Genomic DNA, 70635 nt, shown 5'->3' with positions numbered 1-70635 from the left:
GTTCAATGTCCTTTTTGTGTTGGGGCCTCAGAGCTGGATACAATACTCATGGCAGGGTCTCACAACAGCCGAGTTGAAGGGAAGAGTCACCTGTGGTCCTATATTCACAGAACATCTCTGCAGTGCATACAGAGACTGTACAACCTGGAAGGAAAAAAAGGATGGTGAAATAAGAAATAGAACAGAAAAAGGTTTACCTGAGAAGCTGAGAAAAATACAGCTTGTTAATACTGTGTGCTGTTTTCTCATTGCCTACCTTTGAGGCTCTGCTGGGTTGTTTCTATGTAGAGAAGAAATCAGTTATATCAGCAAAGCATTTCTTGATAACAGCCTCTGTCTTTCATTCCAGTCCTGTTTTCCTGCATATTGTGGAAATAAACAAAGGCAGGCAGTTTCCCTGAGAGTTTACCTATTGAACAAGCAATATTTCTTGTCCCCTGCCAGACCATGCTTCCTGCGACTGTTCCTGGTAGCAGCTTCCCAGCTCCGTGTCTACTGTTCCCACAGGAACTGCTGGGGGAACCCCAACTGCCTGGTGGGCATTGGGAAGGACATTTAGCTGGGCGAGATCAATGAGAACAGCTTCCACAACATTGATGACCCCAAGTGTGAGTGCAGGAAGATGACACTTTTGTGGGCTTAACCAACCTGGGAGCCACCTGCTATGTCAACACCTTCTCACAGATGTGGTTTCTAACCCTGGAGTTCTGACAAGCCCTCTACTTGTGACCCAGCAAGTATGTGGCCAGAGAGGGCATCTGCAAAGACAAAGACTACAAGCTCCCAACCATCTGTGAGCACCCGCAGAGCCTGTTTGCCCTGCTGCAGGACAGCAAGAGCCAATACATTGACCTCTCGGGCTTCGTCAAAGTGCTGGGCTTGGACACAGGGCAGCAGCAGGATGCCCAGGGGTTCTCAAAGCTCTTCATGTCCCTTCTGGAAGACACTTTATCCAAACAATGGCTTACCTTGTGTTCATAGCTGTGGCTTGGGCCACTGGTTTCTTCTTTGTCCTCTCCCACTATGGGGAAAAAATGCAATTGCTTCATCATTAGATTGGGAATGATTTACACATCCATCTTTGCCTGTAATTAAAACCAGATAATCATAGGAAAGCATTAATAATAAATAATAACAACAACAGATAAAGTGTGTGACTGAGAATATTCTTAATTATGTATTCAGACCTGTACATGTAAAAAAGTCTGCACCTACATTACAGAGGGCTTTCTTCACCACTTCCTCTTCCCTTTCCAGAGTTAGTCATGTGTAAAATGCTAATTTGGCATCAGTTGGCACATGTAGAAGTGTCTCTGCTAAGTGCGAGAGACATGGCAAACAGACACCTTTCTTCCATTCTCTTACATCAAAATGCAAATTCCTCCTTTGGACTTCTTTACAAACTGAGACTCAAGTCTCAGTTTCAAACATGGTTTCAAACATGGATACTTCAGAAAAGCATGCAAGAATGTCCCCAAGAATCACTAAGTCATTGAGGTGGGAAGGGATCTCTGAAAATTGCCTAATCTGACCCTGGTCAAAGCAGGATCAACTAGAACAGGTTGCATGGGCCATATCCAGTCAAAATTTTAATATCTTAATGGATGGAAACTCTGCAATGCCTCTGGGCACTTGTTCCCATGTTCAACCTCTTGTAGCATTAAAAAAAAAAAAAAAGTGTGTTCTAGTGCTCATGCAGAACTTCTTGTGCTTTATTTAGCTTGTGCCTCTTGCCTCTTGTCCTTTCACTCTACACCGTGGAACAGAGTCTTGCTTTTTCTTCTTTACTGTCCCTGCATCCAGCAATTATACACATTGGTATGATCACTCTGAGCCTTCCCTCTTCCAGACTGGACAAGGGCTTCTCAGACTTTCCCCATATAAGAAATGCTCCAAGCCTTTAACCATTTTTATGGTCCTTTGCTAGACTTGTTCCAGTAACTCCTGTCTGGCACTGGGGAGCTCAGGACTGGACATCACTCCAGATGTGCTTCACTATTGCTGACCAGAGGGGAAGGATCACCTCCTCTGACCTGCTTGTGACGGTCTTCTTAATGCAGCCCAGAAGCTGTTGGTGTCGTTTGCCACAAAGGCACATTGCTGGCTCATGGTCGACTTGGTGTGCATAGGACCCACATACCCTTCTCTGAAAAGCTGCTTTGCAGCCTCTCAGCTCCCAGTCTGTACTGGTGGCATGGGCTTATTCCTGACCAGGGAAAGAGCTTGGCATTTCTCTTTGTTGAACTTCATGAGACTCTCGCTGGCCTGTTTCTCCCTTCTGTTGAGATCCCTTTGAATGGCAGCAAAACAATTTGGAATAATCTGCCTTCTGCAAAGTGCTCTTCCTCGTACCAAAAAGTTAGAGGTTGGCTTAAATCTTGAAGGTACAAGGCATCATTACCTTGAAAAATCTGAGTACTCTTCTTGGTTATCTGGATGTCTAAGCACCCTTAGTAGCATGTCTGAGAAGTACTTAGCTACATGCAGATCAATGTGCCATCAGTATGAGATCGCTGTATGACTCAAAAGGCAAATACAGCAAATCATGAGAGCTTTTTTCAAAGAATGAAGTGTTTAAGGAATTGCCAAGCTTTATACAGAGGTCATACCTGTTCCAAAAGACTGAAATCCACTTTTTATTTTATTTTTTTCAATGATCTGCTGAGACTATTTCTGTAACACTACAGCTTTAAGGCAGGAGGTATTTTGGCCTAGTAACTGTCTGGCAGGGTGCCATAAATACTTAAATAATTTCCTTGAGCAGATCCTCTCCCTTTAAATGTTTATGGATTTTACAGCTAGAGCATGGATCTTCTGCAATCTATGAGTAAATTCTGCTGCTAGACATATTCTGTGCTTCCCCAGCCTTTAGAGACTTTTCTATGTAAAGGATTTTAAAGTTGGAACGTTTCACAATGTGTGAAAGTAAATTGTTCTTGATTGTCAGTTGGGGGAGAGAGAAATTTCAAACCCAGTAAAGTTATTGCTACTTCTCCATCTAACTGGAGAGATGCATCAAGTTACATTTTTGTAGAGAATTCTCCCAGAACTTGTATTATTTGGTATTTTCATTAATTACAAGAATGAAGAAACAGAGGCTGAGCTGATTAAACTTTTAGATGGCAACTTGCTGGGAGAGACTGCAGGTATGTTGAAAAACTGACAGTATTCAAAATAGCTTTGAATACCTGAGAAAGTCTGGAAGAAAAAAAATGTTATTCAAAAAAGACATGCAAAATTCTACAGGTACTTAGGAAGTACCAGCTATTCCAATGTAGTAGACAGAGGTGGGACTAGCTGCATGAGCACTATAATGCCCGCATTGGAAGGCAGGATTTGGACTTACCACAGAAGCTAGTCCAAAATGAGCCAAGAATAGCTACAAGTCTCAGGAGCCTGCATCATTTTATGTCTTTAAGAAAAGGGCAAATATTAGTCAAGAATGACAGATACAGTTAGCCATGCTATCAGGCAGAGAGATGGACTAGAAGGTATTCCAATGCACCTTTCAGTCCTATTTTCTGAGGTTTCAGTGATATTCCATTTGACAAGAAGAAAAGTTTCACCGTTTCAAACTGGTGATGTCTCTGATCCACACCTTATCATCACTGACAGATTAAATCTCCCCTTTAGTATAGATCTAGCCCTCTGCTGATAAGAATTAACATAAAATCCAACAACTACTGCTTTTGGAAGTCTCTTCTAGAAGCTCTCTTCTACTCTCTGGTCAGTAAAAGCCTTCCTCAAATATTCTACCTGCAGTCAAAACCAGTCTCTTTTGTCTTTTGTGCCCCATACTTTAATTAGCACTTTCCCCCATGCTTCCTGCATCTCTTCTAGTCTTCAGAATGCATTTCAGTAACCAAAAATACTATCAGGACAGGACTTACCTTGCTTTGAGGACTGAATAATGCAAGTGCTTTTAGCCTTGTGGGTACTCTGTACAACATAGTTGCTCGCAGCACATGGTCCAAGGGCCTGGATTCACAGCCCAAGGATATTCTTTCCAGTCCTGTTTCAGGTTGCTGTAGAGGAGTACAAGCTGTTTGTTGAACTCTGTGTCAGTTGTTTCCCATCTCTTCTGGATGCATGCATTTCTTGCTACTCAGCTCTTCAATAGCTGGTAGTTATTAATTCTTTATATACTGTAGAGTTTACCTGACAGGTAAAATACAACTATTATTTTTGTAGCACAGGCAGTGCAGCAGGTGCTCTGAGGTCACATGTTTGACTTGCTAGCTTAGTACCCACTGCAAGTTGCTGATCAGTCTACAGCAAAACAAAGACAGTAAGGAATGCGCTTTATGGTCTGCAATGGCCTTGAAAGCTTTTGAAATCTGTGGTGTCTCTGATAACCCTTCTATACTTTCTTTATCCTTTCCCAATTTCCCACCATGTGTCTTGCATTTTAGTTTTCAAGTGCAGGTGGAGACTGATCAACTTTTTCTACAACCTTCCCCGTTCCTGTTGATGATAGTTCATTCAAGGTACCTAAGTCCCTGAACTGCTCTCTAACCATCTGCTCTATAAGAAGATCAGAGCAAGATGTGTTACTGTGATGTTCCAGCCAATGTGATAGACATTTAAATAGGGTAGTGGGTTGCAAAGCTGCCGTGGAAGAGAAGTTCAGCTCTGATAACTGCTCAAGTCAGTGTAACTGTAATAGGAATTAAGTTAGCCTAAATAATTTCCTCATAGCAAATTGTTCTCAGAAAGCAGGTTGCTCTTTCCCCTCAACTCACGTAGATACAGGTACTGAAGAATTCGGCTGATTCATAGACCAAAAGGTGTGGTAGATCTGAAAGAAGCCCACCACAGGAAAGAATCTTAGTGAGAGAAAGAATTTTTTAAACCCCAGAGAAGTTTTTAATTCACTTCTTCTTGATTTTAATATAAGCTTTAGCTGAACCAGAAAGAACATTCTAGATGTCCAGCTAAGAGGACTGTTGTCATGAAGGGAAGATTCTACACCCACTAAGAAATGAACTAGCAATGCTTTGGAGGCCTTCCTATCCTATTAGATAGACTACCACTTGAGACCCAGCTTTTATAAAGTTTGAGGAAACTAAACTAACCACCATTAGAAATGAGGGTCTGTAAGTGATAATTAAGTAGCTTGGGGATATATTTAAAAAACTTTAGAAATCAATGTTTACACTATGTAGTTACAAATTAGCTGCAGTGGGCATTGTTAAGAAGCTGATTTTGTAAGACAAACACAGGACGTGTGCACAGCAGAAGAGTTGTCCCATGATGAGACATCACAGCACAACTCGCTTTATCCCGTCCCTAAACTAGAAACTTAATGCCTTCATTTATTATCAGAAGGAAATTCTATTACATTCAAATGATGTTAAGATACAGAAAAGCACAATTTTTGTGCAGCTCTGCAAAATGTGCATCTGGAACAAAGCTGCTTGCAATTACAGTTCAATGATTTCACAACTTGAGTAAATTAACATCTACAGAGTCATAAGCATCGAGGAATTCTCCAGTGATGACGATCTTCAGGAAACAAAGCAGCTGAAGCAATGGCACTGGTAGTGACAAGTACTGGGACTTTAGGAGAAACTAGAGCCCTTTCAACACTCTGCACCGTGTACATGAGCACAGCATTTGTTGCCAGCTGAATTAGTGTGTAAGAGCTCCCATACTCCATGTTGCTTGGGGGGGGTCACTCCTAATTATGAACACCAAAGAGCTTTACATTAATCACTCTATGAGCTCTAGCTGATCAGTGCTGTTCAGCATGAGCCTCTTTACAATGGCACCTCCTCTGAAAGGTACAGGTCCCCAAAGCTTTCCTGCAGAACCATGTTCAACTACACCCAACTAATGGACAATGACAAGTACATGCGGGGTGTCTGCTCCCTCCAGTAAACACCCTGTTGTCCCAGATGACCTGTGATGTTATACGTGTCCTCTGGAAAACTCATATCATGGTTAGTAAAAAACCCACTACCTACAGCTGCTTGCCCTTCTGGACTACAGTCACTCTAACCTGACACCACCACCACAAAAGGCATCAATTTATACCCTCCCACTGCACTCTGGTATTTGGGAAACATGAATCTATTTCTCCACAGCACGCACTGCCTACGACAACCACTTCACATGATCACGAAGTCTCCGCAGAGCACACCCCATCTGTAATTGCTTCTTGCTGTTACTATGCATCTCTGTCACTTGTGAGACACTGTCATTCACAGACTACAAAATCTCACTATGTTTTTGTTCCACTTTTTCTGTTTACTTATCTCAACCAACCCACCCTTACTATGATGTCAGTTTCTGCTAGCACAGATGTGACAATCCACTGCAACTGAGCTGTGCCAGCAGTGCAGCAAATTGACACTGCCCTTTCTGGCAGTATTTTGACATTGTTTTCCACCAGCATGGTAGGTTCAGATATTGGGAATTAGCTTTGATATACATAAGCTTGGTATTGCACTGTAGACCATTGGTGGACATTATTGTTATGTACATGAAATCCGTTGTTAGCAGACACAAGTGACCCACTCCCTTATAATGCTGTAGTACCTTCTGGTAAAGACTGCCTGGTGATACAAAAATGGCTGCTCAGGACTCCCACATCAAGCTGATACAAACTGACTTCACTAAGTTCTTTCCAGAGGGCGAGTGTTTTCCACCAGCACATGCTCCTCCATTTAACATCACTTGTATTTCTGACTGTTGAGGGAGGCAGAAACGTCTCACGCTGCCTTCAGGCTCTAAATGGCTTTCTGTATCTTTATTTTCCTGCAACACTTCAAGGATCAGTTTTCTTCGTGCCTCAGAGAAGTGGTATCTAAATCATTTTAAACTGAAACAGGGACAGAGTAAGCTGTGCAAATCATTTTCTAGTAGAACCTTAATTACATCCTGCAGTGTCTCGTCCTCAGCAAACCACTAGCAATAAAATTCTGCATTTCATTTGAGAACAGACAGGGCTGGGTTTTTCTGTTTTGTTTTCCCCAACTGACATATACATAATCTAGCCTGGGACTTTGTTCCACAGCATTTTTGTCAAAGGCTCTAGAGAGTATGCCTGCAACTACTAAATCTTTCTCAGGTTCGCATTCAATTTGCAAGTTACACAACTGTAGCTAAAGAAAGAGACATTCTGTTTGCAGGAAGGTGTTTGCCAGATCCCCACTGGCAATGACAAAAAGTGATTTATGATCAGTTTTAGTTAACATGGCCTCTCAAACAGATTTTAAAGTCTTTACAGCCATAGCCTGATGCCAAGGCCTATTCTATAGGAATATAGTCAATTCTAGCTTGTGTTAGTTCCCTGTGACTGAGATGCAAAAGGAAATGGGAACAAATATTGAATACATCCTCTTGGTGAGACAAAGGGCTTTCAACCTCCCAAATCTATCGGATCTCTCCATGCTCCACCATTACGAATCCATGCCTTTTCCAGTCTGCTGTTTCTGTGGGGGTCTGGATAACTTTTAAGCCCTCAGTTCATCCTTCTGGGCAAGAATCTTCCATTTTCTTAATTCCTCCAATAAAGACAGGTTTGCCTGCTCCCTTTTTTAGGGATACATAAAAAAGGCTTAAACACGTACCTGGGCCCATGTTTATATGTGCATTTACCCATACAGCTCACACTAAACAGGTGTCCCTCTTCCCTTTTGGGGCTGCTACACTCTGTTGCTAAAATTCTTTATAATACTATCATCACTGTCATGAGCACAGGCACCCTTTGGCATATACAAATTTCTCAAGGGATGAAACCATTGCATTTCTTGCATCTTCTCTCTAGCACCAAATGTTGGTTTGTGTTGCTCCCACAGCATGAACAAGCACTTAAACTTTGACCTCAGGCTTGAGGTACAGATGCCTTGTCCACTTTTTCTTGTATTTCCCAGTCTTCCCATTGCCTTCACAAACCCTTAGGCTGGGCCAAAGGCTGGGTAACTGACTTCCTTCAGTGGCAGAAGTGAATGGGGTTTCAACCAGACCAAAACCTGGGATTTTCTGCATTTGTTTTCCCAGTCCAACTCAGCGATTCTGCAGGTCCTGTAGCATCTTAGTTGCAGCTTTATTTGATGACCCCAGCCCTTACTGAGAGTCATAGTCTGATACTACACTTCTCATGCAGTGCTCCAGTTGCCATAACAGCTTCATAATTAGCCTCTTTTCCATAAAATAATTGAATATTCAATACCAAATATCCCCAAACCACATACTGTAGATGTGGCCAGCTTTCCTGAATCCCAATAGCCACAGCCCGACAATTCCACAGGTTTGCATGTTACAGGACACAGCTCAGAAGCTCCATGAGATGCTCACCAGCAGGAAATAATTTTGATTCTTTGGAATCTGTGTGGCTTCTTATAGGAAAGACTGGGCTCAGTCCCAGAAGCCCTGATAACATCAATCATGGGTTTTGAACCTCCGTATCATGAGTAACTTCCTTCCTCTCTCCACTGAGCTTTGAGACTATTTAAGCCTTTTGCAGGAGCCCAGCCTCACTGATGATCAAGCATGAAAGCTATGAGCTATGAGGTCTCTCTCAGCTATTGGAAATTTTATTTATAATACCTGGGTATTTCCCCTTTTACTAGAACCACCTTTTCCACCTGCACATAAAACTTTTCTAGTTATCCATACTTCTGGAGAACTTCAGTGCAGGTAGGATGGCTATTCTTCATATGAAAAATTCATCACTATTCAAGGAGTTCAGGAACTGAACTCCTCATGTGTGCTAGGACTTCCTTTTAGCACAAAAGAATGAATTAAAGGAGAAAAGCCCCCACTGGCACTGCTGCATAAGCAGATAGTAGCAATCAGAAAAGTCAGACCACTGCTCTGAGAGTAAGTCAAGTCTTAAAGTCAGCTTCCAGTACCAAACTCTTTCCCAAGCACCTTTCTTCTAACCTGTGCTGAATATGTAAAGCAAGGACACCAGACTTAGAGCTAAGCGATTTTCCACTCCAGGCACATGGAACATGATGAAAGTAAATTTGTGGGTGTTTCTGCTTGATTTGGCAGAGAAAAAAAAAATGAGGGAGGGACTGTGTTTGAGGGAGGGTATCAAAGATCAGAGCCAGATGCTCCTGCACAGAGCTCTGGATTTGCAGGAAATTAAGAAGGTAGAGAAGGTGAGGCAAAGGCTTGTGTTTGAAGTGAGCGTCAAGGGGTTCTGAAGCTTACAACCATCCAAGATGCTTGGGGGGGAAATACAGCACATGCCAAAACCACACCACAGTGGCCTGGGGTGCTTTCATTATACAAAGCCTGGGAGAGCAGAGGCTGTAAATGTAGCTTCAAAAGGAGCTTCATCTTAAAGTCTTAGCTCTCAGGGCCTATTAAACATTTATGCTGACTACCACTCCTACTCTTTGCTTCAGAGAAAGCACCCGAAATAACCTTTGCTACAGAGTGAACTACTACAGCTCTACTGGCTGTGTAGGAGACTAGAGGGGAACTGTGAGAAACAACCAAAAATGGTGGCAGAACAGTGCACTTATGTCTCTATTCAGTCAGCTGGGAAAGAAGCAGGAAAGTCTGACCTGAAACCTGAGAGGGAAGACAGAAAAGTGTGCTAAAAATAATGGGTGGGTTAGCCACATAGAGGTGGCAGAGACTGAGTGAAGCCAATGGAGGCGAATACAGATAGCTAAGAGTATAAGCAATTTTTGCTTTTATCTTACTTAAGGTTCACACTTTTGAGGGAGTTTTCAGAGCAGCCTCCAGTTTTGGATCTATGACTACTGTAGCTGTGAGAGAGGCTGTACAGGAAAAAGAAGAAAGCAGACTCTATGTGGGAATCAAAAGGGGGACAGAAGGACTCTAGGAGAGCATAGAAAGAAGAGATTAATTCCCCTGATTTGCTTAAAACTTCTTTGGCTGTGCAACAGGAGTTTAGGATGAGGCAGAAGTACTCAAGGTTTTTACTCTAGGAAGCTGTTACTACTAATAGCAAGTAATACACACAACATTCACTTATTCTCTGTTACTACACTCACACAATCACCCAGTTACCCCGTTGGAGCAATGGTTGAAGGACAAGCCCAGCTGCATACTCATTAGAGGGTTCTGCAGACATACTAGCAGCTTCCAAGCAAGTGTTCAGAAAGTTCCTCAAAATAATTTATTTCACTGGATGCATACATAATCCTGCAGTCTTCATCTGCACATAGGAGCCCCTGCCCTTCAGTCACACAATTTGTGGTGGGTACCAGTGTTCGCTTGTGGCCTTGCACAGACTGAGCAGAGGTTTGGTGCCTAGAGTTTATCAGCTCTTGCAGATTCAGCAGGACTGCTGGTCTCTGGAATTTATCAGTCCTTGGGAAACATTCACCCTCCTTCTCAGCACATGTTTCCCCTTTTTGATCTGTTTCCCGGTAATTATTTCTCCACCTAAACCTACAGGACCAATTCAGTTTCATACAAAAGAGGCTTTTATGACAAGTTGAGCTGGTGGCTTGTGTGGCTAATCATTCAGCATTCACTCTAAAGGCAGAAATTGAATGTAAACGTAGTTCCTTTCTATGAACAAGCAGCCACAGCACCTCCTCCTGGAATCCAAAACCATCGCTGGATTTGGACTAGGGAAAGTGAGTGTTTAGCGTTGACATTTGCCTATATAGACCCTACAGAGAAAGGGCAGGCCTTCTCACACTCAACCCGGGGTGGAAACACTGATCGACTGCTCTGGATTTGTGTTAGGATAGCGTCTGTGTAGCCCCAGCCCCACTTATTAATTTGACTGCTTATCAGCATGGTTATTATACCTAGGGCTAGGTTTATGAGCCTGTCTCCTGAAGGCTGGCCAAATATGGCTAAGTTGACCCAAACACTGAGGGTAGTTTTGAAGACTTGTATTCCAGAAATCATTTTGCATTACCTCAATTTGGAGCAGGATCCTCCTCCTCCTCCTCTCTAAGCCTCCCCCACGCCAGTGCCTTTATTTCGGTAAGCTACAAAACCCGCCTGCGCTCATAATGTGGCTCCCCACGGGGGGGCTCCCCACACACAGCCCATGAGCGGGGCGGGCCAGTACCTCCAGGGCGCAGCCGCTGGAACTACAGCTCCCAGACAACGCCGCGGCACAACGCCCGCTGCTAGAGCTGCCATCTTTGTCTGGGGCTGGCCGACAGTGGGCGCTGCCATCTTTAGTCGGGGCACCACCGCCCGCTTACCTTCGCCCGCTGGCAGCGGGTCGAGCATGCGCACAGTCGTGCTGTCGGCGGTGGCGGCATGGGGCGGGCGGCGCTGGTCCTGTGGGCATTGGTGGCGGGTGCTCTGTGGCGGCTGGAGCCTGCCGCGGCGGGCGGCCAGGCAGGTGGGCGACGCTCGGAGTTCCATCTCGTGATGGCCAGGCTTCGGGGTGACGCCACTTCGCGGTCAGCGGGGAGGGTGGGTGGCTGGAGCGGGAGCCCGCGCATCCTGTGAGCGTGTCGTAGGGGCTTTCGCCGCTTCCTCCTCTTCCTGGCCGCGCAGCTCCCTCGGCACCTGGAGACGGCTGCTGGGCTGAAAGGGAAGACGGGGGCGGGGAGTGTGTCAGCCGGGGACTGTCATGGGATGCCCGCCCCACTGCCCTGTCCCCGGCTGCCCTCATTTAGGTGGCACCTCTGCTTGCCCGCCACCGCTTTTCATTGTGCTGTTTGCTTTAGGCAGGCTCTCGTTTGAGCCGGAGGGACTGGAGCAGTGCTGGCGTGTCCTATGGGATCCTGGTGCGTTGCTATTGCCAGCTGGACCAGAAATGCTGTTCACCTCCTGCTGGTTGTTCTGGTAGTTTAATGGATTCATTCCTTTGACTTTTCCTTCCTGTGTATTTTAGATGCAAAATGGAATACATTAACTGACCAAATTAAGAAAGCTGTGGAAGCCTATAAGCCGTGTGTAAAGGAGAATTGCAGCTGCCACCAAAGGTGAGACTTCAGAATGCGCAGGCGTCTGGCCAAGAGAGGGAGTTATTTTGCCAGCACTGGTGGTTGGGAATTAGCTAGAGAATACTTGGGCTCCAAGGTGTCACATACACAGCCATCATGGGTCACTGTGCTTGTAAGGAGGAGGTTGATGGCATTGTGTGAGGCAGGTTGACCTCCATAGTTCCAACAGAAAGTGTGTTCACCTGCAAACTGGTCATACTCCTTGTCCTCCATTACTGAACATACACTATGTCAGCATTTCATACATGGTCATGCAATAAACTCTACACAGAGCCAATGACAATTCTGTCTTAACAATCCACTTCTTCCTTCTCTCTCAGTGCTATGTTGCTAACAAGTCTTTCTCATAGGCTTTTAAAGGGCAAAGAAAAAGGTGGATGTGGGGAAGGGTGTGGATGTAGTCTACCTGGACTTCAGCAAAGCCTTTGACACCATCCCCCACAGCAAACTTCTGGCCAAGCTGGCAGCCTGTGGCTTGGACAGGAGCACTCTGTACTGGGTTAAGAACTGGCTGGAGAGCTGGGCCCAGAGAGTGGTGGTGAATGGTGCCACTGCCAGTCACTAATGGTGTCCCCCAGGGATCAGTGTTGGGCCCAAACCTGTTCAATATCTTTATTGATGATCTGGATGAGGGGATTGAGTCCATCATCAGTAAGTTTGCAGATGACACCAAGCTGGGTGTTGGAGGGTAGGAGGGCTCTGCGGAAGGACCTTGACAGGCTGGTTGGATGGGCAGAGTCCAACGGCATGAGATTTAACACATCTAAGTGCCAGGTTCTACACATTGGCCACAGCAACCCCATACAGCACTACAGGCTGGGGTTGGAGTGGCTGGAGAAGAGGCAGGCAGAAAGGGACCTGGGGGTACTGGTTGACAGCTGGCTGAACATGAGCCAGCATTGTGCCCAGGTGGCCAAGAAGGCCAATGGCATCCTGGCCTGTATCAGGAATAGTGTGGCCAGCAGGAGCAGGGAAGTCATTCTGCCCTGTACTCAGCACTGGTTAGGCCACACCTTGAGTACTGTGTCCAGTTCTGGGCCCCTCAATCCAGGAAAGATGTTGAGTTGCTCAAACGTGTCCAGAGAAGGGCAACAAAGCTGGTGAGGGGTCTGGAGCACAAGCCCTGTGAGGAGCGGCTGAGGGAGCTGGGGTTGTGTAGCCTGGAGAAGAGGAGGCTCAGGAGCGACCCTATTGCTGTCTACAACTACATGAAGGGAGGTTGTGGCCAGGTGGGGGTTGGTCTCTTCTCCCAGGCAACCAGTGACAGAATGAGAAGACAGTCTCTAACTGTGCCGGGGAGGTTTAGACTGGATGTTAGGAAGAAATTCTTCACAGAGAGAGTGATTTGGTATTGGAATGTGCTGCCCAGGCAGGTGGTGGAGTCACCATCCCTGGAAGTGTTTAAAATAAGACTGGATGAGACACTTAGTGTGATGCAGATGTGCCTATCATCATGGAATCACAAACTAGCAGGCATTGGTAGGAACCTATGGAGATCAACTAGTCCAACCCCACTGCCATGGTTTAGTTGATTAGATGGTGTTGGGTGAGAGGTTAGACTTGATGATCTCAAAGGTCTTTTTCAACCTGGTTAATTCTGTGAAATTAAGTATGTGCAAAATGTTCTAAATAGCTAGATTAAGAAAGATTGCTACAGAACACAGATTAATTTGGTATGATAGTGTGCTGTACTTTTTAGTGTTCTTTTTAACAAGTTTAGTTCATAGTTTGTGAGAACTGGAGTGATGGTAGATAAATTTAACTACGTGACTTTCACACAGCTAAAGCATGATTCAAGAGGAGCTCATTCAGGAAGACCCAAGTCCTGTTTATTTTTTTATACCTATGGAGTGTTATGCATAATGCCAGCACTCTGTCTTGAAATGCTGGCCTAATCTTCTTAAAATGAATTTCATGCAGGGCTAGAGGTTTGTATGTGGTGCAAGACCTCTGTAGGCAGTACAAATGCAGGCTGATCTGACTCATAGACTGAGCCAAACCAAACTTCCTTTCTGTTCTCACTGATGATGTGTGGCTGCAGCAAACATTACAGGTAGGTAAATCATCACTGCCATATGGACAGGGATTATAGGACTGGTTTTTTTGACACCATTAGGCAGCATTTTTATTTAAAGGAGAAAGAATTCAGGGAAGAGGCAACATACTCTTCTACCTTTAGGACTGCAATTCCAAATGCTGAAACACAAATACCCAACTTCAAGCCTCCTATTTAAAAGTACCAGATGTGTTTACTCATTTTAGGGGTGAGATTGAGACCTGTATTGGCTTTTAATATTGGATGAGTCCTATCAGGCAACTGTTTGCATGCTCTGTTTGGAGTTTTTGATCTTCGTTGCTCTTGAAATATTGATGAAAAGGAAAAGTCTCTTCTACTTTAGCCTTCCAGTCTTTTTCCTGTGTTCCAATTCAGATACAGCCTAAAGACATCTCCTAATCTTTAAACATACACTCCACCATCTCCTGCCTGTTTTTGGGAAGAACGCCTTCCCAAGCGGTTGGAACCTCCAAATCTACTTCAGAACATAATGGGTGATAGTAACATAAAGTTATGGTTGCTGTCCTTCTGGGTAGGCTTTCAACAGCACCCAGCGTTATTTTTTAAATGCCTAAATAGCATGACATTTTGTGAGGAATTTGGTCCTGGTGTGGCCCATCATTTGTGGAAGGCCAGAGTACAAGCTTCACAACTCAAACTTTAAGTAACCTGGAAGCTTTTACCCGTAAGTGTGTAAGGTGCTTTCTAGGAGAGCAAATGGAGTTGTCAGTGTTGATTTAGTTGCAGAATCATGTGCTGGGCTTTTTGTTTCAGCTAACAGCACAGAGATAGTCAAAGTGAAGTTTGGGCCTTTGAGTAACAACTCTTCCAAGCAACCTAAGCTAAATGGTGTGTTAGGCCACATGTAGCAGAGCTCCTGGAAGCTGCATGGAGCTTGTTTTAGCTAGAAGTCTGTTCTGTATACGGCAGTAATTTATGCACAGCATCCTCCATGTTGTACGTAGTGATGGCTAATTGTTTTGTCTCAGTGTCTGGAAGCAGGACCTGGCTCCTTTTCGAGGTGGCATTTCCAAGGAGATGATATCAGATGCGGTGAGCCGTAAGCTGGGAACACACTACCAAATCATTAAGAACAAACTGTACCGTGAGCAGGACTGCATGTTCCCTGCAAGGTAAGAAATGTGCAGAAGATCTCATCTCCCTAGTGAGGACACAGAAGTACTTTAAGTTCTGCCTAGTTGAAAGTCATTGAGCACAACTATATTTCAAAGGTCTGAACTCCTTATGAGAGCAGAAGCCTAGAAAATTTCTGTGTGAGAGTTAAATGTAGCAAAAGCTAAGTTTCACTTCACTGGCATCGTTGCAAGTGTACAAAGGGTTGATTGGTTGTATTCAACAGCATGGGTTGTATCATTGGTGTTTGTACTGTGTTGGGGCTTAGAGGCTGCTGTAGGCAGTTCTCAGCCCACAGTGTGGTGCTCAGACTCACCATTTCTTCTGCCTATGTGCAGAGAAAGGACTGAAAAAGACTGCAGGTTTCTACCTTCTTATAAGTTCTTTCTCATACGTAATTTTTTCACAGATGCAGTGGAGTTGAGCATTTCCTTTTGGGCATCATCAGCCTCCTCCCTGACATGGAAATGGTGATCAATGTGCGAGACTACCCCCAGGTTCCCAAATGGGTGAAACCTATTATCCCAGTCTTCTCCTTCAGTAAGGTATGCACACCTTTTAAAAACTGAGCATTTCTGAGACATGCATGCCCTCCTTTCTCTTGGGAACATATTTTTGAGGATGGTTCTCCACAGATTTTCTGTGCATCAAAATTACTTTCTGTTTTTTGCTTTTCATGTTTCCTTTCACTTCCAGAAAACTGGTTTTCTGGCAGGCAGGCTGGTTCTATTTATTCAATAGAACAGATTTTCCTCCATTAGCTCCTCTTCCAGGTCAAAAAAGTACCTCTTCCAGTGCAGAATGATGCACAGCTGGATGGGATATATGCCAGCATCCCTGTAATTTGCTACAAAATGTCTCCTAAGATTGTAGCTGTAGTTTAGCAGCATTGTGGAGGATTTTTCATCATCAGGCAGCTGTCATACATACAGTTAATCTCATTTAATGTGAATATTTTAGCACTCTTTTTTGGTACTACAGATAAGTGTTTCTTATTTTCTTTTCTGTAATATTGCTGTCTCCTGTGAACCCTCTCTCTCTTGATTCAGTTTTCCATCTGCAGACATGCACACACATGCAGAGGAATGTACATGCATAGAGGCACATTTGCTTTCTCTGTCTCTGTTCCCAGACTTGACAGTCCTCTTGTATGTTCTCCTACCTCTCCCGTTGTTAAACCTGACTGTAGTACAGCATCTCATTCTTTCCAACAAAATATCACTACATCTCAAGCTTCAGCTAATCTTGCTTTGCCTTAATATGCGTCCAATGTAATCAAGTCCTGCACCCTCACCAAATCCTAACCCTGTTCATGATCCTGTTCTTGGTTAAAGCCCAACTGAAACCCAGTAACCCAAGCACAGCTCACATTTAACCAGCCAGTGTTAGAATCACTCTGCCAGAATGAAGAAGGCTCCAGAATGCTGGTCCAGGGTGCTTTCTAAGGCTGAAAGCATAAATGATCGTAGGATTGTCCAGTTCTGCATCTTGTAAGGGTGTCCCTGTGCTGGTGGTGGAGCTGTCATGATATGTTATCAATACCTCTTTATAGCAATATTGAGAAGGAGCAGATCATAAAAGCATACACTCTCGTTGAAGTTGGAAGGGACCTCAGGACACCACCTTGCTCAAAGCAGGGGCAACTAGATCAGGGTGCTGCAAGCTGTTTCCTTCCCAGATCAGAGCATCCTCAAAGACAGAGTGTCCACAGACTGTGTTTAACCTGTCAAAATGAAAACATGTTTCTAATACCTCGTTGACGTTTCCCTTCTTGTAACTAAAGCCTGTTGCCTCCCATTCTGTCTCTGCACATCTGAAAAGAGTCCACCTCCTTCTTCTCTGTGCATGAACAGAGCCCCTGTTTATATCAGAATCACCCAGATTGGAAGGGACCTTTAAAGGTCATCTAGCCCAACCCCCCCTGCAGTGAGCAGGGACATCCTCAACTATGTTAGCTTGCCCAAAGCCCTGTTGAGCCTCATGTTGAGTATCTCCAGGGATGGGGCCTCAACCACCTCTCTGGGCTACCTGTTCCAGTGTTCAACCACCCTCATTGTAAAGAACTTTCTAACATCCAATCTAAATCTTTTCTTATTTAACTTCAAACCATTGCCCCTCATCCTGTCACTGCAGGCCTTCATAAACAGTCCCTCTCCAGCCTTCTAGCAGGCCCCTTTCAGGTACTGGAAGGTGGTGATTAGGTCTCCCCAGAGCCTTCTCTTTTGCAAGGTTGAACAACCCCAGCTCCCTTAACCTGTCCTTGTGTCATGTACACCAACCTCCTAAATACCCTCGTGGCTTTGGACTCTATGCAGTATCTCCAGGTGATGGATAATTGTATAGGTCTTTAATTACCAGTACAAAGAAGTAGTCTATAGTCTGGTTTCATGAAAGGGCTTAGTCTTAGGTGCTGGTGTTCCCTCCAGTTATATTGGGTTTTAAGCATCCAGACAGGAGCAAGATACTGAAATTCTTATATGGCCTGGATATTTGCTACAGTGAGCTGTGAAGTGATCTCAGGGAAGGCTGGAATGAACCGGAGTGTTGGAAACCTAAACGTCTGCTACAGTGTCTATAAGTCCCATTTGTAGCTACGCATAGGCACAAGCCTTTAGAAAGGTGAGTGGGCCTGAGGTGGTCTACTATTTACTGAGCAGCTGTATCACGGACCTCTTCTGTTATTTTCTAACAGGGAAGTCCCATGAAGTCATGAAGCAACACATAGTCTTTCAGAAAGAGTTGAAACTTTTCAATATTGGGTTGTCTTCATGTGAAACCCAGTGACAGTGTGGTGACTGCAAAACTCTAGTGGCTGCTTATGGATCAGTAAGGGAGAAAGCTGGCACAACTCCCAGAAGGAATATTCAATTATTGGTGGGCTCAGTCAGTAAACCGGAGTAGGTAGTACTCTTACTCTTGCATTACTCTCCTTTTTCTTAAGACAGTTGAATACAATGATATCATGTATCCTGCCTGGACATTTTGGGAAGGAGGACCAGCTGTTTGGCCAATTTACCCGACAGGTTTAGGACGCTGGGACCTCATGAGGGAGGACCTCAGAAGGTATGGTTTGGAAATGGTTATGTGTGGGAGGACAAAATCACAGTAAAGCCATCTAGCAGTGGGCAGCATTGGGCCAATGTTGAAGTCCAGGACCATAAATCTGTTGGCCTGTAATCTGCCCTGCTGCCTACATACAGCCTAACTGCTGTATAAGAATGCTCCATGGAAACCATGGATGGTGCAAGTAGAAATTATAATCAGCTTCTCTATTCCCAGCACTTCAGTAAGGAATGCAGAGGACGAAGTATACATATTCTTCATGCTGTCAGGGACAGATAACTATCATTTTTTGGTGAGATAGAGTTTGTCAATAAAGTATTTTTTGCCTGCAGACATCTTCCCTAGCATATGGAAATATTTTTCTTTGTTTCTGACTACTTCTCTAGGAGCTGTGATTTTTTTTTTTTTTTTTAAATAACTGCAGGGATGTTCCAGGATGTTTGTATAAACTTCTGGAAGGGTAAAGGAAAGCCTTCTGTAGATCTGCTTTTACCCAAGTATTATTGTGCAATAGAGAAACCTGGAGTAGTTCCCAAGAATCAGGCATCATTGCTGGGCTGAGAGTAAGAAGACGTTTCTGACTGGGAGTCTTTCTTTTGGCTGGATCTTTGACTGTTAGCAGAATAAGGGGCTGTTTCCCATGGAGGGTGACAAGGTATGCAGCAGTGAGTGAATGTCGAAATGTACAAGAAAAATACCACCTTTGTGTAAATCACTCCCCAGGGGATCCCCTGGGTGATCCTCTGAACACTGAGGGAGCTGGGTCTCTTTAGCTTGGAGAAGAGGAGACAGAGAGGTGACCTCATTAATGTTTATAAATATTTGAAGAGGTGAGTGTCAGGAGGATGGAGCCAGGCACTTCTCAGTGATATCCGATGATAGGACAAGGGGCAATGGGTGCAAGCTGAAGCATAGGAGGTTCCATGTGAACATAATGAAGAACTTTTTCACTGTGAGGGTGACAGCACTGGAACAGGGTACCTAGACAGCTTGTAGAGTCTCCTTCTCTGGAAACATTCAAAACCTGCCTGTGTGCACTCCTGTGTGATCTACTCTAAGAGATTCTGTTCTGGCAGGGGGGTTCGACTAGATGATCTTTCAAGGTCCCTTCCAGCCCCTAATGCTCTGTGATTCTGTGGTATGAGCAGCTGTTTTGAAGGACTTGCTTAGATTTAAAATGGAAGGTTTTTGGGAAGACAATGAAGCCCCTGCATTTTAAATGCAAAACACTAGGTGAAGGTTTTGTGGTGCTGGTGGTTGGTTGGATTTTTTTTTTTTTTTAAAGGGGGAATGACAGTAGTTAGAAATCCTCTGGTCATTTTGCACTGTTTGTAATCAGTGAAATACTGAAAAATAAAGCAACAATGCAAAAAGCAGATTCAAATATTAGGTAAATTTTAATACCTGTAAAGGTTTGGTGAGGAAGTTGTGTGCAATTCATTCTTCTGACTGAATGGTATTCTGAAAACTTGCCTATGTCATGTTGCCTTAAACACAGTACTCACAGGAAAGCTTTTTTTCATTGGACCTGGCTAAGAGTTTTTTCTGCTATATAATGAAGAAAGTAATTTCCATCAAAAATGAAGAATAATAAAAGGAGATCATGCTGTGAAGAGGGTGCTGTTTCGTGGTTACACTGAATCATTTATTGTCATGTCTAAACAATATTTTCAGATCTGCAGAAAAATGGCCTTGGGTGAAAAAAATCTCTAAAGGATATTTCCGAGGATCCAGGTGAGTGTGTTCTCCTGTACCAGGAAACCAATATATGCTGACAACTGTCTGTATGAAGAAATTCCTGTCTCTCCAAGGCCAAAACAAATGTAACACAGAATGTATTTTTTTATAAGTAAGGAAAGCAGGACATTTTGTACACCCTTAGTGATTCTCCATAAGAATTTCCATTTGCAACTACTTTAATATAGTAAGTCTAGTATTGGAAATACAAGCTGTGGATTTGTTATGTGCCTACGTTTAGGCTATTACTCTACCTTGGGCTAAACTATAGCAGTTTCTCTATCACCCAGTGACCCCTCCCCAGCAGAGAAGGGGGATCAGGAAAAGGATAGAAGTCCCATGGATTGAAATAAAAAGAGATTTAATGATTTAATGAAGCCAAACCAATACCAATGCCAATATAAAACATACAAAGTTATATTCAGCCCAGGGAAGGTGCAGTGGTCACAATAAATGGGAAGTTAGTCCTCAGGAGCAGAATGGCAAGAAAGCCCCTCCATCCATGGGGAGAAGGAAGACAAGGAGTGGGAACCCTGAACATCAGCAAAGTTCCCCTTGTTCTACTGAGTGTGATGTTTATGGTCTGAGATACACCTGTGAGGCAGCTCATGTCAGCTGTCCCAGCTGACTCGAAACTGCTAGCAGCCTGCAGCCCATGTCTGGCCTATGATTCTGTCCCAAGAAAACCAGGACACGTTGTTATTACTTAATAAAACTGTCACACTAGGAACCAATTTCTTTTGTTCTGTGAAGGGACTTGCAGAGGTGCATGATACAAATTTAAAGATTTAACACTGGTGTGCACGCTTCTTGCCAATGTTAACACTTTGCTGTGTAAGTGCTCAACACTGAATTGAAAGTATTTTTTAATCTACATTACCTGAGTGGATGTGAGAGTAGATTATTTTTGTCATCTCTCCAGCAACAGTCTGAACACAATGTTAAAAAAAACTGTACTTTGTTTTTCCCCCATCCCCAACAGGGAAGGATTTGATAGCTGACTAGGCAGGCTCAGGAGATAGCAAGTGAGTCTTGGGGATGTGTTTATCAGTAGTGTTTTAAGGCAGCGCTAGAAGGATCTGTGCTGAAGATGCTGAGCCGCTCTTAGACTTAGAAAGGAGTTCAAGTATTTGGCATCTGTCAGGATAAAGTCTGAAGGAAGCAATGTTTCTGCTGAATTGTCCTGGGAATTGGTTGAATAATGTTATTAAATATTTAATAATTGAAATAAAGAAAAATGGCCTCAGATCATTTTGGTGAACACAACTCATTCATTCTCTTCTGCTAATACAGGCACATAGGGAGGTCAGCCTCATAAAGAAGCAGAGTCCTGAGTCTTGTAGTTTGTTAGCTGTGTTAGCTTGTGTGTTGGCAATTACTGATAGCATTTGTTTTGCAGAACAAGCCCTGAGAGGGATCCCCTCATTCTGCTGTCTCGAGAAAACCCAGAACTTGTGGATGCTGAGTATACTAAAAACCAGGCTTGGAAATCTGAAAAGGTGCGTGAGCGTTTTTCTGTTTTCTGAGTGTGAAGGCCAGAGAGGGTAGCACTGCAAGATAATTGAGAAGCATCTTGTTGAAGAGTTGTTAGTGATCCTCAAGAAAGCAGGAAGCTTGTTGTTTCCTTGATGGCTGCTCCTCTCTGATGGATAAAATGAGGGAGTCTACAGAGCATGGCAGGCAAAACATTTTCTTCCATTCACACTTCTTGTTCAGGGAAACAGCACGTGTAAGAAAACAGATCTATGCCAATCCCCTCCTCTTCGGTTACAAAAGAATTAGCCAAGTCTTCACCTTCTAGCTGTGAGCTGCCTGTGTGGTGGTGTCAGCCTCTTTGAACCTTTTTGTCATCTCTGTTTCTTGGTCTTGTTCATAACTTTCTGATAACAGTTGCTGATAACATTTTAGTTTTAGTAGTAGTTTTACTCTACAGTCCAGCTCTCTCCAGACGGTGTTGGCTAATCCAGTTACGCTGGGCTTCACATAGCCCATTGTCCCAGGGTGTTTCCGTTCTGTAGCTGCCAACTAAACATTATCATTTTAATGTGTTTGTGCTGGCATTTGCTTACAGGCAACATGTAATTTACCAAACTTTTTCTTATTGGAAGGGCTGAGAATTCTTCATAATGCTTCTAAAAGCCCACCAGAGAAGGTTTTCTCGGAAGTAGCTTTGTTTGTAACTGAGAAGGAAAACAAGTATGAACTCACCATATAAAGCTTACTGATTGTTTTAAATTCTCTTAAGGACACCTTAGGGAAGCCTCCTGCAAAGGAAATTCCACTGGTTGATCACTGCAAATACAAGTAAGAATTTTGATTAGTAAAGCTGTTCAAGCACTGTGGGTTATTTCTTTCCTTACATGATGTAAGGTCTCATTTTATTTTAATGCCTAATTCCAGTAACAAGCTCCATGCAGATAAGAAAACCTGTGTAAGCTATGGGAGCCTAGCATTGCCTCTTTCAGTGTCAGCTTTGCCCTGTCAGATCAGGAGAAACAAAAGTGTTTTGAGGAAAGTAATAAATGTATCATTTTTTTTTTTTTAATCAGAAGGCTTTCTCTCAGTTTTGTTTCTGTTACAAGCTGTGGATTCAAAATTTTGGGGGGGTTTTGATGCTACAACGTTAGCATTACTGTCTTCAAAGACATAAGGAGCTAAGGAACCATGTCTTCATGTGCATACTTGAGCAAGTGTTGCTACTAGATGAATATAGTAAAAGAGAGAACCTGAAATATGATTGAATAGATGTAGTATTGATTTGCACTTTGTAGGTTTGGGAGAATATGGTTTTGCTTTGCAAAGACTTTTTTTCTTAAGCTGCTTTTGGAGGGATGGGGTTGGTATAATATTTTGGTGGGTTTCTGTGTTAAAAACCATAAACTCCTAGTGTGTATGCACTTGCATGTCTGATGTTTCGCTTTTTCTTTTCCTTTTAAAATTACCTAGTTAGGATTCTGTCAGCTAGAATCTGCTGATATGAGAACTCAGTCATTTGGCTGGATCTCTGATTTTGTGTAAATGTGATTGACTTGTCTCATTTTATATTTCACTAGACTGTTGCCCAGATTTCTCCCTTCTGTTACACATAGACTTCCCAAATGATGCCTCCTAAGCTGCTCATATAATGTAGGCTGAGACATTCTCACATGCTTTGTTGTAGCCCAGGGTCTGATAGGGGTCAGTAAGAACTTCTTGCTGCTTCCTGCAGTGTAGGAAGCTATAGCAGGCTGTCTGAGGGCAGCACTCAGTGACTGGGCTGAGGTCACAGTGGGTGGGAGCTGTGTCTGGAGTTGGGTAGTGGCATTCCTTTGCTTCCAGACCACTGTTCATCTTACATCTCTACATGTCTTGAGTTCCTAAAGCAATGATCTCCTCATTCTTGCCTTGAGCTCCTAGGTAATATAAAGAATACAAAACAATTTTACATTTACTCCTTGTCGACTTACTGCTGAACTAAGTTTAGCTATAATTCCCATCTCACCCTAAATATATACAATATATCATTCCCATTTCACCCAAAATAGCTTCATTAAAGGAAGAACTCCCTTCCCCCAGCCCAGAATCTTTGACTTCAAAGATTAGTTTTATGTACTGAGGGGTTTTGCCCACAGGAAAAACAGTTTTCCATATAATTGGAGAAATGTGGGTTTAAAAAAGCAGGCAAGCAAGCAAACAAACATCCCTCTGAGATATAGCTAAGAGAAATCTGCCACCAGTCAAGCCCACTTTACTAACTTGGCAGAAAATACTGAAAACAAAACTGTGGATTCTTTGCTATCTGCAAAGTCCATCTGTTGTGTGCTAGCCTATTTAATCTCCTAGGGTTGCATTCCCAAGTTAATATGAAACAATTAGATTCAGATTAAAGCAGAATCCCAGAGGAAAAAACAAAAGCACAACAAAACCAAACTGAGCTAGATGCTGTCAGAGCTGAACAATGAACAGAAAAGCTCACTGTAAGGCAAGAGAGAATTGAGAAAAAGCTCCTTGTGGTAACAGAGTCTCTGAAGTGTGGAGTTGCAGGATCAGTATATACATGGTGACCTTCCATGCCTTATTGGCAGTTGTTCGTGGGGCCTCCTTTGTTTTGTCACAGGCAGGTGTCTAATCAGAAGTAAAGCCTCATGCCTCATTTTTCTCCCTCAATTCTGACAGACAGCAAGAACTCCACCAACACATCCCTGACTTCAGCTCACCTTTGTGTGGACCTTCAGATGTCTTCCCTTTGCTTTAGCAACTCCTTCAGTGTGAGGGAGACCCCCTCAGCTGTAAGGGAAGGTTGACTGCTACTCAAAGCCCAGTTTCTTAGTGTGTTTCCTCACAAAATGCCAGGTGTAATCAGGTCCCTCTCTTTGCTTATCCTTTTAAAGGTACCTGTTTAATTTCCGGGGAGTGGCTGCCAGTTTCCGCTTGAAACACCTTTTCTTATGTGGTTCACTCGTCTTTCATGTTGGAGAAGAGTGGTTGGAGTTCTTCTACCCGCAGCTGAAGCCTTGGGTCCACTACATCCCAGTCCAGTCAGACCTCTCTAACATCAGGTGTGAGATCCCAAGTGTGCTCAGCAGAGCATCACATGTCCCAGGAAAACAATGCTGTGTTTGGGAAGGCAGTTTGGTTTGTATTGCATGAAGAAGTGTCTCCTCTTCTAGACATCTCCTAGACAAAGGCTCTTGGAGATCATATTATTTTCTCTTTTTTTACTAACCCCAAAGAATCCTGTGCTCATATTAGTACAGTCTCACTGGGGTATGTAGGTCTGTCACCCGCACTGAAATCAGCAGGCACTAGGCACTTGGATTTGCAAGTGAGCCCTGCAGTGCAAATAAGGGTGGAAAAGGAACTTACAAGTGGGCCAAAAAATGTTAGCTCCCAAATTTCAGCATGGTGTTCCCAACCGATACAGAACAAATGAGAAGGGCATGTTCGTTCTGTGCTCTGAAATGAGGAGCACTAGTCCCTGGCTTAGTTGTGGATCCTTAATCTCATCCTCTACAACAGTTTAGCTAAGGGACGATGTTCTCCATTGAGCTAGTAGTTTCATAGCATCTTTTTCACCTTCATTTAAGGGAGCTGTTGCAGTTCGTAAAGGAAAATGATGACATAGCACAAGAAATTTCAGAGAGGTAAGTTCTGTATCTTTTCTATCTCTCCTTTCCTATAAGCAGTCTTCTTCCAAAGCATTTTCTTACACAGCCTTCGTGAGGTTTACCTATCAAAGACATTCTACTATTAATAGGGTGCAGTGTAAATGATCTTCTGCAATAACGGCAGGAGGGTTGGAGAACTCATAACAAGCAAGGGGGAGAACCAGATGATATGCTTAGGTCTTTGGTTCAGATTTGACCCGTGTCAAGAGCCCCACTGAAAACTATCAGAAATCGGGAGCTTTTGTCTCAGTATGAGGTGAGTTGACCCCTGGGAACTGTGTCTGTATTGCAAGCATTGTGTATTGCTGGCAGCAAGTGGCTTCTGAAGCAGCATGCATCAGTGCTGCTCAGGCTGTATCTGATATGTGAAATCTGATATTTATTATCTCAGATAACAAATACCATCTTAAGGATGACAAAAGCACTGCAACTGTCAGAGCTGTGACTGTGAATGAAAATTGTGAAATTAAAATAGTTACAGAGCAGTGCATGTTGTTTGTCACTGGAAACTCAGAAGAGTGAAAGTTGATATACATATGAAACAAAACCAAAGGCTCTTGTAGGAACTAGAAATTGGTTCTGACTGTGTGGTGTGTGTCTCTAGGGGACGCCAATTCATCACTGAACACTTGAAGATGGAGGATGTCTCTTGCTACTGGGAGCATCTGCTGTCTGAATATTCCCAAGCCTTGACTTACAAAGTGAAAAGGAGGAAGAGCTACAGCGAGATCACTTCTGGATGGATGAAAACAGAACTGTAGAGACTTCTCTGTTCTTTTCAATTCAAACTGATCTTGGTGGAAATCTGAAGATCAGTGTATCTTGTTTCTTGTTCCCTCAGACTTACTATCCTTTATGCTAGAACTATAGAGAACAGCAGTAGGTTAGCTTTGAAACTGCTCCCATAGAGTGGGATACGGTTATACTGTTGCCATAAGAATACCCAGGAGAAAGTTGATTATGGCTGTTTAATGGGATGGTTGTGGTCGTTCCTGGAAGAGAGTGGTTAGCATTTGGGACGTAATTACTACCTGCCTCAGAATGAGCCTAAATCCTGTTCAGTCAATGAGAAGCCTTTCTGTTAATTTTTCTGGACTTTTCACCAAGTCCTCTGCATTCTTGGGCAAGGAATACAGATTGTCAGCTACACTCAGCTGGCAGATAGATGACCTCTTTTTTTGGCACATGGTCAATGCTTTCTCACCTTGGCATATTAAGGTGTTCTCTGACAGAAGCAGGTACTGGGATTTAAGGTTAACTTTTTAGATAGCTTAGAGGTTGATGGCAAAGCTTTGATGTGCCATTGAATGGATCCTTGCACAATTAAACTACCTACCTCATAGGGGAGCATGCTAAGCCTGAGTAGCAAACAAACAGTTGGCAACTGAGATCCTTCAACAGATGAGCTAGGTGTCCGCACAGCCATGCAGAACTGAGCCCCTGTCAACAAGCTCTTGCTGGTCAGCTGGCCAGACACTTAACAGGCTAGAGAAAGCATATGCAGAGGTAAAGTCAGTTCTTTTTTTCCCCAGATATTCACAGGTTCTCTGCTGTGATCTCCTTCTGTAATCTTTCTAAAGTTGTTTTGTTGGGGGGGTTGTTAGATTATCTGGGGTTTTTTGTTTGTTTGTTTTTTAAGACTGCTAACACATCTGCTCACCTTGTATGTGCTTTTCTTTCCCACTGTTTTGACATTCCTCACCTCTATCAGTCTGGTTGAGGGAATGTCTTCAGCCACACAGTGGCAGCTAGTCCTCACATTGCTGGTTTTGAGTTCAGTCACAGGTTGCTTGTGCTCACTATATGCTCACTACAGCTGCTCAGCCCAGAGGAAGTGGTGTCTCTGAAATACTGTGGCCCTTGAAATGCCAGGTAGGCAGCAGCATCTTCTCTGGCAATCAGGCAGATGCTCAGAAGGGTGTGAGCAGCAGCATGAGATCCCAGGAGTGCTGTTGCCTCCCAAGTGAGTACCTTTGATGATAAAGCAGCCCCACAGCTTAGGAAGTAGCACATTAATAGAAAAGAATGATAGCAACAGCTCATGGTGTCTTCTGCAATCAGTTTGAATCAGAGGAGAACACTGCAAGGACCAGTAACACTAAGGGCACCTCCACACATCTGTGCTCACACAGGCCTCGCAGCACTCCCGAGCACTGGTGCAGCAGTGCAGCTGCCTCAAGCACCGGGGAAGCAACTGGTGGTCAGAACAACGTGCTGATTACAGGCACCTGGGTTATCCCAGCCTCCAAGGACTATCTTGGCTTTGAGGACGAGAACTGTGCAAGAGTGGAAGGGGTGTTCGGGGTTTGTACTTTTAGTTGATGAAGAGACAGTATTCTGAGAAACTGAAACAGTTATGTATTTTTAAACCATTTTTAATGAAGTGCTTTTGGAATAAAACAAACAAAATGAAAGTTTTGCTGCATGTAGCATTGCTTAACAATTGTAATAGCACGGGGTAGCCCGCCCTAGCTGTTTTGCCAAGATGGCGAGGTGTGTCCTTACGTTTTTCCTCAGTCACAGCAATGTCTAGGGTGTCTGTACTTCCAGTCTCAGGTGGCTGTAAACTTCTGGCCGGTCGCCTGTGGGATCTGAAGACTTTTCTGTGCCATATACTTTTTTTTCCGCGTTGCTGAACCAGCCCTGATCCGTTGCTAGAGAGAACAAGCCCCGCGTGCGCCCCTACGGAGCAGCCGGGCTCCCCTGCCAGTGTTCCCGGAAGAACAACGTGGAGCGGGCGGCTCCAGCCGCGCCATGTCGTGTCCCGCCGGGAGGGTAGGGGGCGCTGCGGAGGCCGCCCAGCGTTGCCGGCGGCGTGGAGGGCTATGGCGGCGGGCCTGGGCGCGGGGTCGCAGTTCAGCCGTCCGGTGCCGCCGCCGCCGCAGACGGGCTGGGAGCGGCTCAGGGAGCTCTGGCAACGCGAGTGAGGACCGGGCTGGGCCGCGGCGGGCGGGCGGGCAGCGACGGGCATCCGCGAGGTCCCCCATGTCTCTTGTCCGTGCTCTGCAGCGAGCGGCAGCGGTACCCGGAGGAAACGGTGAACATCTTCAAGGCGGCCTTCACCGCGGGACTCGTCGGCTGGTTGTACGGCGGGCTGCCGGCCTTCCACCAGGCCCGGAAGGCTTTCATCGCGGGTAGCCACGGGGAGCTTTTCCAGAACCGCGCCGATGCGGTGGTACGAGTCCCGCGGCCCGGCCCGGACTGGCAGAGCCCTCCCGTGAGGGCGGGCGAGCCGCTCTGTCCCGAGTGTGTGTGTGTGTGACACGGGGGGAGCGGCCTGGGCTCCTGCCGGGAGAGTGAAGGGCATCGCCGCTCGCTGTAGGAACCGACGCGTCTCCGCGCCTCCTTGGGAGGGAGGGGCTTCTTCGGGTTACGGACACACGAATGTAGGAGAGCAAATGACCTTGTGTTAGTATGAGTTACACGCAGCTCTGGATGGGTGGTAAATGGCCAATTAATATGTCTTGAATAATGTTTTGGCTTTTAGGTTTTAGTATGTTGGCAAGAGACTTTGCCCAGTGTCAAACAGGTGTTCTCGTATGCATGTGAGCTTTTTGAAACCATTTCAAAATTTTTTAGCTTATCGCTGCAGTTCACAACAACATTTTTGACATTTTATAGTTCTATTGGAAGTTTTTTCATTAATTAAAATGTTGGTTAACTGGATTGTTTAGAAAGCCCTTTAAAAATCTGCCTAATTTTACTTCATTCACTATTTGGATTTGGCCCTCACACAGCAGCCAGCAAAGTATTGGTGCCTGGCATCACTCAGCCCTTCTGCTGACTCTTCTGTGTCTCGGTGTCCAGGCTAAGCACATGCACCACATGCAGGGGAAGAGCAAATTGATTTTCTTTCATGGTATTAATTGGAATGTTTTTATTTTTTATGAAGCTTCTGTTTATCACATCTTTTAAAAGCCACTTATTACCAAACTTTTAAGCGTCAGTGCTAAATTGCAGAGCTTGATGGTCACTTAGCATTTAAATAGGTGTTTGTTACTTACTATGGTTATTAATACTTGTAATAATTGAAAAGTAGTTTCTAGTTTGTCCCACCTCCCATGCTGTCCTCCGAAAGCTCTCCCTGTCCCCCCAGATGGTGTTTCAGCACTGGAATTAGAAAGACAAGTGGGATTAATTCTTGTTTTTCTGTCAGTGACTGGGGTAAACGTGATCAGCTTTCCCTGTGAAGATGGCTGACTTGATGCCTAAAGCTCCAGAGTACCATACCCAAGTGGTGCCATGACCCATTGTGAACACCCCAAGCTGGTGGTTCTGGTGAAGGGGAGCAGGGCTGTGATCTGTAATCTGTTTTCTCTCTGCCACTAGCAATCTGCGCATCGGGCTGGGCTCAGGAGTTTCATCCGCTATGGCTGGCGCTGGAGCTGGAGAGTGACTGTTTTTGTGACAATGTTCAAGTAAGTGTTTCGTGACAGTAATGGGAGAAGAGCTGGCTTATGCTTAACCCACTAGAGACACGGATCCCTTCCTGCTGGCAGTGCTCACAACTCCTTGAGAGCAGTGGTGAATGATGAGGCTCCAAATGCTGTGTTAACAATGAGTCTGATTAATAAGGTGTGAAGGTGAAGAGGATTTAACTTGTTATAATTATTGCAGAATTCAAGTCTTCTAATGAGCCAACACAAAAACCAAAACTGGAAAAGCCATGTTCCATACATCTAATTCATGCTTGAATACTGTTCTTCCCCCTACTTGAGGTCTTCTTTCTGCTTCATCTCCTTTTTTTCTGTGTGTGTGTTTTTCTCTTGGAGAATGTTACAGTGTATTGACTGCTTCTGGAAGAGCTTTTCATCCCACAGTAATTTTCCTCTCTTTTTGCTATGTGACATTACTCATAATTTGTGTATACTAGCACTGCCCACAACTCTTTGTTCTTGTCCTCAAATGCCTGCAGATGATCATCTCATTATTAAGCAGTCACTGGACAGACCTACCAGTTGTATGTACCTCTTTAGGTCTTCACGTTTTTCCTAAGCACACAACCAAGGCAGATTTTTCCTGAGAACACTGGTTCTGCTTCCGTGATTTTGTCTCTCGGATCTGTCAGCACGTTTCTGACAATACCACATCAAACTAAACACACTGCTCTGAGTAAAGCCCTTTTAAGATGGGAATAGCTCCTTCCCTGATGTTCAAAAGGGCAAATTTATGTCTAGTCCTAATCTGTACTGATTGTATGTGCAGGTATGTTCTATTTACATTTCCCAACTGCTCTGAAGACACCAGCAGTTTTGACTACCATTGGTTTATGTTTCTGTCTGCCTGATTGCTTTGTTGCTCAAATTCTTTTGATTTCTTTGGCTATTCTTGGGTTAGGATTTGCTCTGAGGTTTAATTAGTGTGCCATTCACTTTTCTCTCCTGGTGCTTTGGATTTCTGTAGCTATTCCTGGGCTTGACATGTAGCCTCGTCATCTTCCACCAGGTGTCTCCCCTGCAGGCAGACCATCTTCCTTTTCACCAGCCGTTTGTAATAAGCTTTGAAGGAAGGTGCTTACCACTCGGCGTTGTTGTGACTTCATTCAGCTGAAGATTTTGTCTTGCAATTGAGCGAATTTTGACTTTTGCCATTTCAAACCAAACTGTTTAGTTTTACCCTGTGCAAAGGCTCGGTGCCGTTCCAGCGTTGAGAAGGAGAGGAAGTTTGCTGTTGGCTTGTAGAGGTGGTGCAGGAGGCTCATAAAGTGCTGAGGAAGATGTGGCCGCTGAACTGAGAACAGGGATTGTTTTGAGGCTTAGCTGATGTTTTTGGAGGAGGTAGTGTACTACCCTGGTAGGAAGAAGAGTAGGTGACCCAGCTGACATCATGAGTGACTTACCTCTGGGCAGGGGCTATATCTATCAGGCAAGATCTTACCCATAAATTCAGTTTCTGGCGGTGAAGGTCCTATATCAGGACAGTCTGGCTGAACTTTTTCATTGTACAATTCATTTTATCCTTGAATATACAATAGAAAAAATGTCTTTGATCAGAAAAAGAAGGAATACTCCAGATCCAGGCCAGGAATCTTGGTTTTCCCTGGCTTTTGGCTGTGCAGCTGCCTGCAGTAAAGTTGCAGAAATCAAGGCCCTTGTGGCCGGCATGTGTGTACTCTGGACAGATGGGCAACAAGGCAGTTAGAGGCAACCTGAGGGTTGGCTTAATGAAACCCAGCTTTATTTCAGACTGTTTTGCTACCCATCTTTTCCCATGTGCAAATGCTGACTTCTTCTGTGCCTTCTCTTCACAGCATGGTGAGCACTGGTTTGTCTGTGTACCGCAATAAGACCACCATCAGTAATTTTGCTTCAGCAGGAGGTAAGACTGCTGTAACCTTCTATACTTACCTCTTTATGAGCAAGGGACATAAGCAGAAAAGCAAAAGCGAATGCTCTTGGATTTGACCAGTTGTCTAGCTTCTGTGCTCCTAGGTTTTGTTTCATGGTCTACCAACTGCAGTTATGCCTTTACTCCATAGTTACTCTGTAACTTCTGCATGCCTTTATTTCTAACAGAGAAATATTGATGTGCTTGTGAAGCCATTAGGGAGTTCGCAGATGATCAGTTCATCTTCAGAATACTTGCATGAGTTTTTGGGATGAAGAATGCTTGTATAGGGTCAAGGCAATGCTTGAAGCATAACCTGCATGTATTTATCAGGGAAAGCATTTCTTGTTTCCACTCTGAAACAGTTCCTCATGCTGTTTATAAACTACCCTTTTCAAGCTACGTTTTGCATATCAGCTTTTGGCAACAGGGCCCGGGGTAAGGGATCATCTAGTTCAGATGCATAGACTTTATTGCCCTTACAGCTGGATACATGCTTTACCGATCTGTCCTGCTTTACGTGGCAGCTACTGTTATTAACTGCTGTTGAACAAGGGGAAAAAAAAAAAAAAGAGGGGGAGGGATCATGCCCCAGCTTGGAGGGTGGGGGGGATCATGCTCCAGCCTAGTGAGAGCTCGGTTTTACTTTCATAGATAACTTCTTAGCACTTCATACAATGGTCCAGGCTGGAAGGGACCTCCAAACGTCATCTAGTCCGACCTCCCTGCAGTCAGCAGGGACACCTCCAAGTAGACCAGGTTGCCAAGGGCCTCATTGAATATTACCTTGAATATCTCCAGGATATCTCAAGGAGTTTTTCCTGAAGCAGAAGGACCTTTGTTCAATGCTTTCTTACAAAGACCATGGTGACTATATGATGAGAGTTGCCCCTGCTGGCTGTAGTGCATGGTTTCTGCTTGCTAAAAGTATACATCAACTCATGAAGAGGAGAAATGCAGCAAAGCAGCTCCCTCCCTCCATCTGTATGTGAATGGATGATGGGGAGCTGTTTGTGGTTTCAGTGGTTTTGTGGTTTTTTTTAGGCTTCACAGGAGCCCTTTTCAGAATGCACTTGGGCCTGCAGGGACTGGCAGGTGGCTTTGTGTTCGGAACAGCATGTGGGTGAGTCGCAAATACTGCTGAGGAGTGATTGAGTTCAGCTACTCTTCAAGGGTCTTGGTTAGATGGTGGCCACACACATCAAGCCATGAATCCTAGATGGGGCTACAGAAACTTCCCTTCTTTTTCCTTGAGGGATTTTCTGTATCTCTCTTGGGACCTCGTGACAATGACTTTTCTTCCAGCCTTTATAAACTGTTGGGCTATTTCTTCTTTTTTTTCTTGATTTGTGTTTTGCAGCATCCTCAGTGATCCTCAGTAGAGGATCTTACTTCTCTTTGCTTAGTAGAGGGGACTCTAACTACTCTTAAACAGGAAATTGTGAAGATGGTTTATTGACCTCTCCTGTCCCCTTTTCTTGATATTCTCCTTGATGAGTCCAATGGTTGAGTTCAGAACTGTTGGACATCTTTTGCAAGGAATTGTGTTCTCTGGGGGTAAAGGCAGGGGTGTAAGACACAATTTCTGGGTTCCCTTCTCAACTTCACTGGCAACTGTTCCTGTTGCAGCTTAGAATCCAGACGGTGCCCAAGGGGTGTTTGATGTCATGATGACACCCTGGGAACTGGCAGCCCCTGGGTTAGGAATAAATGTGAAAAAAAGGACCTTTTTAGAAAATCACAACCCAAGACTGTAAGGTGGCATATTTGTGTGTCTTGCAGTTGTGTATCTCTTAAAGTTCCCTGGGGCATGGAGGAACCCATGGTTTTCTCTCAGAGCTCTGTCTGTCAAGACAATGACCTAACTCAGGAGAAGTCTGACTTTTCAAGCAGAACTGGGATTTTTTTCTCAAAGTACTGACTTGTGAATATCCTCACAAGTGGATTTGGGAATCCTACCTGGACAAGGGAATGAGCTTCATATGTGCTCCATAGCACCATCAGGATGGTGTGAGTTGTGGGCATGCTTGGATGCAGCCTAAGGAGCTTTACCAATGAAAACACAAGTACTTGCTGAGGTAGGTTAGAAGAGAAGCAGGAGTGTGAATAAATTATAGGTCTGAGGATCTACAGAAGTTGTTTGGGCACTTTAAATCCTTCTCCTTCTTTGCCCTATGGCTGCCTGTTGATGAGTAAATTCCAAATACATTATTGAAGGGGCTCCAGTGAGTCACAGCTGAAGAGAGGCTGTGTTTGGTGGCTGACAGTAGAACAGGACTACCTTAGTCTGTGGTGTGAGTATTGAAGAGCACTGTTCTGTTCATCTGGTGTCTGGCCCGTGCATTCTCCTTTTGCTGATGCTGGTAAGTTACTACTGTTGTTATGTCCCTTTGACTTGTGACTTTCTGCTTTCTTTTCTAGCATCCCTGCAGGGGGGCTCTTAATATTAATGCAGAAGCTTGCTGGTGAGACCTTGCAGGAGAAGAGAAATCGTGAGCGCAGGGAGCTGTATGAACAAAAGTTAGCAGAGTGGTAAGGAGCAGCTCTGCCTGTGTGAGTCTGTGTAGAACTGTGTCTAGGTCTCTGTGGTTTGATCTTTTAAAGCAGCCTTGGCACACACACTTTCTAAACCTTGTTTCTTCTGCTCTTGGTTTTTGGTGTGTTTCACTTACCAGTTTAGTGAACTGTTGATTTAGTCTTCCTAGCTTCAGATGTTGCTGCTTACTTTGTAACAAGGGATTGTGTTCCAGGTATTCATGCTCCGCCCTGGCCCACTGACTCTACATCAGTTTGTCAGTTTTGCAGTGGCCACAAAGATCAGCAGGACAAGCAGATTAGCATTTCTTTACCAAAATTGGAAGAGGCCAGAACTCTGGCTTTTCACTCATTGCTGCCTTCTTTCCATCCCTATTAAAGAGAGGAAAGAAGGACGGCTGGGGGGTTTGGAGAGAAAAGGCTATGACACTGTCTTTGTGACTTACAGAAACTCACAATACCTGTTCTGGGAGAACCTTTTCAAGAGTTGTGGTTCTGCAGTGATGCCTTTGTCAGGACGATACAGCATAAAATTACTTTGCACTCTCTCTTCTCTCATTAGGCAATCCAGGCTCAGTGTGACTGAAGTCTTAGGCCAAACAGAAAGCAATGCCCAGGGAGGATCAGACATGAGGAAGAGAATCTAAGAACTACTGAGTCTTCCCCAGATCTCTGTTGTAAGCAGCTACAAAGATTTTGATTCTCCTTGTATAAGTCTTCAGTCCAGGGGTCATGGAAGTCTTCTGTGAATGCAGTTATACCCTATGCACTTGTGAGAGAGCATTTTGCTGAAATTATTCGTGGATGCATATCACTGCACAAGAGCTTGGAAGGGCCAAATGTGTTTCACCTGAGAAGGAAAAGCCTGAAGTGCAGACTCTGCCGGCTAGAAAGTGTCATCTAGGTTTGGCAGGGGTTGATGGCAGCCCCAGAGCCTTGTCTGGAACCCATTTCACTGCTGAAACTGTCCAAACCACCAGTGATGTAGAAATAATGGAGCCTGTAAGTATTTTGGATGCTAAAGGTACACTGATTCCAAAAGCTAATTATCCTCTACTGAAAGCTGCTCTTCAGACAGTGCCTGAAGAACTTGCTATTGAAGCTCAGTACAGGTAACACCAGTGCAAGCAGTTCTCCTTGTCATCCCCCTGCCACAGCCTGGCTTGGCCTGGCAGGGACCCAGGCTGTTTTGCTGCTGGTGGGTTCTTCAGGCCTTTTTTAGCAAAAACCCACACTTGGTTGCTACAGTGCTTGGAATATTTTGCAGTGTTGAGAAAGGGGGGAGGAGCGGGAATGATACGTGAATACCCTGAAAAAGACATGGTTTGGGTTCCTCAACAGAAGTGTGGTTAAGGAGGCTACAGAAAATGATGACTTGTTTGTGGGCTGATGGTGGAAGGATTGGCGCTGTGGACAGTTTTAGTGACAATAAAAAGGCCTCTAATTTCATTAGAAGATTAGAATCCGGGAATTACCTTTGGAAGAAATGTGGTTGAAGACACTCAATAAAGCCATCTAGAAGTGGTGATTGTGTCTGTAACCTTTATTTTAGTACATCATTTACTTCATGTTAGTACAGTATTTGCATTAAGAAAGGTACTTCAGGGATGCCCCATGGGAACAGCTCTATCCAGGTCCCACCAGTAAGCAGTAAAGTCTGGTGTTGTTGTCAGATGTTCCTCTGTCTGGGCAGTAACAAAGACAAGAGCCAGGAGTATACCTGTTCTGTTTGCTGTTTCGTACTGTTGTGATCAGCTGTTAAGTCCTTACTGTTAGCTCTGCGTAGGGCTGAAGTTAATGAAGTAGTGCTCTGTAGCCAGAAGAGCCAGGTGGCCCATCACCATGGCCATCAAAACAGAAGCTCTGAATTCTCTTCCCCTTTCTTTGTTGGAGTTTTTTCTCCTACTAGAGGGAACTGCATCCAAGCAGGGGGGTTGGATCTCCCTCCCACAAGAAAAGAGCAGTCAATCTGTTCTGGCTGAATGCTTTTCTCTGTTACAGCTGATTACTGGTGATTGAAATAGGAACAGTCAATACCACAGAGTGTGTTCCACCCACCCAAAGCAAATTTTTGGCACACCTTTTCCTGCAGGAAGGTGTTCTGTTTCCTGACTTCTGAAATGAGCATTTTATTTTTTAAACACCTCAGTTCCATTGAAGAAGAAACACTTTTGATGACAGGGTTTATCATCAACCAGCTTTGATTTTCTGTGAAGGACTAAGAAGTGGAGGTACGGGCATGTCTGTAACCCATCCTGTTTTGAGCTCTGCATCTGTTGGTGACAGTGGTGGTGTCTTCTGCCCCCTCACATATCAAAACCTTTCTGAGTCACATTTTTGCCACTGTGATTATGCAGCGATGGGTTTTTTTTGTTTTGGTTTTTCTCCTTTCCTTTTATTGCTGTTGCGTTCCCACCCAGTGTCCCACACTGATCTGTGCAGCAGGTCTGATGACATTCAGCTGTGTCATTGCTCAGTCTCTCTTTATTCCCGTGTTTGATGTGATGTGTAAAGAATACTGATTTTCTTGTGTCTGACCATTGATACAAAGGTGTGGCAGTTGTGTGGATTTTCTCTATTAAGGAAGGAAGGGAAGGGCTGCTATGTGTCCTTACCACAGAATCACAAACTCTTAGGGGTTGTGAAGGGACTCTGAAAGATAGCATTTAAGTCCAACCGCCCTGCCAGAGCAGGACCACCTATAGGAGGTCACGCAGGAACATATCCAGGCAGGTTTTGAATGTCTCCAGAGGAGACTCCACAACCTCTCTGGGTAGCCTGTTCCAGTGCTCTGTCACCCTCACAGTTAAAAAGTTTTTCTGTATGTTTGCATTTTTACTTATTCTGCATGTTAGAAAGGGGAAGCAGAGACTTCCATCTACACTCAAGATTAGCAGTCATTTTTCACTCTGTTTTGTGCAGAGTTTAGTTCCCTGCACTTGTTCATTTCATGTATTCAAGGTCACAGTCCAAACAGCATTGTGTTTAAATACAAAAGTAAGGGATTCTTCACATTCTCACTTTCCCCCATGGCCCCAGCAAAAGCACAATACTGAAGTTACTAGCTCTCCATCTTCAGACCAGGTAACACAAGTGGCAGAGATACATTTGAGGCTGGATTTTGCTTTTGCAGATAATCTCCCTTTTTGGGAGGGAGGAAGAAGACCTGCTGCAAAGCGAGTGTCACACACCGTAGCTACACTGACAAACTGACAGACATGAGTGTATTTGTGTATCTGATATATAGACAAGTTGGGAACCTAAGTGCCATTTTGTCACTGCTGTTGAGCACAGCAAACAGAGCTGTGTCTTGATGCTGTACCTGTTTGAGTTTTGACCATGGGCCGCATCACCTACCTTGATGCTACACAAGGTATGTTTTCAGCAGCCAGGAAATGGTGGCTGGGGCTCATGAATAACTGAAAGGCTCTACCACTTCCTTGCACATGGAGCAGACATCTTTTATTGCCATTTATTTTTAACACAATTAGAAGAGGAACCCCACAAAAAAGAATGTTACATGCAAAATACTTGTGATAACAGAGCAGCTCACCTGGTATGAAGACCCAGATATTAAGCTGAGAAGGTCTCACAGAAACCATTTATGTGCAATTCACATAGCACAAGGCAATTGGTAACATGATTCATAGCATAGGTGCTTAAGGGAAAAAAACAAATAACCTGACCATTGAGGATATAAAGCCAAACTGATGCTAGACACACTTGTCAGTGAAAATTTCTGTTCCCTTTAGAAGGAGTTAAAGTGTCTGTGGTGATGTGGAAAGGTTTGGTGAAGTGCAGAAGACAAACCCTGCTCTGCTAAGCTGTGCAATCACCAGTCAGGAGCAGAAGCAGAGCGTGGGATAGTCAGAAGGAAAATGTGCTGGTACAGCTGTCAGAGTTGTGGTGTGGTTGGTAAGGTGGAAAAGCATCATAGTTATAGCAGGGAATGAAGCACAATGGTGAAAATGAGCAAAGTGAATACTGAAAAGTGGGTGTTCAGCCTGCAAGAAGCTAGTTGTTTGTGCTGAAAAGAACAAATATAGACTGGAAGAAAAGGAAACGTGAAAAATCTGAGACAGCATTGCCCATGTACCATGTCAGGCTGCCTTTTGGAAACACTGCTTTCTGTGTCACCTATGTTCTGCTTGCAAGCAGACTACATAAGCACAAAGAGTATTTTTTTCCTGTTCACCCACATTATCTCCTTTTCTCCATCAAAAAATCCTTGATAAGAATGTTCTGAAGTTCCCACTTCATACCATGGTGAGGCAGTACAAAAGCTGATGGGGCAGCAGGAGTAGAAAGGGAGCAGTGTCTTTGTACTAGTGACTTGATCCCTTAGCCTCTTGTAGCTCAATCCTCTATGAGCCGCTTTTAGTCCTCTTATTTCCTCCAGCAATAGGTGCCTGCTAGAAGGAGGTGAAATGGACTGTTTCTTTGCTGTGTCCTGGCAAGGCAAACAGCTCAAGAAACAAAACATTCCACAAAGATGTCCTGGTGCTTTTGGACTTTGGTCTGCCCTGCTATCAACACATGGATAGAGCAGCAAGGGTACAGCTTGCAGTGGGACAAAGCAAAATGGAAAAACAAATTTCTCAATCTTAGGTCAAGGCTGAGTGAGGTTAGTATGCAGAGCTGCTTAGGAAGCTTGCGGAGCTTGGGGTTTTTTCCTTTTTTTCCCCTCAAAATGAGAAACCACTTTTTCCTACACAGTAGGCAAGAATATCACCTAGATCAGATGAGTCCTATCCGGTGTTAGCATCCTGTAGGGAACTTCTTTCAAGTCCTGGCTGAGAGAATTCTGGCAGAAAGCAGCAGCATTCCAAGCAAAATAAATCCCAATGTCCCTGTGAGAAAGTCCCAAGAATGTGGAGAGTCTGCCCTAGCCAAGTATTCCTAGGCAAATGTACAAACAAAAGCTGTCCTATGTTTGTGAAGCAAGGCCCTGTGTTACAGCAGGTACACGTGAGGGAACCACCACTGCTGCAGGAATTTGAACACGGCTTGGCACGCCAGCAGGCAGGGTGGGCAGGGTGGGCATTGCTGCAGGTGGGAACGCACACGGAACCAGCAGCTGTGTGTGCCATGGTGGGCACAGGCAAGCACCAGAGGACTGCGTTGTGCCAGATGTGCTCTTGTGTATCTCAGGACTGTTTGGAGGGAGCTGTATCTTGGTACCTGGGTTGGCAAAGATGTCCTTTCAGGGGAGAAAGGTTATGAGAACTTCTGCTACTGCTGTAGCTAAGCAACATTAATTAGCTGTTAGGGGAACTGTCAGTATGTATTATTGCCTAAAAAGTCTCTTAACACTGAAAATGAGCATGAGGCACATAGTCCCATCTCAAGGTGTTTTTTCTTGAAAAGCGTGTGTGTCACTGCCTCTTTAGGGGAGAAAGAATGTGTATCTGCAATGGTCAAGTCTAAATCCAAAGTCCTCCAGCACAAAGGACAGTACTGGCAGATACCTGTACAAGGCTGAATATAAAAGAAATTTTGGCTGCTCCCAGTTGCAACATGGAGGCATGGCCTCACTTGAGAATCCGTCAGGGGTCTCCCAAAAGTCAGCTCTGCATTCCCGAAGGGGTGGGTGGGCATGAGCTACCTGCTAGGGCTCTGTTGGCCCCCTAATTTTCATAGAGGCAGCATTAAGCCTCAAGATGCCAAACTCTCGAACTGGCGTGTCAATGCCTACGATGCTCTTTGTCCGTCCCAATGTCGGTAGTCCTCCCAGCTGGAATAACGGTGACACACAGCTTCTGTGGTGTAGGTGGGGGTTTGTATTCAATCACACAAGATTATTTTGTCAGACTTCTTGAGCAGAATTTTCTACTTCATTCATCGCCTTTCAGAGTGCCAACGGGTCAACACAGTAGGCATTGCTGTACAAGGAACAGTGGGGACTGCAGTGCAGAAAACACAGGATAAGAAACCTGAGGGGGACAAATAAAAGATTTTACTGATTTATGCCCCGCTTTCTGCTTAATCCTAACTGTAAGCCTGAATGTTGCATTCAAGATAAATGGGTATCACCTGTGATGGCCCTCCACAAGAGGGCTCCTACAACAGTAAAGGCAGAGCTGCTCACAGCTAGACAGCTCAAGACAGGCACTAACAGTGGAGCTGCAGACTGGCTCAACCTTTACTGTGAAAACCTTTGGACTGTAGAAGGTGCTACCCCTCTGCAGAGTGAAGACAACTAATAAACGTGTTACCTCATTTAAGCAGCAACAGGACATGGCTCAGTGCATCACACAGTTAGGAGATGACAGCTACCAAAGGAAGACAGGTGGAGTTGGGAAACACAGGAAAAGCCCATCAAACAAAAGAGGAATGTGGCAGAATGGCAGAATTCAGTAGGTGAACTCCTGCCACTCCCATCACAAAACCACACAGAATTCATGCTAACCAAGACTCTAGTATCTGTTCCAGATAGGGCCTTCCCCAGAGCAAAACACGAGTGGGTGATGGGGTTTGGAAATGAGACAAGTGGCCTGTGTTATAGTTTCCGCTCCTTTCGATCGCAAGAGTGTTAAGCTTTTAGATTACTGCAACACAGTGTGACAAATTCATACCTTCTAGGATTCTACAGCTGTTACTCCACAGCGTTACCCTGACAATTCAGCATGCTGTGGTGAAAGCAGGAAACACAGTAACTTGGATAATGATGTGAATAAGAACAGTTAGCTGCTTATCTTTTCTCAAGTCTTTTGAGTTGTAAAATGTCTTTCCAAAGATCACAGATGAGCTTTCAAGGAAAAATTAAAAGAATGCTTTATAGTCATAAAATCTTGGTAAACCAGACTGTTCCTCAGCCCATCTTTCACAACACTTTGTTACTAAAAGTAACTCCTTTAAAATACGAGTGATGCCTGGGCAAGCCTTAAAGAAAATTTTTCTTTTCCATTTCTCCAGATGCTGAAGGAAATGGGAATATCTCAGAAGTGGACTAGCATTGCTAGTCTTACCAGGAAAGTTGGAGTTGTTCTCTTGTTCACCTCTTCCTCACTACCATTTGTCCACTCATTCAGTTCTATCATCAGTGATGTTCCCATGTTTACACATAAGGTCAGGCACATGGCTCATGTGGCGTCAGCCAGAAATAACCCCCAGGGGATGAAGCCATATGTGGGACCTGCAGCAGTGATGAGCTATTCACAAATGAGTCCAACAGGACAGGAACGAAAAGACTGCCCAGTTCTTAGTTGGGAGGCCCTACAAAATCAGCACAAGGGCAGTGGCAGGGGATGTCACTGCAGATCCCGAAAGATGCATGATCATGCTACAGACCCACCTCTCAGATACTCACCAGCTTCCTTACACAGGTTCAGAGAAGACATTGACAGTCAAAGTTGTCAAACCATCCTTTTTTCTCATTTCTCTTTCTCTCACCTTCAGTCCTTAAATTTTTATGTTAATTATGGAAAGGAATGCCACAAAAAAACTTGTAGGGCCACCCATGCAGGGTACATGCTGTGGACAAAACAGCTTAGCAGCCCAGGAAATTTGGTCCTTTAAGATTTTTTGCTAAATTAATATTTCTGTAAATTTGAAATGACCTAAACAAAGTAATGCCCCACAAGCAACATGAGCATCATTCCTTCAGTGACGTGAGTGGGAAAAACCTGAGGGCACGAGGGCCCTCCTGCTTTTATTTCCCCTAAAGAACAGCAGACATCATATTAAAAGCCATATGTGGTTTTGGGAACTAACATCACACAAGAATCTAATAGTATTTCAGAAGCTATTTTGCCAAGAGAAGAACAGTGAACAAAGCTACCTGCTAGTGTGACCTGATCACACAGATGATGTTTCAGATGCCATTTTAGAGCTTGTGGGTAGCTTTGTACATTCTTTCACACCCTCTTCCACTGAATCCTGAGGCTTACAACAGGGAGAACAGACTGAAAAAGAAGATTCCCCATTAGTATTTGAAATGCCAGGAGACACAGAAGTGTTGAATCCAAAAGTCTTTTTCAGCGAAGTGTAACTGAGAGTGGGCAGAAAGGAGAAAAGATATTAAAGGTAAATAAATTTTTTAAGTCTAGTTACTTCCACTTTTCCTTGCAGTATATCTGAATAGGGCTGGCCCATAGCCATAGTCTGATCTGATAGAAAGCTGTTATATATCAACCTTATTTATACAGTGTCATATAGGCATAGTAGTTCCCATTAGTACAGAGCTAGGACCTCAGCTTGGCACCAAGAGAGTTGCTACATGCTAAGATAGTGTCAGAAGGGAAACGATGGTGAAGGTTCCATGTCACTAAATGCAGTTTATCATGAGAGTGAAAGAATGGCAATGTTAGAACCAGTCAACCAGTTCCTGCAGGGCTTTGAAAGGAGTTCAGCTTAAACAGGTTCCCTTACTGTCTCAGTATCTATGAATGACTATGATTTCAATAATTGAAGTTGAATTTGCTGTACTACCACAGCAAATTGTACTTGCACAAATTTTACAACATGGATCCTAACCTATTCTTTGTGACCTCTCACCTTGGTCTAATCTTGGTGTTAAATTAAGTGAAGATATAAAGAAGATCTAGACAGTTTCCGTTCTTAAATTACTGCAAAGATAAGCTATGAGCATCTCAGAGCAGGGAGTTGTGACCCTCAACAAAGCATCTCTATGTTTTGGTCACTGCCACAATCACACACCTCTTATTTCCATTTTGCTCCATCTCTCTATTCTTTCCCACACATGCTCTTTGAAGCATGGCATTCTGAGCTCAGAAACCACTCTTAGCTTCAAGGCAGCTCCTGACTCAGTTTTCCATATTCCAGCACAACAGAGGTACTCTGTTCCTAAAATAGCTCTTGAAAGGTGATCTGTAGCAACACCAGCTCTTAAGACAGATACTTCCCTTCCCAAGCAAGTGGCAATGCACAGCAGCACTGAAATGTGACAACTGTGCAAACTGGGAAGTTGGGTTGAAGTTCTACCTTCATTTTTTTTACAGCGTATGCCTGGTCTGGAAAGTGGCTGTACGAAATAGCACCTCCTGACTCGGCAAACCGACTCCCTGTGCATATTAGGAAAATGGACTGAAAGGGAGATTCCAGCTTGTGCAGCCATGTCCTATGCTGTTGTAGCTGATCACATCCTACCACACTGGAATGCTTTTTACATCTCCTTTTAAAGCAATATGGTTTCTATATAAAAAGCTATCTCAGAGTGCTCCAGAATCTTACTAATTTAATCGGAAAGAACCTTTCAATTTCCAGCCTATATTTGTTTAGAGCCAAATCTTCCAATTCCAGTTCATTTTCTTTTATAACTAGAAGCTCATTATCCACACAGATAGCAGCACAGGCTGTGATCAGCTGTGATTTTCTCAGTTTCAACCTACTTGCTGCTTTCCCATTGACATAGCCTCAGGGAACAGCAGGGGAGAACAAGCACTGCTGTCATAGGGGCACAGGAGTGGAAAACGAGGAGGTGCACAGGTGTAGTCACTGCCTTCCAGGAGCTTCCTTTCTTTGTGGTAAAACTTAAAAATTAGCCCAGCCTGACTCAGTGGTCACATTTGTTTTTGAAGGGATGTGGTTGGTGAGAAGGGGAAAGGAAAAATGGTAAAGCTGCCTCCACATTTCTCACTTGGGAGTGAACTTGTCTGAAGCTGAAATCAAGGTAGCAGAAGGTACAAAACAAACTTGGCAGTTTCCCTGAGTGAACGCAGTCCTTGCTGCCTCGCAAATAACGTCTTTGCAGCAGGGCAGACCACTGCGGCCAGGATGAGATAAGATGCTCAGCTCAGACTGGTGGCTTCTGATTTAAGTGGGCTGAACATAGAGCACTCCCAGTCTGCCATTCTTCTCGCTAGGCTTGGCTTCCCCAGTGAGCTGACAGAATTTTACTGGGTGATATTTCTGATGTTCTGCAAAGCCTACAGTCTTTATCCAGGAATGCTTTCCGAAGCTGCTAGGAGAGTGCGAATGGGACATCTACTGCTGTTGACTTTCAATACTGCCTGGATGCCTAGCTGCCTTTATACACCCATGGAATGTCTCTTCACATCCTCAGGGTCTTTCTGGCTAGGTCATCTTAGATATGATTAGAAGAAACAGTTCAGACTTTGTTGAGTCAAAAAAAAAATCAATTTAGCTGCCAGCTAACTCTAAAATGCTTGAGGTCTCCTTTGCTGTTGAAAAACTCCTGGAGACATATCTGGAGTTACTGAAGACTTCATAGTGTTGGACAGGGCACCTCACCTGTGCAGTTCTGGCCACCCAAATCCATCTATCCCTCCTGGGGTTCTTCTAAAAGTGGGACATTGCTATGCTTAAGTGCTTTCTGCAGCTCCATCCCTATGCATTTTGTAACTGGGTCTGTGAATTTTCTGAAGGATTATCTATGCAGGGTGTATACAGTGATCCAATTTTGAAACCATTAGTGCTCATCTTCATCTATCAAGACCACCAGATTCTTGGCATCTTCGAGCACCTTAACACATAAAAATGAACCTTTGTGAATCTGCTCAGTTCTGTATATTGGAAATATTCTGATCTGCTGTCAAAACTCTCCATTACTTCTTCACTATCAACACACTTGTGTGCTGCTTGCACACAAAATGGAGGAAAGTCCTAAACTAGACTTATATTTCATGACAGTAGATGCTGCATGAAAAAAAAAAAAAAACAAAAACCAAAAAACCCCCCAAACACCCAAACCAAGCAACCAACCAAAAAACCAAGGAAAAGATAGGAAGATACAAAAATACTTTGTGTGTCAGTAGTTTCTATAAATGTGTATTTTACGTAGAAACTCCATAAGCATTAAGAGACTGTTTCTGGGAAAAGGAGTAACACTTACCATGCCTTGGGAGGTATCTTGCTGCTAGGGTGAGAGCCAAAAGGAAGATAATAATGATGATACTTGAAGCAATAATGACATTATAAGGTGGAGGCACAGTAGAGACAATGCAGTCATTTGTTTTTCCTGAGACAGAAGAAATAAAATATAAACAAAGGGACTCAGAACATATTGACATTTTTATGTAAGAGCAGGCAAGTGAATTCTAGTGATTCTGGCCAAATTCTAACTCAGATATTCAGCCTGAAAATTCACCTATTCTATAAACAAACAGACAAAGCTGGCACCTAAATTTCTTCCATTCCTTTGCATTTGCTATGTGCTGAAATTTTTAACCGCCCCACAGAATCTGAAAGGCTGGGTATTTGTCCAGAACAGGACTGAGGCAGGCAATACTTTAAAATACATAAGCTGTTTTTAAGGAAATTGGTTAATCTTGGTGGAAAAGTCTGAGTCTGTATCCAGAAAACTTCCACTCTCAGAGGTACTCTGTAGTTTTTCCTACTGGTCTCACCAGATTTATGTTTGTTTTTTTTTTTCCTTCTGGATTTGCAGGTGATGGAGAATGGTGCATTAAACAGACTAGGACAGACTTGTTTCTGTGTGGCAGAAAGAGTGTTGTGGCAGAGTTCAGTTTCAGTGGATCTGGAGCTTTTGGCTTTCCACCAATGGAAATTCTACCACTTGGACATAAGAGCAGGCAACATACTGTTCTTACAGTTCTCCTACAGTACAGGACAACTCTAACTGAACAGGAGGGATAGACCTGGTGCATGCTCCGAGGTCTTTGGATTTTCATCATCAACATCTGTAACAATTAAGCATCATTCAACTCCTAAGCATCATTAAATTTCTAACTAGCCTGATCCACTGTACAATCTTCCACCACACTGTATGCTTTGCCTCCTCCATTTACCAGAGGCTGGCTTTGGTCTGAAGCTCTGTGTTCGTGACAGACTATTTTTCAGCACCATTTCCATCATAACAAAATGGGAGTGGTTCCACATCTTAGAAGCTGAAAAATGGGTGTTTTGTGGCTGCTGTTGTCACTGCTGATTGCACCTTCCTCTGAGAACCTGACAATAGTGTGCTGTTGCTCTCCTTTTCTATGTAGTGTGATACTTACAGCCTTTTTCCAATACCATCTCTAGGGGCATAAGGCACTAGTTTCTGGCATTTGTCCTGAAGCTGAATGACACCTCTCCTCACATGCCCCCTGGATGAATTAGGTACCTTAATGAATAAGGTACAACTCCCTAGGAAAAGCAGTGCTTCTCTAGCTTCCCTTGAAGGTGTCCTTAGCTCTACAGTGAAAACATCAGACACAGAGACATTTCAGAACACTTCTTTTTTTCAGAACAACCATTTTCTTGCAAAATACCTGGACTCTATGGTGCTGCCTTCCCTCATGCTGTTTCCACTTCTGCCTCAATCTTTTCAAAGCGCAGATTTATCTATTATCACTTCTAAGCCAAGAGAGTGATGGATTTTTTTCTGGATGAGTTAACCCTATATTAAATAGGTGTATGAAAGCAGAATTTTGTCTTGGCTGCAGCTCTCAGTTTCTGTCAGAGAAGCAGGAGTACATTTACTTGTTAAATGAGGAAATTCTTTTAAGTGCAACCTGTGGCTTTTAAGGCACACACATTTCTCAGGTCCCTCCATTTGAATACGATATCTCCATCACACAACTGGCAGCAAACCAGGCAGGTATAGAGGAGCACTGAATGGTGGCAACACCAACTTGTGGGAACCTTGAAGGTTGACATCACCAGATCACAAGGGGATTCGGTTACCCTCTCATATTGTGACTCCCATTAGAGCAGCACAAAGCCACTGTTGTACCTCTCCTCTCCCACCTTTGCTGTCTCACAGATGTTGAAACATTTTGGTATGCAGTTTACAGGTGGGATCATTGGGTCATTCTTGCATGAGCAGACACACAAAATCTACTACTTTTGCAGAAAGGCAACTCAGATTCGGCAGTTACAGTTTTGTAACACAAACTGTTAATTGAACCTACTCAGAAGCAAACTGGTGGACTTGACAAAGCCATTATATTCAATGGAGCAAGTGAAGCTGATGTCTTCAGTCACACTGACCCACAGCTGGGCAGTGACGTTGTACAGGCTGAGGCTGGACTCAGACACCTGGCTGGCATTCCACACCACAGGCTTGTCGTCGAGGGCTCCGGAGACTTTAGGTTTAGGGAAACCTCCATGAGAAGAACATGTTACCATCATCTCAGATGACTCACAAGAACTAGCAAATTCTTCTGCTGTTACGTTTGGCTTACTGAAGTCAGCTGAAGCAAGAAAGATTTAGTTACCATTCTGTCAGATTACAATGAGGCTTGTGGTCCTGATCACTTGTGGTCAAAGCAAAGACTCCCTCCAGGGCATTCTTCCTCTATCATAATTTGTCTGCTCCCCCCCCCCCCACACCTTGTGCCTTGGCATTCCCCCCAAAACCTTGACTGGATATGGCCTTGGCCTTTGCTTCTTTTCCTCCCTGGACAGTATACAGACTTCAAGTTCCCATCACTTTGGTGTTGGCATTTCTCTCTACATAGAGCAACTTGTGGAACAACAGAAGGAATCATAAAGCAGGTAGGAAAAACAAGGATCAAAATCTGTATTACGGGCAATGGCAGACAATTTCCTTTTCCCTCCCTCATTAGTCCCTTCCCAGTCAGAAGATCACAGAAGGTTGATCTCTTCTGGGAAAGGAGGTAAATCACATGTTGATCTCTCATCCAGGTGTCCAGCAAGAGACTGAATTACACATTATGCATGAGAGCCCCTCCAAAAGGCTCAGCTGAGAGCAAGACAAAGTCATACTAGTCATTGAAAAAATGTGCAGCAATACACAGGTCCTCTCTGACCATGTTCTCGCTGGACTTTCCTCTCATTGCCAAAGACAGTCTCAGAGGTTTCCGACCCTCAAAGACTGTTCCATGCCTTTCCTCTCTGATTGGATGTATTGCTGTAAATGCTCGTGAGGCTGCATGGTGAAGTGGATGAGAGGACTAATACGTGTAAGTCCTCTCATAAGCAGGACAAGAAAGGTTGTGTCCTTTTCAGCCTGCTTCCCTTTGCCCTTCTGGTTCACCATTGTAATGTAAATGGCTGCATTGGTACAACTAAGGATGCCCACAGGTTGCAATGAACAGCCCAGGGCAAGGAGGAGGAGGATGCAAGGGATGGCAACGGAACCATTTAAGGCAACTCTCCAGAAAAACCTCTGTGGGACCACATCTTTAGCAAGAGAGGCGCTCGTCAAAAAAAGAAACTCCTCATGAGACTTAAGTCACAACACCACCAACTGTTGCCAAAGGGATCAAGGTCTCTCTCCCACCCTTTCGAGCTGTAGGTCCCCATAGTTTGCACACCCTCTCAGGCACTAGCCCCAGCCCTGGCAAGGCCAGGCAGAGAGCTGCAGCAGGTTGCACAATTCACTGCAAAATGATCCTTTTTGGAGCAGCTCAGTGATCACTCCTTGCCTGACTCACCACCTGACCACCACGTGACTGCTGGGATCTGTGCAAGGCAGAGATGGCCTTGCAGTCATGGTGCGTCTTCCATGGCTTCTGCAGACCATGAGCACATGGTCTAGACTAGTGAAAGAAACTTGCTCAGCATTGCATGGCTGACCAGCAGCAGACAGGAAGAGATACAGATTTCCTTCCAGGCCCACTATCTGTTGAGCAATAGGGCACTGGTATCCAGTCTGGAAAGTCCCTTCAAACATCCCAGCCAGCTTCACTGAGCCTCCCTGATCAGTCACAAGAGAGTAACTCCTTTCTACTTCTCTCAGGTTAGCCTGATTCCAGCAGGGGTGAGGAGAGCTTTCCCTTCCCTCATCCCCACAATAACTGATGCCATTTCATCAAAGGGAGCAGAATTCTTCTACAACTGACCTGTTAAGATAGAATCATAGAATGTCTTGAGCTGGAAGGGACCTTAAAGATCATCCAGTCCAGGGACACCTCCTACTAGACCAGGTTGCTCAAGGCCTCATCCAGCCTAGTCTTAAAACACTTCCAGGGATGAGGCATCAACAACTTTTCTGGGCAACCCATTCATTACTCAAAAAAACAAGGAGTATTTGCAGGGAGGAAAAGAGATCTACTGTTTCACATTTTTTCATACAGTTAACTCCTTAGCCCTCATGGCTAGAAAAGGTGCTGGCAGTACACTTCCCTTTTTTCACATTGGTTCCCAGAAAGATCAGTGAATTTGTCTCCTTGCACATATGTCCACAAGGCCCTCAGACAAGCAGGCAATGGCAAACCTTAGGAGCTTGTGTTCTTCTGTTGCCAAATCTCATTCCAGATGAGGAATTCTCATCCACTGATTTGTCTGTATGAGTCCTGGAACATAGCTGCTAAAGGTATTTAAATGTATGTGTATATTTATATATGTTACCAGTATCTCTGCCTTTGGTTGAAACTGACTGCCACAAAAACAGTGGTAGAAATGGAAAATAACGTCAACGAAGTTTTTGTAGCCTCCAAGAAAAGATTCTGATTTGTTTTGAGCAAAGGAACTTAGGTTATTTCTTTAAGGTAAAAAAACCCTCAAATCTCAGCTGAGTTTGGCTTTAGGTTGTGGAGCTGCAGTGCAGCCAGTGAGCTGGCCAGCCCCCCACAGAATCTGGGCTCCCCAGGGGCTGGATTCAGGACTGGGACATTGCTGTGGCCACAGAGGAGCAATGCCACCCCATTCCTATTTTGACTTGGATGCTTTCTGTGCACCAAGGTCTTAGTCTCTACTTTGCCCAAAAGACAGCAGGGGACAGAGGTGGTATAGGGCACCCAGCAGCAGTGATGCCTGGGGAAGGGTCCTTTCCCAAGAGAGAGACATTAAGGAGAGGATGTTAGGCTGATGGTGGGAAAAGCAAATTTTCCATACCTGGAGCAGCTTCGAGGGAGGAGAGAGACTGTTAGAATGGAAATAATGGAAATAATGAAGGCACCTTCTGGTCCTCTTTTAGGCTTCCTGACGAAAACCTATCTGCTACACTATGACTAGAGCTTGGAGCTTGGAGCTTGGAGGAGTCTCTTTTGCACCCAGAGGTTAGCACCCTGAAGCCTGAGGTGTTGAGAGCCAACCCACCTACCTGTAACAAAGAAGGTGACATGCTTATCACACACAACATAGGAGTTCTGCAAAGGTTTGAGTTCCTGAACTACACACTGGTAAGAGCCATTGTCCAGGATTTCTACAGGGGAGATCCACAGGGTGAAGTTCCTGGTGTCCATCTCTGTCCGGTTGTCATACCGCTCATTCCCGAAGATCTTCTTCCCCTTTGCATAAGCCAGCACTACCTCTGTGGTGCTCTTCTGCCAGTAGATTCGGTAATTGTGTAGGCTTTCCAAGCTGGGAATTTCATGACAACAAGGCAGGCCCACTTTTTCCCCCATTTTGCTTTTGATTACTTTCTTTTCCAGTGCATAGCCTGTAGATGGGGGGCAAACGAAAGTCAGTGAGACAGTGGTGTACAGTCTTGTGACAGGGTCTGCTGCACATTTTGTCTCTGTCTGCACCCACTAATGTACCTGAAGGGAAGCTTCCCTTGACATTGCCTTTCAAACGATGCTCCAGACCTACTTGGGATCCCAAGCTAGTAGGCACACAATGATTCTTTGTGGATTACCGAAGACAAAGGCAGAGTTACCTGCCTGAACAGAAATTTTGCTGGCCCCTTAAAAATAACACACCTCAGAGTAAAGAATTGCCATTATTCAAGGAAAGGGATAAAAACACACATCTTTCAAGTTCTATGATCTCTGCTTTCCCTTTGGAAAGCTCAGTGTCTGGGCACTCTGTGTGACCCTCTGGTGCATTCCCTGCATGCCAAATAAGGCCACACTTGAATATTAGTTTGGGTTTATTGTTTTGTTTTCTTTAATCAAAAATACATAAACCCCTAAATGTTTCAAGATGTGGACTTGGCAGTGCTAGGTCAGCAGTTGTACTCAATGGTATTAAAGGTCTTTTTGAATTTAAATGATTCAGTAATAAGAAGCAACTCTACAATGACAAGCAAAGGTTACAGCAACACTGTTCATCAGCCTCTGTGTGTTAGCAAATGAACAATTTTTCTCATCTAGTTAAAACAAATTTCTATTTGTGAAGGTCCATGGGCCTCCCTTGGTATTGGTATTACTTGCAAACCAGCCCAATTCCTGCTCAGCATCTCTGTTGGTGCCACAGCTGGTACACAGGCATGTAGCTACAATAGCAAGCTGAGACCCTTGCAGGGGAAAATTAGGCACAACTTGGACCAGATTATCAGTAATCCCCCCAGTTCTCACTATGACTTCTATGCACTCCACTCCCGTGGTCAGTCCTGCTTTCCCATGCTCCTTCGTCTCTCCCGTCAGGTAGGTCCTGACACACAGGAGTCTAGCAAGGAGCCCCTGCCATTGCTGGAAGAGTGACCCAGTACTGATGCACAGTCCTGTGCTGCACCAAGGCCAGGGCAGATGGTTGGGCTTTTGCCTAGGTCTGTGCAGCCTTCAGGATGATGCTTATCCCTGAGCTGCTTTATGTTTGCCCTGTTTGGCTCAGCCTCATTACCTAAGTATCTGCCAGCAGGTAGCGTAAGGTATCTCTTCCCCACCCTGCCTCCTCTCTTCCTCTCTGTCCTTACCAGGAGATAAGAAAGGGAGATAAAAAAAGGTAGAGAGAGAGTTTTAGTTGATTTACACAAAATATTTTACTCTTCTGATACGAAGGTATCAGATTACACCAATTTATAGAGAGAGAACAGAGGGAAAAGCTGAATCCATCTATGGTAGCAAAAGGGGGATACCAGCGTGTTGCACTCCACTGAGAGCAGAAAAACCAAAGAAATAGCTGACCTCAGGACAGAAAATATTCAAATTCATTTTTCTGCAGAACAGATCTCAGTCAACATGTCAGAGAGAGAAAGCAGGAAAGTCCTGACCAGGAAGAGTGTGGCTGATGGGGAGAGTGTGGGATCCGCCGTTCGTGTAGGTGAGACCCCATGTGCAAAGCCTCTGCCTGAAGCGTGAAATGAATGCTTGACAAAGCTGAGCCTAAGAACCACCACCCACTCCCAGCAAAGTCTGGCTGATGTTGTTTTACACATTATTGTCACAGCCAATGGCTGACAGCAGCTACCCTGTACACAGGCTCCCAGTGCACTGCTCAGTGTGTGACTAGGATGCTGTGATGTTCAAATTGCCACAAGCTTGCTGTCTGCCAGAGCTCGTTTGTTTAGCAGTGATGTGCTTCACAATCCTACAGCTGCCAGTGCTGCAGGGAGACAAGCAGATGCTTAGCCAGATCTTGGGACAGCACTGAGGGCTGCTTGTTGAAGTTAAGCCCAGACAGAGAGGCTGGGACATGAAACAAGCTTTCAGCCCCCTCCCTGCAGCACACCTACCCCTTCCCCGCTTGTCCTCTTTACATTAAATCTGTAGGAAACACACTGAGGCAGTCCCAGCAACACTATGGAATGTTTTAATATCAAACAAACAAATTAGAGTATGCAATTAAAGGAGCAACCCCTCATTTAACTGGTTTCCTTCCACTCGGCCACTTCCAAAGGTTTTCCAAAGGGAAAGATTCAAATACAGATTGCCCACACCCACACTACCTATACTTCCCCTTATAGTACACTGCAAACTGAGCAACTAGACTTGGGCAAACCAAGAGCCCACTCAGATCACTGACCTGTGTCAGCCAGTAACCAGTAGAGAATGGTTGAAATGCCAGTTCTTCCACACCACGGGGGATAGGAACTGCCATACCCTGCAAGCCTTGGGCAGCCAGGAGTTTAGGAGTCTCGACATCAGCAGTGTAGCCGATGGTGCTAGACCTGACCTCCAGGAAGAGTTCTTGCCCCTTCAGGAATGCACTTATATTTTTGGCTTCCATATCAGTGACAAAAAGACATATAGGGAAGATGTGGGGCCTCTCCAAAAGGAAAACGGAGACCTGATCACAAGGGATACGGAGAAGGCTGAGGTGCTCAGTGACTACTTTGCCTGAGTGTTTACCATAAAGGGCTCTACCTGCACTGCCCAGGCACCAGAAATCAAAGGTAGGGTGTGGGAAAAATAAGATCTGTCCATTACAACTGAAGATCAGGTTTGGGGCTATTTAAAGAACCTGAAGGTGCACAAGTCCATGGGGCCTGACGAGATCCACCCACGGGTCCTGAGGGAACTGGCAGATGAAGTTGTCAAACCACTGACCATCACATCAAAAAGTCATCACAAACTGGTGAAGTTACTGCTGACTGGAGAAGGGGAAACATAGTCCCCATCTTCAAAAAGGGAAAAAAGGAAGATCCCAGAAACTATATGCCAGTCTGTTTCGCCTCTTTCCTGGCAAGATCACAGAGCAGATCTTCCTGAAGGCCTTGCTAAGGTATACAGAAAATGAAGAAGTAGTGACTGGTGGTAACAAACATGGCTTCCCCAAGGGCAAATAATTCCTGATGAACTCTTTGAGAGTTAATACCTGGCCTTGTGTAAAGCATTTGACACTGCCCCACATGACATCCTGGTGACCAAACTGGAGAAATATAGACTTGTGGGATGGACCACTCACTGGATAAGGAGTTGGCTGGATGGTTGCACTCAAGAGAGCTGTGGTCAATGGCTCAATGTCCAAATGGAGACCAGTGACAAGTGGAATCCCTCAAGGGTTAGTACTAGGATCAGTGTTATTTAACATCTTTGTGAGTGATACAGACAGTGGGATTGAGTGCACCTCAGCAAGTTTGACACCAAGCTGTGTGGTCTGGCTGACACACATGAAGGAAGAGATGCCATCCAGGGGCACTTTGACAGGCTTGAGAGGTAGCCCCAAGCCAACCTCATGAAATTCAACAAAGCCAAATACAAGGTCCTACACCTCGGTTGGGGCAATCCCAAATCCAGGCTGGGCAAGGAATGGCTAAAGAGTAGTCTTGAGGAGAAGCGCTTGGGGGTGTCAGCTGCTGAAAAACTCAACATGAGCCAGCGATGTGCTCTTGCAGCCCAGAAAGCCAACTGTGTACTCAGCTGCATCAAAAGATGCAGCAGGATGAGGGCGGTGATTCTCCCCCTCTACTCTGTTCTTGTGAGACCCCAGCTAGGGTACTGCATCCAATTCTGGTGTTATCAGCACAAGAAGGACATCAGACTGCTGCAGTGGATCTAGAGGAGGGCCATGAAGATGATTAGAGGGTTGGAGCACCTTCCCTATGGGGACAGGCTGAGAGGGTTGAGCAGACCTTATAGCAGCCTTCCAGTACCTGAAGGGGGCCTACAAGAAAGCCAGGAAGGGACTTTTTACAAGGGCTTGTAATAATAGGGTGAGAGGGAATGGATTGAAGCTTGAGGAGGGTAGATTTAGATGGGATATTAGAAAGAAATTCTTTACAGTGAGGGCAGTGAGACATTGGAACAGGTTGCCAAGGAAGGTTGTGGATGCCCTCTCCCTGGAGGTCTTCATGGCAAGGTTAGATGAGGCCATGAGCAATCTGGTCAAGTAGAGGGTGCCTCTGTACATGGCAAGGGGAGGTGGAACTAGATAATCTTTAAGGTCCCTTCCAACCCAAACCATTCTATGAATCTATAAAATCTGTGAATCATCCTGTGATGAAAAGTTGCACAGTTTGATTACATGTTGTGTGAAAAAGCATTTCCTTCTGTTCACCTTAAAAGCAGCCCACTTTAAGGTGTGATTCTTGAAGTTCCTTTTCCTGCATGTCAGTCTTGTGTGTGTGTGTTTTCTCCCTCGACCACATCTTTATTTGTCACAGTTCAGCTCTTAGTGTTGCTGAAGAAACTCACAAAAGCAGCCAGCCAAACTTGGGGACTGTGGAGCCTGATATGGATAATTTTCTATTTTCTTTTGCAGCAATAGGGGAAGAGTAGGCGTACAGTAAATGTCAGGGTGACATCGCATCATGAGTTGTATGAAGTTGTCTGTATCTTGCCCCTAAGGATCTCCTTCGCAACCAAAAGGAGAACAAAAACCTTCTAGGCAGTACATGTGCAGGAGCTGGAAACTCCTGCTGATGTCACATCTACCCTTAAAAGGCTCTGCAGCTTTGAAACTGCAACCTGAATGCTACAAGCCTGAAGGAACCAAAGTCCACAAAGAGTCATTCAGCCCCACAAAAGTCCCCTTTCAGTTTAAAGGTGAACTGCAAAGCAAAAATGAAAATTCAGTTTTGTCCCATTTTTGTGCTGAATGCTCTCTGTAACCAGGCAATGGTGGATGTATCCACTGCAGAAATTATTTTTAATGACATTTCTAGGAAAAAAAAATCCTTCCTCTTCCCACCCCTCCCTGGAGCCCACCTGCACTCTTGCTGTGCACTCATGTCACTCCATCACTGGAAGCCTGCAGTGTGTGGCAATGCTGAACCCATGAAACGGTTGACTTTCTGTCTCCCTGGGCAGAAAAACACACTTCATTCAAACCTATGAGCAGGGTTAATTAGAACAGAAAGGTGAGTGTAGAGGAAACCTGTCCTTTCCTGTTTGTTCTGAGTCACCAGGCAGGACACCTCTTGAGCCTGTATCCCTATTTCCTCCACTCCTTGCCCAAGCCATGTTTCAGAAGTTCCCCAGCCACAACGAGCTTGCATATTCTTGACCACACATATGGCCAGGTGATACAAGAGAGCAGGTTGCCTCTGGGACAGAAGTCCTGCAGAGACATTTGACTGTAAAAAGCAGTAAAAGACCATGGGATGCCCTAGAGAAGCAGTGTTACACTGTTGGAAACCTACAGATAATTCCTGGTGAATATAAGCCATTCATTCACTTTCCCCTCTGTTCTTCATTCCTCTGCCGTTCTGGACTGCGTTGCCCTTTTTTGGTCTTACCTCATGTTACCTTGCCTTGCACACAACTCACAAAGCAGTGCACATGAAGGGAAAGGTCTTTCTGGTTGGACCTGGATTCCTTTGCCCCTGTGTAAGCAGCAGGTAAGAGAGTGGGTCTATGCATTTTTTTTTGACCAGCAGCCATGCAAAAATCTCTGAAGTGAATTGTTGGTGGCCTTCCAAAACCAGGAGGGCTGAAACAGCCTGGTGTTGCTGTTCTCCCACGAGGTTCCCTGCTTATCTTTGCAACAACGGCTGTGTTCTTTTACAATGAAACTATTGGCATCACTGACTTTGCCAAGGACCCTGCACCTGGGACTCCTGCTCTGATGGAGCACTGACACCTATCTCATTCTCCAGCTATGTGTTGCTGGAGAAAGTGACTTGGGGCATCTCTGGGAGGAAGTGCACATCATGGTGTGCTGAGGGAACTTCTAGCAACTGGGTCTGGCCCAGCTGAGGAAAACACATCTTGTGAAGCTGCAGCTTTCTCCTGGTGGCCATCTCTTGGGGTCAGTTTAGGAATCATATCCAACAGCCCTCTGCTAATTCTGCATCTCACATCCCTCGTTTTCTGTGAAGAGCACATTCACCTCAAACTTGCAAGGTTTATCCTTTGAAGAAACACAATATTTTATGGGGATTTCTGAGCAAGACAGAAAATCAGCTGAAAACTGAGAAATGTTGAAAAGCTGAGTTGTTAAAGACTGGATACTTCCTTTTGGTCTTTTCTTTACCCCAGACAAGTTTACCAGTGAGGAATTAAATTCTCCCAAAGCTTTCCATGGAGTTAAATTTCACATTCACTTAAAACTTCCTGTGCTACACTGCAATACGCATCTGTACAGAGCTGGAAATGCTCTGTGTTGTGACACGCTCCTGCGAATACACTGATCACAGAAAGATCCCATGAGATGCCCAGGTAACTTGTGTGTGGAGATATTGTTTCAGCAGAGCATTAAAACACTGCCGCCTTCTGTGTTTCACTGAAATGATCCTGTACAACCAGAAAGATGGGATAAATAGAGGAAAGTGAGTGCTGCCAGGCCCTGCTTATTAACCCATGCATGAGTGCCTGGCAAGCTTTCTAGGCTCCTTCTACTCAGACTCCACTCCAGCAAGTAGAGGCACACAAAGAGAGGTCTCAGCAAACAAAGAAAGGAGGAGCAGAGCAGCCCTTTCCTCTTGCACAACCTCAAGCCCAACCTTCTGGTCATGAACCACAGGCCTGCTGCTGCTCTGGGCTGCTCTGGCAAAGTGAAGCAGCTGCAAACACAGATTGTTTCCCCTGTGCCATGCTGACCTCTTGGGAGGTTCCCTTACTCTTCCTGATGTGGTGAGGGAGCGGAGCAGAAGAAAAGGCATCCTGAAGAGAAACAGAGACACACTTCATGTGGCTGCAGTTCCACTCAGTCTCACTTCCCTGTACCCGCTCATGCTTCCTAAGCATGGCTGCAGCAGTTAAGTGATGGCATTAATCCTAGTTTATGATGATGCCATGGCAGATCTGAAGTAGGGAAAGGTTTGAAGTGGTTGTTCTAAAAGCTGAACTCTGTTTGCTTATGTGCTGTAACTTTGGGATGCCCTTCTTGGAGCAGTGTAGCAAGGGCAAGGCACCCCTTACAAGGCTTTATGCATTTCCCGTCTTCACATTCCTCCCTCACAAAACAGTAATTTTGCTTTGCCTGTCTCTGTACTGCTTGATTTGGCAATGACTGTAATATCCTCATGGCATTTGGGTTCTTGACTCCTTCAGCAGCCTTTATTCCATTTTAATGATATTTTGTTTCATGTGCAAAGCCTTTGGTGAAGAAATCCTTGAAGTCGTGATGCAGCTAAAAAAACAGAGCACACCTGCTTTCATCGATAGACAGAAAGACAGGCCATACTTAGGTGCACAGTAAACCCATTTTTTTCCAGCAGCATGTAACTCAAGGCCCTGCTGATGACTAATGAAGTTAGCTCTCTAATGAAGTTGTCTCCTTGAGTATACTTTGATAAGCAGTCATGTACTGTAGGTAACACTCATTTTAGAGGGGTTCACAGGGTGTTCTGAACATGTGCTAGAGTCCAGTGTGGGCCCAGTTTCTTAGTTAAGCAATACTCCTGCTGAAGGCCTCCCCTGACTTTGGTTTCCTTTGCAGGTTTCAGACTGAAGGCTCTGCTTCCTCCAGACTCAATCACTGCTCACCTGAAAGCAGATTTCACACTTCTTATTGCCTTTTTGCCACAATAAACCATCAAGGCAACCCAGTCAGACAAGGAACGAAAGGAAGCACCACTACTGAGTCACAAGTCTGTCAAAAACCTGGCTTCAAAGGGAAGGAAACTGTTAATCATGAAAAAAAAATCCATGATCTGTAATTAGCAATTGAGAAGACAAAATGAGAAATACTTTGGCTTGCTCAGTGCTGGGGCAGCTCTGGCCAGTATACCTCCCTGTTGTTCCAGCTGAGGTTTCAGTAATTGAGATAAAGATCTACTGGTTTCTGAGTCACCACTGCCTGGGATGGGACAAGGCCACTGCCTGGGTATCTCCAGACTATTTATAACATGAGGAAGATTCCAGCTATTCCAAGTCAGCTGGCAAATTTCTGATCTTGGTACTAGCCAGGAAGTCAGATCCAAGTGAGGAGCTGGAGATGAGACATCAATGGATGCTGGGGTGGGATGGCGACTATATGGGACTGTATCATGTCTTAAGATTTTCCCCTTCGCTGCAGAGTTCTCCACACAGGTGTCATTCAGGAAGGAGAGGAATGGAGTCCTGCTTATTTCCCATGCTGATGCAGGCAGGGATATTATCAGTGGGGACAGAAGGACATCTTTGACTTGGAAAAAGGAGAGAAGGGAAGAGTCTTTCTGAACCTTCTCCTGTTCTCCATTACCAGAGTGTAGAGTGGGTGACTCCACTAAAATTAAAAGGAGCAAGGGGAACACTAAATGTGGATATCCTCAGAGGATTTGTGTATTTTAGTTCCTTTTGAGATCAATTTCCTGCCTGGATTTCTGGCTCAGCACTCTTATGCTTTCCCAGTTTGGGGGCAGACACTAGATGTGGTAGTTGTATAAGAGAGGCCTTTGGGGAAGATTTGTCACACGCAAAGCTAAAAATAAATTTGTTAATTTTTTTCCCCTGCAGACTCTGTCCCTTGCTGACTGGATCACTTTGTACTTCCTCCCAGCTGAAGATGTTCTCAGATAATTTTCCTAATTCCTCCAGTACCACTGCCATGCATATACTGCTGTCCTTGGCAGCACAGCTTTTGAAGTTGAGGTCCTCCCTGCTGCTTAAGGCCACAGTTTTCTTCAGTGCTTGCTAAATCTCACTGCTTTGCATGCTCCCCAAGTAGCCAGCCCATTCCTGAAACTAACAGAAGGTAAAAGTGCCCAGCAACCAGGAAAATCAAACACAATACCTCTCATATAAGCCCACTCAAAATAAGAAAAATTACAATATTTAATTGTTGTTTTCCTTCTAAAGTACTTGCCTACAGCAATGGCAATACCCACCAGTGCAGCTTACAGTGCCACAGGCCTGCCAGGCAGTATCTTGCTATAAAAACCTGGTCCCTGAACAGGCACTAACTCATGAACACCCTGCAGATGACAACCTTGACAATAACCCTGCAGCTAGAGAAGAGATTAAACAGCCCCATTAAGAGTGCTGCATGGTGAATGGTAACTAGCTGAAGGATGACTAATGGAACAAGACCAAAGCAGTCCAGAGGTGTCTGAAAGCTACAATAGCTGCAGAGGGAGTGAAATGAGAAACTTGGACAGGAGCTGCTGGAGCATCACAGGACAGGACAATGCAGGGAAGAGGCTCTCTCAGCTGTCAGGAAGCAGTGTTTGATGGTGAGGTCTGTTCAAACTGAAGCACTACCCTCAGCATAGGAATGAAATCCTTGCTTGGCAGGCGTTTAGATCTGCATTGAAGGGTACCTGTAATGGTGAGAGCAGTGGTGCACAGAGGCACTTGCCTCAGTGGTTCTTTCTAACAACTTTTTATATCACATGGTAAACATTCTGGGCTCACCAAAAAGTGAACATCTTTTGAGCACAGCATAGCTAGAGATGCCACCATTAGCCAGTAGTCAGCACTTTTATTTTCAGTCAAGGAGTCCCCCGGGACCAATGATACTTTAAAGGCATAACAGTGAAAAAGCAGAAGCAAAGCCTGTGGCACGTCCATGTTGGGAAAGATGTACATATTCTCATCTGACCTCCTGAGACTCCCCATGGTGGTGTCCCTCCAAGGAGACAGAACAGCTATGATTAAACATAAAGTTTTAACCTGTTTATAAACAAAACTGGCCTCCTTTCATCAAGCAAACAGAATTCACTGCATTCAGCACATTTATTTTGCCACCTCATGGAAAACACCACATCTACATGTGCACAGTGCTTGTAGTGGGAAACAAGTTTAAAAGGAAGGAGGTTTCTCTGAATGTGGAAATTCTCCTCCAGCCTGGCATAACCTCAGGGTGCAGCCAGATGGGAAACTGGCACTGAACTCATGCCTTCCCCACATAAGCAGAGGGAACGTGGCTCCCCTTTTACTTCCAATACCATATGCTCCCACTGTTTTGCTTGCAGGGCTCTCCAGATGCAGGTTCAGTATACCAGGCTGGCATAAAACAAGGGGAAAAAGGAAACTTTCTACTAAGCTGGAAGGTGAATTAGATCATCCAAGGACCAGACACATATCAGAACCAGTGTACAGGAGAGGAGGATCACATAGCTAGAAGCAGAGAAGAGAGGAGCAGAACCACACCTTATGGGGGCAGTGACTTGTTCAGGCATCTCAGCTGTGCAGCCGATCTGCTTCCCCTTCCATGGTACACAGTATTGAGTGTAAGAGCAAGCTGGCACTAAGGAGAGCAGGCTGACTGCTGCAGAAAACTAACTTATCACAATCATGGCAGGGGAATAACTCCCTCAGTGACAGCCTTCATTTATGTCAGATTAATTATGCCCATTAACCCACCCTTGTAACTCAGAACTGAGGCAGCAATGAACAGGAAAGGTGTGAGGGTGCGTGGTGGTAACTTCGGCTGGTAAATTACCTGGTCTGTAAAATCTTCGTCCCCAAACTTTGCAAGTTTAAATGCAGGAATGCCTGACATTCACATTGCAGAAAGATTACAAATATCTCAGTATTCAAAAAAATGCAAAACAGACATTACCTTAGACTAATGTGACCTCTCCAAAGTTATCTGGACTCCTTCTGATCTAACTGGAATCAGGCAACAATGTGAGTGAAAGGATTGTTTGACCTGTCCCTTTACAAACCCAGTGTGCAGGCATACAGCTGTTATTTTGACTGTGTAACAATGTAGCTTGTCTACCTTTAATTCTCTGTGGTTTTTTATCCTAAAGAATATTTTCATTTTAAAAATACACAACAGAAGAAGCAAAAGAACATCTCTAACCAAAAGCTGGAGCCTTTAGTTGGGTTTCTATTTCTCCATAGAAGACATTACAGTGGGTTTCACTTTGGATACACAGACAGAAAAATGAGTTCCGTAGTTCTGTCGTTCTTGTTTTCACACCACTGACATCTCTTTTCTGCATGTCTGGAACAGGAGGAGACAGAAACTCATCCGAAAAAAAAGAAATCAAAAACCCAGCTGAAGGCAGCAAGAGCAATAAGATGGAAACTCAATTTGCATCCAGTGATCAAGTGGGCAAATCCGATATGTAAAGAAAAATTTCTGCTATGTCTGCCACGAAATCTGCCCTATGCATGACCCATACCGTAGCTGGCACAGAAACTAGATGCCAAGCACCTAAAGCTCGTTGACACTTCAGTATTTGGGGGTGGAATCTTTTCTCTTTCTCCCTCTTTGTCCCTTTCTGAAATCCAGCTCCACTCCAAACTCTTCATTGGCAGTAATATGCTAGAGGGGATTCCCGGAGCGAGTTACTTGTGACCAAACGCTCATTTGCGATGGGGAGGGAAGTGGATATTGCCCCCTCTCTGAACTCTCCAATATCTCAGAAAAGCTGTAGGGATTTTCCTCCAAACTTCCCAAAAAATTTCACCACTAGGAAAGAAACCAAGAACTACATGGTCCCCTAGCATAAGAAAAGGGTCAGGGAGGCTTAAAAGGAATACTCCTTGCACACAAAGCTGGGCTCTGCAATCCTACAATCAGTGCCTATGCCACATAGGCACACAGGGCAGGGAAAGGTCATACTGAGTGACTTCATACAATCACAGAATGGCTGCGGCTGGAAAAGACCTTTAAGATCATCAGCTTCACCAGGGCCTAGTGGTAGACCATATCCTTGAGCACCATATCTAGATGGCTTTTACGTACATTCAGGGATGGGGAATCGACCACTTCCCTGGGCAGCCTGTTCCAGTCTTTGAGAACCTTTCAGCAGACAAGTTTTTCCTAATGTATAACTTAAACCTCAGTAACATTTCCCTTTTCCTTTCAGTTGTGTTTTGAGAGAAGAAATGGACACCCACATCTCTATAACCTCCTTTCAGGCAGATGTAGAGAGTGATAAACTCAGCCTCCTTCGGACTAAACAACCCCAGATCCCTCAGCCACTCCTCATAAGACTTATTCTCAAGATCCTTGACCACTTCTAGCAACATTTTCCTAGTGTAACACACTGCGACTGAGAACACACTGCAATTTGTAGGTAGGTGTGAAGGTGCAAAGGCAGGAGAAAAACAAGTCCATGGGGGTTCCACCTCAGGTGAACCCCAAAGCACCAAAGTTTAATTCAAGAGGAAACAAATGTATCTATATAGCTTGGGCATACACAATTTCCTATGAAATACAACCTTCAAATCATCCTTTTAAATTAAGGCCCCAAATGCTGCCTTCCGCTATGACAACGTAAAAACTCAGCTTGGCATTCTCTGTATTACTACTTACACAGGGTATATGGAGCACACCTTCTTTCATACTAGTATGCTACCTGACATTTTGGAGTGCTACAGCATGGAGGTGTGCAAGCACCAGGACACTTAGGCTAAACCCAAGCACACAAGATGTAGCCACAGACTCCAGGTTCTGGCTTTAACTGTGACTCGATGTGGTTACAAAGAGTCCTGTGTGGTGTCAGCTCTGCAAATGCTGGCCTTGGCGATTCACTTAACAACGTGTGGGAGGTCACTGGCAGGGCAGTGGCAGGTTTTCAGGGCTTCATTTTGCCATGACGAGGTCAGAAGTCAGTCCTTGTGGTCCCTGTGGGCCACCTAGGGAAGACATACCCTACAAGTCCTAGTAAAAGCTTTTAAAATCACTTGTTTGTGGGTACTGTACCATGTATTCCCAAGGTTCACTAATGTAGGGATACCTCTTTTTTGAGAGAAAGATGGCAGAGTGTGCACTTGTGCATACAGAGGCAGAAAGGAAGTGCATTGGCTGTGCTGTTGTTACAAGTCTGCCAAACAACCTGCTCCTGGGGGCACCAGGACTCATTGTGTGGGAAGCATCAACCAATTATACCACAAAAGCTGATACAATGCTTTTAAAATAGCTTTCCCTACCTCCACCCCTCAACTCTGCCTATTACAGAATTAAATCTCAGATTTTTTTAATTGATAGATTTGCTGAAGTATGTCTTCTCAGCAACACAATGTCCAAATCTTGCTGGCCTATGGATTCATGCCCTGTGTTTGCCAGCCCAGGCACCTCCCCACATCTCTTCCCACACTTTGGGAGCCCATTCCCAAGCCCTCGGTGTCATCATGCTCCTTATAGTCCCCCTTGCAGCTTCCTCCTGCCCCCTGGCAGTTGGCTGGGCATGTGGAGGGACAGCACATGCTCCAGCTGTTTGGGTGCTGCTTGTGAATACCCAGCAGCTTCCACATACTGGACAAGGACACTGCATCTCTGCCAGCCCTGCCTTCCTATCAAATTTGGTTGAAACTGGGCAGGTGACTTGAAAGTTACAAGAAGAGCCCTAGACACACGATGGAGAGATGGAAGTAAAAATAAATTATCATTCCTTTAGTAAACAGTATTGAAAAAAAGCCAAATTACAGGAACACCTATCCTTCCATTATCAAACTCCTATTTCTAGTACTGGATATCAGCACACATCGCGCTGCATATCCAACTATTGCCCATATCTGGCAATGGAATCAACATCCTTTTTAGAGAAATTACAGGACTGGCAAATTACATATGATCATAATTACACTAACAACATACCACAAGCTCTTAAAGTACAGAAAGAGAAATGATTGACCAATGCAACATGCCCATGCTTGACACGTGCTTTGCAAGCACAGAAGTGGGGGAAGAGAGGAGAGCAGAAATCTCACGAGCAGTATTTGAGGTGGTTACTTTCTTTACAAGTGAGCTCTGTGAATCAATCCCTGTTAAATACTTGGGAGTCTTGTTTTTACATTCTGAGACTGAAATTCAAAATGAAACTCAGCATCAAATATCTCCCAGTTTCACAATATCAGCACGAAACACTCCTCATTTTTTATCACTTGATTTTTAACCAAAGCCTAATTTCGGCCCAGGTTTGCTCTAGAGTATTGTTAGCTGCAATGAAACACTAAAATTGCCAATAAGCACAGCCTATTTTTCATCCACAAACCCTCAACCCAGTGAGGGCTAACATTTTATAAAGCTGAGAAGATTCATCCCAAGCCTCTTGAGGTCAGGAGGGATTGCAGACTTCAGTGAGTTTTGTGGCAGGTCCTTAGAGGAGGACACAGTCCCTGCAGTCCTCTGATGGGGGCTTGTTGAAGACAGCACTTGCTGTAGGCAGCTGGGAGCCCTCTGACCTGCTGCTCTGCCCTGTCTTCCCCACTACACAGTCACTTTTAGCCACCAAAAAAATTGCATAAACTGCCCCGTAGCCAATGCTGAAGCGTGAGGGTCTGTACCGTACACTCCTAGGAGGTGTCAGCTGCCCCTCAAACACTCTCCTTTCTCTTACCCCAGCTGAGATGAGCGACTACCTTGCTCCTCTGGCTCCTCAGCACTCATCACCATGGTGAGAAGAGCCAGCCACCCTAAAGCCTGCCCCAGCGGCAGCCCTGGCAGAAAACAGCAGGATGAGTGCCCTGGGGGCTCTGTCCCCTGCCAACCAGCATACGCACGCTACTGCTTGCTGAGGCCCAGCACGACCCCTCCCGCACTTCCACAGCAGCCACTCTTGCTTACCTAAACTAAGGTAGAGGAGCACGAAGAGCCCGAGCCCCAGCCACCGCCTCATGGCCAGCACCGGCAGGGAGGCAGGCAGGTGCACCATCTTCCCGCAGCTCCTGGGCTGGGAGGAGAGTGGGACACGGTTAGAGGAGCGGTGCCTGAGGAGCCACAGCATCTGCCGCTGAGCCTCTCTCTTTCCTGCCTGCTGCTGCCCCCAAAAGCCACAAGCACAAGCCCAACACACCCTGCTTCCCTCCCCAGTGCCTCGGAGTACCTGTGGCTTCCCTGGGCAAGCGGTCCTGAGGCCACCCCCTGAGGCAGGGAGGAGGCCACCAAGACACTCAGTCCTTGCTGGGGGCGGCGGGGAACAGGCAGCGGAGGAGCGCTCAGCCTCATAAGTCACCTCCTGCCCGCCCACGGCTTCCTTGTGGGGCGTGCCTAAGGCTGCTGGCTGCCCGACACCCCCACTGCATGGGGAAGGGCATGAGTGCCACCTTTGTCCTTCCATACTGGTTTGGATGCCCCTCCAGCAAGGAGGCAGGAGGGCTTCGTACTTTGGAGACAGGAAAGGGTCCAGACCGTGACCAGCAGGTATTGCGTGTGTCTGGCAGTGTCTGCACTGGTGGGGCATCTCAGGTTGGAGTTTAAAAGCAGTTGATTCAATATCCTTGACACCACTTTGGTAACAATCTTATAAAACAATATTTGAGATAAAAAAAAAAAACAAACAGACCAATATTTCAGGCCCAGCTGGATGAACTTCATCACGTTCAGTTACATGTAGAAAATTTAAGACAGACTGCTTAAGCTTCACATGTTGGTCATCACGGCTGAACACCTGGACAGGGAGAAGCTGCTGGATGTGCCATCAGGACCAAATGGCTCTGGAGAGCACCCATGGGCCCTGGCAGGAGAGGTGGAGGAACCAGGACCAGGTCCCTCCTCCTCCTCCAGCAGGCACGCACTTCTCTCCCAAGGCACGCACTGCCAGCCCCTTCCTTCTGCTCCGAGATAGAGCAGGGAAAAGATGTGAGCCATCCTTCCCCCTAAAGCTTGGAAGGGCAGAGCCCTCAAGAACCAAGCAGCCAAGTGAAACCAGTCTGAAACAACTCCTAAGAAGTAAAGCAAAGCACTTAATAAATAGGAGCCCGAGGGGGTAAATACATAGTAAGTCATGTAGATTTGTACAGGTATTGCACACCCTCCTGCAAAAACAAACCCCTGTAGAGTGTAAGGAGTTATATTAACTGTAATAATCACAATGAGAGGCTTAGACACCAAGGAAAACTTGGTTTTCTTCAAGGAAAAGGAAAACAGAAAATGCAAATGCAAACCAAGATTAAAACCATTTGTTCAAATGCACATTTCTGGCTAACTATTTAAATTACTTTTATTTAAAGAAAATGCTCCTTCTTACCAGTAATGATTTGCCACTCTTTTGCTTGAGATTTTTGTCAGCTTAGCTTTCTTGAATTAGATTGATTAGATGGACTGGTGCTAAAGTGATTTGGACTTACTGGATCATAAAAAATGTATCATTATAGAGTTAATTGGCAACTGTGTTACTGCTGTACAGTTTATCAGAGAATCATAGAACTGTTTTTATTGGAAGGGATCTTTAGGATTATCAAGCCTAGCTGTAAACAGCACTTCCAAGTCACCATTAAACCATATCCTTCAGCACCATGCCTCCAACTTTTTAAAATACCTCCAGGGATGGTGACTCCATTACATCCCTGGGCAGCCTGTTCCAGGGCTTTTGGTGAAGAAAATTTTCCTTATGTTCAGCCTAAATCTCCCCTCATGCAACCTGAGGCTGTAAGGATTTCCTCTTGTCCTATCACTCGTTACCTGGGAGAAGAGTCCAACCCCCACCTTGTTAAAACCTCCTTTCAGGTAGTTGTAGAGAGCGAGCCTCCCTTTTCCAAGCTAAACAAATACATTTCCCTCAAACAGTTCTCGTAAGACTTCTGCTCTAGATCCTTCCCCAGCTTTGTTGCTGATCTCTGGGCACACTCCAGGACCTCAATGTATTTCTTGTAGTCTGAACACAGAACTCAAAGTGTGGCTTCACCAGTGCTGAGTTCAGAGAGACAATCACTTCCCTAGTCCTGCTGAGCACACTATTTCTAACCATGCCACTTCCATTTAAAATTCAAGTTAGTTAGTTTGTTTGTTTGTTTGTTTGAAATAGTTCTTCCATTAGCATATTACAACTAGAATGAAACTCCAGTCTGTTATATTCACACCTGCAATGCTTCCTCAATGTTTAATCCTGCTCTTAGCCAAGCAGTCCCAGGGAAAGTGATTGAGCTCATCAGCTGCCAGTCTGTAGCGAGGAGGCATCGTGACCCCTTCTTAGCAACAGAGGAGCCCAGAGCAGCTGATCACTTCATTAATGCTGCCTAGATTTTAGATAGACAGCTGAACTCATGGATGCTATTCTCGGTCAGAGCTCCTTCCCTTTTTCTAGGTATCGTGGTCCTTGGTATCTTCTCCTTCAGAAAGTTCCCTGACTACAAAAGAGACTGCAATAACAGAGAGTGTGTATCAGTCAAGGGCTTTGTTCTGCATTGATCAGAGGCAGATGTCATAATTTTTCCACTACTTAAAGCTTCCCTAAGCACATACCCTTGATCCTTGGTAGCCGTCTCTTCAAGTGAAGAGGTATTGTGCATCTTTAGTCTGCTAACAAAGTTGAAGGTCTCATAGATATTGAGCTCACAGATCAGAAGAGGCTTCTTGCTATGAATGAGTGCTGTAGCAAGCAACGTAAGCCCACTAGTTCACAGCAAAATCCCCACAGCAATAAGCTCTGCTCTCATGCACACTTTAACAGGCCCTCCGTGTTTCCCCTATGTGTGCTCCAGAAACAGGTTTAAATGGGTGGAAGAAGCATTGCAGCCTGAAAAAGGAAGCTTGGATTTAATAAGAAAGGGCTTTTAAATTCTGATAAAAACAGGTACTGTGGAAAGAGGAAGATGTGAGAGTATCACAGACGACACATTTTTCCTTTGCTTTCACACACAACCATTAGGAAAAAAGCAGGAAAGACAAGTGAAAATTTGCAGTGTGTGCTGTGCAGAGGAAATTATTTTTCCTAATCAGCACTTGCGGTAAAAATCCTTTGCACTCAAATGGAAGGCTGCTCAAATATATCACTGTTGTGTTTTTCCTGTAGACCCACTGACATCACAAACTGTTTTCAAATGACAGGGGTGCTGCTGCAGAAACACAGTGAGGGCAGAAGTGGATAAATACTGAAAACCAATACAGCACACCTACTCTCCAGTGAAGATTCATAACCACATTTCCCACATTTCCTCCTGGGGAACTGGGATCCCTTTTGTTGTTTTTAATGTGAGAAGACATTCTCATCTATATTAACCTGAAACCAAAGCATATCTGGATGCTTTTAATACAAGAACATCTGGTTGACTGGGAAGCATCCAAGACGGCTTCCAGAGATCTACATCACCAAAAAGAGTTGTGCAAGTGCCCTAAAAACATGTCAGATAAATTATTCCATTGCAAAGCAGAGTAACATTTTTAGAAAGTATTTTTCACAGAATCATGGAGTCATTTAGGCTGGAAAAGACCTTTAAGATCATTGAGCCCAACTTTTAACCTAGCACTGCCAAGTCCACCATTAAATCATTTCCCTAAGCACCACACCTACACGTTTTTTAAATACCTTCAGGGATGGTGACTCCTCCACTCCCCTGCACAGCTTGTTCCAATGTTTAACAACCCTCTCGGTGAAAAAAATTTCCTTCTATGCACTTTAAACATCCCTTGGCGCAAATTGAGGCCATTTGCTCTTGTCCTGTCAGCATCTGATGGCTTCAATACCAGCATGTGTATGGATAATGTAGTGAATTTAGCTGATAACACTCCTCTGTTCATCAGTGGATGTAAATGACACATTTTTTCTCTTCCTGTAAGAGAAGTGCAGAAAACAGCCTTATCAAAGAGGTCCCAGCATCCTGAAATCTTAAGTCATTCTCCTACACTATGTCAGTAACAAAATAAAAAAATACGTTTTTTGGGAAAGAGGGCACAGAAATTCACTTTCATCAAGGAAAATAAAAGTAACAGCATTTCCACATCTCAAGAGATTTCTTGTTCTCCTTTTTCCCCCTAGCCATCCCCAACTGTGAAACTGTAAAGCCAGCAAAATTTGCAGTGCTTCATCCCAGCACAGATTAGAGCTCAGGTTTGGTCTTGCTTACAAAAAAGCTTTTAATTTCATCTGTTTCATTTGTGCAACATATTTTTAGCATGGCAGGACAGATGGCACTGACCACTTAAAGCATGGGAGGAAGCCTGCACCTCTAGTGTCCTAGACTGTTCACTGAGGGGTCTCAAAAGCAATTTCCTCCAAAGATGATGCTAGCTGGTTGCCCATTTCAAGGGGTTTGGCATTTGGTGTGCACTGGTGCTCAGGTCAACTGAAGGAGGAAACCTCAGGCTTTGACCTCATGCTGGGCTCAGTCATTTCCCTGTATTCAGCAAAGATCATTCATATTGGTGTCATACATATCGTGGTTGTTCATTCTGGAGAAGAGGGGGCCGAGGGGAGACCTTGTTGCTCTCTATAACTTCCTGAAGGGAGGTTGGAACGAGGAGGGAGCCAGCCTCTTCTCCTTGGTGTCAAGCAACAGGACTAGAAGAAATGGTTTCAAGCTGTAACAGGGGAGGTTCAGGCTGGATGGTAGGAAATACTTCTTCACAGAGAGGGTTATCAAAGATTGGAATGGTCTGACGAAGGCAGTGGTGAAGTCCCCCTCCCTGAAGGTGTTTAAGTAGTGTGTGGACATGGCACTTAGAGACATGGTTTAGTGTTGACTGTTCAGTGCTGGGTCGACGATTGGACTGGAAGATCTTTGAGGTCTCTTCCAACTGGATGTATTCTGTGGTTCTGTGATATTTTCTAGGGACCCCTCTGATGGCATCATCCCTTAGGTACTGTCCTCCTCCACCACCCTAGGCCCAAGGAGGTCCTCAGTGGATCTGTGGAAGCCACTTTAATGCTGGGAGATGGGCTCAGACCCAGTGTTTGCCCCTCTACAATGCTCTGGGCATGGTGCACTGTTGGTCTGCAGCCTATCCAGCAGTCCTCTGACCATCAAGAGTGGTTTGTATGTTGTAGCAGGCCTTTCAGAGGGCTAAGATCTTTGCACTCAGATAACATCCAACTTAGCAGACAGACTCTGTTTCACATCATCACTCAGCTGGACAAATCCACAGATTCCTTATCTCAGTAACCTGAAGGGCTAAACACTGCCCTCACAAAACCAAAGCAAAGCATCACTGCTATCAAAGTGTGTTGGGGACAGGACAAGTAGCACAAGTAGAAGAACAAGACCAAAGTTCAGCAACTCCTAGGGCAGGCAGCACTATGTGATGCTAGACTAGTGATGCAGACAGGTAATGTGCTCTGGTGTGATGACATGGTGCATTAGAAAGCACAGGTACTGTCTGCTGTACCATGGTAAGTCAGCAAAGACAAATAAAGTTTAAGAAAAAAAATCTTAAAACAAAAACAGGGAAATGTAGGAAATTAAATCAAGTAGGGGAAATGCAAAATGCACCCACATTGTTTGGCAGGTGTAACTTTGTCCTGATCACTGCATGGATATTTGATTTTTCTGCTCAAAACACCAGGAATTCTCACCAAAACCAAAATTGCCTTAATAATCTGGGATTAACATTCTTCAAATACACTCACAGCAAAGTGCGGCATGACACCTGCTGTACTTTGCTGTTGTGAGGCATCACAACATTTGGGCAAACTGAACACCCACAAGTCCACGGGCCTGGATGGGACGCACCCACAAGTGCTGAGGGAGCTGGCTGATATTGTTGCTTCTCCAGTCTCCATGATTTTTGAAAGATCATGGAGAATGTGAGAGGT

The 70635-nt window shown here is 44.7% G+C and overlaps 3 protein-coding genes across 3 annotated transcripts; 2 read left to right on the top strand and 1 right to left on the bottom strand.

Moving 5' to 3' along the window:
- The first annotated feature begins 11214 nt into the window (after window positions 1-11214).
- Window positions 11215-25807, top strand: POGLUT1 (protein O-glucosyltransferase 1). Its single transcript, XM_054388930.1, has 11 exons — window positions 11215-11299; window positions 11798-11888; window positions 14955-15098; window positions 15509-15644; window positions 18041-18162; window positions 19837-19896; window positions 21299-21398; window positions 22145-22203; window positions 24270-24437; window positions 24966-25022; window positions 25651-25807. The coding sequence occupies exons 1-11, from the start codon at window positions 11215-11217 to the stop codon at window positions 25805-25807; spliced, it is 1179 nt and encodes a 392-aa protein (XP_054244905.1).
- A 2064-nt stretch (window positions 25808-27871) lies between these two features.
- Window positions 27872-35427, top strand: TIMMDC1 (translocase of inner mitochondrial membrane domain containing 1). The gene is made up of 7 exons (XM_054385186.1): window positions 27872-27969; window positions 28056-28221; window positions 29376-29464; window positions 31297-31364; window positions 32418-32496; window positions 33795-33905; window positions 34471-35427. The coding sequence occupies exons 1-7, from the start codon at window positions 27872-27874 to the stop codon at window positions 34553-34555; spliced, it is 696 nt and encodes a 231-aa protein (XP_054241161.1). The 3' UTR covers window positions 34556-35427.
- Window positions 35428-41705: 6278 nt separating this feature from the next.
- Window positions 41706-64821, bottom strand: CD80 (CD80 molecule). Its single transcript, XM_054391895.1, has 7 exons — window positions 64734-64821; window positions 64507-64606; window positions 52505-52668; window positions 49843-50181; window positions 46745-47026; window positions 44722-44847; window positions 41706-41812 (listed from the first exon to the last, which is right to left on the bottom strand). The coding sequence occupies exons 1-7, from the start codon at window positions 64819-64821 to the stop codon at window positions 41706-41708; spliced, it is 1206 nt and encodes a 401-aa protein (XP_054247870.1).
- Window positions 64822-70635: the final 5814 nt, after the last annotated feature.

This window comes from Indicator indicator, chromosome 1, assembly GCF_027791375.1.
Source record: "Indicator indicator isolate 239-I01 chromosome 1, UM_Iind_1.1, whole genome shotgun sequence".
Classification (NCBI taxonomy): domain Eukaryota; kingdom Metazoa; phylum Chordata; class Aves; order Piciformes; family Indicatoridae; genus Indicator; species Indicator indicator.
The sequence above is the reverse complement of the archived record's forward strand: the minus strand, read 5'-3'. Positions and strand labels throughout refer to the sequence as shown.

Bases quoted from the DNA above. Each gene is read 5' to 3' on its own strand.
- POGLUT1 (XM_054388930.1), top strand. From the start codon at position 11,215: ATGGGGCGGGCGGCGCTGGTCCTGTGGGCATTGGTGGCGGGTGCTCTG. The intron at 15,099-15,508 runs GTAAGAAATGTG...ATTTTTTCACAG, and splicing joins GACTGCATGTTCCCTGCAAG to ATGCAGTGGAGTTGAGCATT. The intron at 22,204-24,269 runs GTAAGAATTTTG...ATCCTTTTAAAG, and splicing joins GTTGATCACTGCAAATACAA to GTACCTGTTTAATTTCCGGG.
- CD80 (XM_054391895.1), bottom strand. From the start codon at position 64,821: ATGGTGCACCTGCCTGCCTCCCTGCCGGTGCTGGCCATGAGGCGGTGG. The intron at 64,607-64,733 runs GTAAGCAAGAGT...GTTTTCTGCCAG, and splicing joins GCTCCTCTACCTTAGTTTAG to GGCTGCCGCTGGGGCAGGCT. The intron at 44,848-46,744 runs GTAGGTTCAATT...CTTCTGTCTCAG, and splicing joins GTCCACCAGTTTGCTTCTGA to GAAAAACAAATGACTGCATT.
- TIMMDC1 (XM_054385186.1), top strand. From the start codon at position 27,872: ATGGCGGCGGGCCTGGGCGCGGGGTCGCAGTTCAGCCGTCCGGTGCCG. The intron at 27,970-28,055 runs GTGAGGACCGGG...CGTGCTCTGCAG, and splicing joins AGGGAGCTCTGGCAACGCGA to CGAGCGGCAGCGGTACCCGG. The intron at 28,222-29,375 runs GTACGAGTCCCG...CTCTGCCACTAG, and splicing joins AGAACCGCGCCGATGCGGTG to CAATCTGCGCATCGGGCTGG.